This window comes from Vombatus ursinus, unplaced genomic scaffold (genome assembly GCF_900497805.2).
Source record: "Vombatus ursinus unplaced genomic scaffold, bare-nosed wombat genome assembly UNPS02003292.1, whole genome shotgun sequence".
NCBI classification, from domain to species: Eukaryota; Metazoa; Chordata; class Mammalia; order Diprotodontia; family Vombatidae; genus Vombatus; species Vombatus ursinus.
Genome location: NW_020943070.1, coordinates 5,020 through 71,720, shown reverse-complemented (window position 1 = coordinate 71,720; position 66,701 = coordinate 5,020). Strand labels below are relative to the sequence as shown.

At 56.6% G+C, this 66,701-nt stretch overlaps 6 protein-coding genes across 12 annotated transcripts in view; 4 read left to right on the top strand and 2 right to left on the bottom strand.

Annotated features, from left to right (window-relative positions):
- SEPT3 (septin 3) overlaps positions 1-6,363 on the top strand; it is a 19,465-nt gene extending 13,102 nt beyond the window's left edge. For 3 of the 5 annotated variants that reach the window (XM_027874082.1, XM_027874071.1, XM_027874097.1), the window contains exons 9-11: positions 3,117-3,168; positions 4,300-4,393; positions 6,210-6,363. In XM_027874082.1, the coding sequence (XP_027729883.1) occupies positions 3,117-3,168; positions 4,300-4,393; positions 6,210-6,269 (206 nt within the window). In that variant the 3' untranslated portion in view covers positions 6,270-6,363. Of the gene's footprint in view, positions 1-919; positions 1,396-3,116; positions 3,169-4,299; positions 4,394-5,825; positions 5,899-6,209 lie in introns of those variants that run through there. The other 2 variants (XM_027874092.1, XM_027874104.1) reach the window with 2 other exon arrangements.
- A 3,946-nt stretch (positions 6,364-10,309) lies between these two features.
- Positions 10,310-22,715, top strand: WBP2NL (WBP2 N-terminal like). The gene is given in 7 exon segments (XM_027871013.1): positions 10,310-10,438; positions 19,630-19,738; positions 20,188-20,329; positions 20,577-20,669; positions 20,793-20,945; positions 22,317-22,477; positions 22,479-22,715. Coding segments are annotated over 7 exon segments (885 nt in total). The 5' UTR covers positions 10,310-10,373; the 3' UTR covers positions 22,641-22,715.
- A 9,690-nt stretch (positions 22,716-32,405) lies between these two features.
- On the bottom strand, positions 32,406-36,973 carry NAGA (alpha-N-acetylgalactosaminidase). The gene is made up of 9 exons (XM_027874374.1): positions 36,867-36,973; positions 35,165-35,322; positions 34,647-34,821; positions 34,356-34,533; positions 33,878-33,972; positions 33,412-33,573; positions 33,115-33,312; positions 32,741-32,884; positions 32,406-32,561 (listed from the first exon to the last, which is right to left on the bottom strand). Exons 2-9 carry the CDS (start codon positions 35,311-35,313, stop codon positions 32,406-32,408), a joined length of 1,257 nt encoding a protein of 418 aa, XP_027730175.1. The 5' UTR covers positions 35,314-35,322; positions 36,867-36,973.
- A 1,425-nt stretch (positions 36,974-38,398) lies between these two features.
- Positions 38,399-44,864, top strand: PHETA2 (PH domain containing endocytic trafficking adaptor 2). Of its 3 annotated transcripts, XM_027874388.1 has the most exons (3): positions 38,399-38,519; positions 40,562-40,665; positions 41,546-44,864. In XM_027874388.1, exon 3 carries the CDS (start codon positions 41,565-41,567, stop codon positions 42,324-42,326), a length of 762 nt encoding a protein of 253 aa, XP_027730189.1. In that variant the 5' UTR covers positions 38,399-38,519; positions 40,562-40,665; positions 41,546-41,564; the 3' UTR covers positions 42,327-44,864. The 3 variants fall into 3 exon arrangements, with proteins under 3 accessions (XP_027730189.1, XP_027730193.1, XP_027730183.1); XM_027874392.1 differs by lacking the exon at positions 40,562-40,665; XM_027874382.1 differs by lacking the exons at positions 38,399-38,519; positions 40,562-40,665 and having other exon boundaries at positions 40,905-44,864.
- A 38-nt stretch (positions 44,865-44,902) lies between these two features.
- On the top strand, positions 44,903-48,194 carry SMDT1 (single-pass membrane protein with aspartate rich tail 1). Its single transcript, XM_027871165.1, has 3 exons — positions 44,903-45,229; positions 45,970-46,110; positions 47,921-48,194. Exons 1-2 carry the CDS (start codon positions 44,903-44,905, stop codon positions 46,105-46,107), a joined length of 465 nt encoding a protein of 154 aa, XP_027726966.1. The 3' UTR covers positions 46,108-46,110; positions 47,921-48,194.
- Positions 48,195-49,585: 1,391 nt separating this feature from the next.
- On the bottom strand, positions 49,586-52,244 carry NDUFA6 (NADH:ubiquinone oxidoreductase subunit A6). The gene is made up of 3 exons (XM_027873467.1): positions 52,081-52,244; positions 51,048-51,163; positions 49,586-49,782 (listed from the first exon to the last, which is right to left on the bottom strand). The coding sequence occupies exons 1-3, from the start codon at positions 52,229-52,231 to the stop codon at positions 49,651-49,653; spliced, it is 399 nt and encodes a 132-aa protein (XP_027729268.1). The 5' UTR covers positions 52,232-52,244; the 3' UTR covers positions 49,586-49,650.
- Between the last annotated feature and the right edge of the window lie 14,457 nt (positions 52,245-66,701).

Here is a 66,701-nt window from a genome sequence, read left to right as displayed (position 1 = left end):
CTTATGGTCCACTGGGGCCCACAAGTCTTTTTCAACCAAACTGTTCTCTAGCCACATTTCCCCCTATCCTGTATCTGCACAGCTGGTTTTTAGCCAAACAGCCAGAGGAGATCTGGAACCTTAAGAGGCAGGGAGGGTGCCCGATGGTCTGGTTGCAAAGTAGGTCAGGGGACATGAGTTCCAATCTTGACTTTGTTATTGGCTGATGGAGTCATAAATAGTGGTTAAATCATTTAGCTTTTTGGTGTCCAGGTTCCTACATCTCTAAAAGGGGATCGTCCCCAGCATCCCCGCTTGTCAGGGAGGGTATGTGTCAAGTGCTTAGAGATCCCAAGAAAAGAGCCCAAGGGTTTTTTTGGGGGGTTTTCTTTACCCAAATGATCCTTGTGGGAGAGTGTAGAGTTTAAATTGTCCAACCTACAATAAAAGAAACTGAGGCAGAGCACTGAGCCAATGGCACTATATTAAAGGACCCATGGTCCTCTCTAATGAAATGGCCCCCAGATCTTCCTCATGATCTGAGTTGGCCCTGGTCCCCAGGACCTTGTTTCTGTAGGGTTTGCGACCCAAATATGCAAAAGAGGCATGGTAAGATCCAGAATCTCATTGGTTGATAGACCTTGCTCTTCAGGGCCTAAAATGAAGGTGGGCAAGGCACGTGTCATCTCCAGTGACCACGTGGTCATAAGGTGGTTGGACAAGAGAGGGTCATCCGGAGGGCCAGCAATAAGTTGGGGGACGTTTCAAAGCATCAGAGCATCCCGCCCACGCTGGGTTTGGGCGTGGAATTTGAGTAAAATGGGAGAGAGATATCTTTATCAGCTTTCTTGGGTTGTGTAAGTGGGCTTCACAGCTGGCAAACAGGGAGTGAACATGGCATTAACGTTTGAGGCCTGCTATAAACACCTATCCTGTCTAGTGATTCCTATGTGATTTATGTGAAAATACCAAGCGATTAATACTGTTGGAATAGAAGAGGGATCCAAATGAAGCACTTGCAAGAATTCTGCAGACGCCTGCTACTTTGAAAGCGATTTTGGATACGCAGGGTAACGGCCTGCTCGTGTTTCTTCACTCGGCCATTCACTCTGACGGGTCCCGAGAACGTCCTCGGGGGGAGGAGATGCCTCCTGCCATTGGCTGTGACAAGCCGGGCCGCTGCTTGTGTGGTAGGATACAGAAGAAGCAGGGGTTTTCCCAACCTGTGTTCTTCGATAGAAGCGACCGCTGTACATGGAAGTTTCAGAGAGGAAAACTGAATCCTTTCTCTCTGAAGGGAGAAAGGGATGAAGGGACGAAGGATGGTGCTGGTCCATGGGCTGGAATCTTAATTTGCCGTCGTTAGATGGCACCTCGAGCAATGAGGTCACTGTGGTACCTGGCCTTTGTAAAGCACGGGCCTATAATAGATGCTTGCTGATTGATCAAAATCAAAGTAGTTGGTTTTCTTTCTTCTTCTTTTTTTTTTTTTTTTTTTTTTTGGTGAGGCAATCAGGGTTAAGTGACTTGCCCAGGGTCACACAGCTAGTAACTGGCATGTGTCTGAGACTGGATTTGAACTCACGTTCTCCTGACCCCAAAGCCAGAGCTCTATCCATTGAGCCACCTAGCTGCCCCTAAAGATCAAAGTAGTTGGCAAAGAACTTTCCCATCCATTAACTCATCCAATCTTCCCAATAGCCTTGTGAGGTAGGAAGTGCAAATATGATTACCCCCATGTTGCAGATGAGGAAACTGAGGCTCAAAAGGGAAAGTAACTTTCTCAAGATCATATAGCTCCTATCCAAGAAATAACCCATGTGTCAGTTGGGTCCTAGGCCTCGCCATAATAGACCTGGGTCTAATTTTGGAGGGTCTCTCTCAAGAGCTCTCAGGCTAATTGCCATCAGCATTAGCTAATTGGAATGTTAGTATCTGGCTCGTGTTAATATCTGTCTCTGGTTCAAACTTCCACTCAAAGAAACATCAGTATCTGACTCATTTCGTTTCCCCTCCAAAGATTTCCCTACAAGCACTCAGGCTAATGAGACATAAGCTACAGGACAGATTATATTTAACCTGACAAAAATGCAGATACACAATGGACCCCCTGCATCGTCAGGAAAAGTTTGTTTTTCATGAAACAGCGCCGCCCTTGGGTGAGTGTCGCCTTTCTCTGCAGTCTGTGTGACTCATGGCATCAGTGAAGGGAGTCAGTGATGCTTCCCAGTGGGAAGGATACGAGTGAAAGGGGCTGGGACCTCTGGGTGAACAGCACTAACCACTTTGGTCGGGTTAGTGTAAAATGTATTTGGCTGAAATCGTCGGTTCCACAACCCGTGTGACAGCAGGTGTCATGGAAGGAGGGCTTAGCTGAGTTCTGCTTGGCCCCAGAAGGCAGAGCAGGAAGCAGTGGGTGGTGGATGTGGGGAGCAGATGTGATTTCCACGCCTCCCAGTTAAAGCTAACCCAGGGTGGAACGTGCTGCCGTGGGAGGTAGTGAGTACCCCATTCGTGGGAGTCTTCAAGCTGGATGACCACTCACTTGTCAGGAATTTCATATAAAAGAGGGTTCTGTTCCAGGCACTGAGTTGTTTGCATGTTATCTCCCCATTCCTCTGAGTGTAAGGATTGTTGTTGGCCTTTCTTTGTATCCCCAGGGCTTAGCACAGGGCCTGCCGACTGACCAGATGATCTCAGAGTCTCCTCTTGCTCAGAGATTCTAGGATACTCACAAGTTCTCATCAGCCTCGTGAAGCCTTCCTTGCCCATTCCCTCCCTTCTGGGGACTAGAGCTCACCAGGGCTTTGGATATCTACTTCCTGGGACATCTCCTCTCCTAAGGGAGGAGGGTGGGGACTATATCCTCATTCATATGCTCAGCTCCCTGAGGGCAGGATCTATAACTTAAAGTCTGCTTCTTTCTTTTCCATCTCCATTGTCAGCTTAGCAAACACTGGGCTGATGAATGAATGAGTGAATTAATGAATGACTAAATTTGTGTTCTGTAGGCCTTTGATTGCCATCTAGCTCATGAGTGGGTGGTTGTACAGTAATGTGCTTTTAAAGAGTCCCTAGAGCCACCCTATGACTGCTCAGTACTAGCATACAGTAACATCTCTTTTTTGGATTTTCAGTGGAAAACCTCACCCACTGTGAGTTTGCCTTGCTCAGAGACTTTGTTATCAGGTAAGGCCCTCCCTGTAGTATGGACCCAGTGTAGTCAGGAGGGGCCCTTGAACCCCACCTCCAGGCCTCCCTGGCCTTAGCCCCCTCCTCTCCCAAGTCCTCTGGGAGGAAGGCGTCCCAGAGAGCAGGCCCTCTCCATCCATGGAGAGCCTTCTGTTGAACGGCCGAGACTCGCCTGGTGGCGGAGGGTGCCCAGAGAGGTCGGTAAGAGCCCGGCTAACACCGGCTGCCCGCCTCCCTGAGGCCGAGTGCGTCCCCCTGCCCGTGACAGCAGTGACCCTGACCGGATGCTCACAAGGGGATTGGGAACAAGCATTTACTAGGTGCCTGGGAGGCACCGGGCACTGTGCTGTGTCATCTGGGAGGTGGACACAGTTATCCTCCCCGTTTTACAGTCGAGGAAACGCGGGCAGGCAGCAGTGAAGTGACTTGTCCAGGGTCCCACAGCTTCTTAGTGTCCGTGGATGGATTTGTGTTTCTCTTCCACCTGGGCCCTCAATGCCAGCAGGATGCTGCCTGCCTGCCCTTGGGGAAGCCTCCCTCCTCCTCCTCCCCTTCACCCATGGTGCAGCAGAAACATCCTGGATTCCAAATCACAGTGGGGCAGCTGGGTGGCCCAGTGGACAGAGCGCCAGCCCCGCAGGCAGGACCGCCTGAGATCAAGTCCAGCCTCAGACGCTTCCTGGCTGGGTGACCCTGGGCAAGTCATTTCACCACTGCCTCTCCTACTTCGCAGGGCTCTGGGAGACCAGATGCCATCATGTTTGTAAAGCGCTTAGCACAGTGCCTGGCCTACATTAGGTTCCTTTCCCTGCCAGGACCCTGGATCGAGGGCTGGAAGGGACCCCAGAGGCCTTCTGGTCTGACTCCCCCTTATTTTACAGAAGAGGAAACTGAGGCCCAGAGAAGTCAGGGTTGGGGTGGAGGTGGAGTTGGGGTCCTCAGGGGTCTGCCGGTTGTCCACTTGTTAGATGGCACCGGGCGAGCCCTCTCTGCCTTGGGCCCTGCTCCCAGCCCTGGGCCACAGCGGGGCAAATCTTCGGCCGGCCTTCGGGGTCATGAGTGAGTCCCCTTTGGCCGGCCCACTGCTGGAAGCCGATGGCTTTGCTTCTCCCTCTCTGGCTTGTTCAGGACCCACCTCCAGGACCTTAAGGAAGTCACCCACAACATCCACTACGAGACCTACCGGGCCCGGCGGCTCAATGACAACGGCGGCCTGCCTCCGGTGAGCGCGGCCATGGCGGCCACGCGGGACGGTGACCTGTGACCCGCCCTCCCCCTCCTCCCCCATCGTCCGCCAGCCCCCCAGCGCCTTTGTCGGCCCCTCGGGCCCACAGGCCTGGGCCCGGTGTTTGTGGAGCATCATGTATCTCATTATGTGTGGGGGTGGGGTGTTTTCTGCCCTCCTTCCCTAGAACGTCCTTCTTCATTCCGGCCTTCCCTGGCCCGCTCTCGGTCCTAAGCCACAGGCCTCCCCCGCTGAGTCTGGCGAGGCCCCCTTTAACCCAACCAAGCCGCTCAGCCACGTGTGCTGGGGTCAAGGAACGACCTCCAAGGACAGGCCCCAGCGCCAGGCCGTGGGGGGAGGTCGGGGATGTGGGCAGGGGCCAGGCGGAGGCCGCAGCCCGCAGCAGGGAGAGCTTCCGGCCTGTGGGGCCCCGGGCAAGAAGTCGGCATCTAGGGAGGGCGGGAAGAGAACGCCAGGGAGCCTGTGTCCTGTCCACCGTCCATCAGCCGCCATCTGTCACAAAGCTGCCTGCTGCTTCCCCCGCCGGCCAGCGCCTGCTCACCTCCTCCTCTGGCCTCTTGTCCCCTCCTGCTTCTCTCCCTCTCTCTCTCTCCCTCCCTCTGTCTCTGTCTCTCCCTCCGTCCTTGTTTTCTCTTCTGTTTCTCTATTTCTCTCTGCTTCCCTCCTCTCTCTCCCTCTCCCTCCTTCTTTCTCCTCTCCTCTCTCCTCTCTCCCTCTCCCTTTCTCTCTCTCTTCCCCTCCCTCTCCTCTCTCTCTTCCATTCTCTTTCCCTCTCTCTTTCTCTCCTCTCTCCCTCTTCTTCTCTCCCTCCCTCTCTCTCTCCTCTTTCTCCTCTCCCTTTCTCCTTCTCTCCCTCCTTCTTCCTCTTCCTCCCCTCCATCCTTCTTGCCATCCCGTCACCCTTTCATCTCTTCACCAGTACTGCCTTCTCCTCCACACTGCCTGCATGGTAGGGAGCCAGCCACATATAACACAGAGCATTCTGGACTTAGAAGTCAGGAGACCAAGGTGAAGTCCAGGTTCTGACAGCTGGGTGACCCTCTCTGTGCCTCAGGCTCCTGCTCTGGACAGTGGGTACAGTCCCCTCCTCCGGGCCTCCCTGCCAGGGCTGGGGCAAGGAAAGTGCTTCCTGAACCCCAGCCCAGGCCGGAGGGCAGACTGAGGGCTCCCTTGTCTCTCTCCTCTCTCGTTCTGTCTCTTCCACACCCCTCCTGCCTGCCTGGTCCTTCTGGGCCCTGGCCCAGGCTTCTGCCTGTCCCTGTCCCTTGGGCTGCCCAGGGAGGTCCCCCTTCTGCCCTTGCGCCCCTGAGGTTCCTGGGACTGGGAGGGGGGCAGCGAAACCATGAAGGAGCCACAGGAGAGGAGGCCAGCGGTATTTGTGACCTCTTTCTCCTGGTCCATTCCATAGGCACCTCCTCCATCAAATCTCACCTCCTTCAAGGGCTTGGAAAAATAAAGCCCGGAGACGCTAGATTGAGCAGGTCAGTGGGAAGTGGGCCAGAGCAGTGGGACCCAGAGCTTAGGGTGTCTGGCCCTGCTGCCCATTCGCCCTCTCCCCTCGGGTCTCTGGCCAGAGGCCCCCCTTGCAGGTAAGCTCCTGCCAAGAGAAAGTAGCAGCTGGGCCTCAGCCTGGACAGGGCTGCATCCCCGGTGCTGATAGTGACCAGACCTCAGGCCTCAGGCCCTGGCTCTAGAGTGAAGGAGAGCTGGGGCCGGGTGAGGGGGGCAGCAGCGACGGGGGAAGGGAGGCGGGCGCTCCGCAAGCCCTCACCCGCTCTCCTCCCCCCTGCAGGGAGAAGGTGTCCTTCCACCAGCGCCAGCATCCCCCTGCCCCGCCACCATCGCCGAGTGAAGGTCATTTCCAGGCTGCTCCTCCTCCCCCTACTGTCCCCCCACCCCAGCCACTCACCCTTCAGGGACAAGGTCTCTGTAGCGCTCTGCTCATCCAGCCAGCTGTCCGTCTGCCATACTCTGCCCACAGCGAGAGGGAGAGGGGGTGAGCGCCATCCTGCCTCCCCGCGAAGGTCCCTCTGGTGGCCTAGCTCTTGGCCCATCCACCCGTCACCTGCTCCCGCTCCAGCTTCTGCAAACCCATAGCCAAGCACTCATCACCTTCTCCAGGGGAAATGGCGCCAAAGCCCCCTCCTCCACCAGGCGTCACAGGCCGCTCTCCTGGACCTCGGGAGCCGGGAGAGCCCCACTTCTGGCTCGTCACATCCAGGTGTGAGCCCCAGCATGGGGGTGGGGGGAAACAACGGAGACCTCACCCGCCTTGGTCATCACAGGACTGGAAGGCATGTCAGGCTTGGCTGGCCCAGAGCATGTCAACATCCTCCCCCTCCCCACCCCACTGATGAGAAGTCCAGGAGGAGACGAGTGACCCGAAAGGGCATTTCTGAAGTTGATTTTTCTCTTTATCCTTAACTCAAAAAAAAAAAAAAAAAAAAGAAAGAAAAGAAAAGAAAAAAAAAGTTTAGGAAGCCCGTGAGATGTGAAGTCTAAGATAAAGCTCTCCCCAGCCCCATCTCTGTCCCTTAGCAATAAGAGGAGATGTCGTCCGTCCCTTTTTGCCGCACCCTGAGCCCCTGTTAATGTGAGTAATGAATCTGCTTGGCCGCAGATAGGCTGCAGGCTTGTAGCAGTCTGAGGTCCGATGCATGAATGTTGTGTGTGAATGTCGGCTGACGCTGCCGTCCATACTGGGTCTGCAGCTGGGCACGGCCGGGACTGCTGAGCACCGGGGGGCCCACACAGAGGCCTGAGCCCAGGCCCCCTTCCGGCTGCCCCGTCCTGGCTGCCTGGCGCTGATGGGAGAGAAGAATCTCCTTCCACAGGCACAGCCCTGACCCAAGACAAGCCACCAGACACACACCGGGTGTAGACTTTAACTTTCTATGTATTGTTTAATTCAACAAGACTTTGCTGTTTGAACAAGAGGCCTGGCTTGTTATTTTCATCGCCTCTGCCCGTTGCCCCGGCCTCCACGCTCCCCTCACCTCTGTTGGAATTGCCAGAGGTCCAGGGCTTCTTCATGGTGTATCCCTCCCAGAGCCCATCTACACCTGGCATCAGATTTGACCCAGAATCCCCCTTCTCTGGGTGTTTTCTGAGCCTTGCCCCAACAGTCCCCAGACCTGGGGCAAGATGCCTCAGCAAGAGGTACATTACTAATGTTTGACCTGCCCTTGTTTTTTGCAAAGAAATCCGTGAAAGGGCCATTTAAATCCACTGCAAGTAAACCCATTTCCACAGACACTGATTCAAGGCCTTCCCAGCAGACTCCAGACTCCTGAGGGCAAAATTGCTCTTCATGTCCCCCCAATTCAATAAGCATTCATTAAGCACCTCTCCTGTGTTAGGCCCGACGGTGGGTCTGGTAAGATCTGTGACCTTGGCTTTTCCCAGATAGTTCGATAATGATTTCAGTATCATTGGTTTTCTTTGTCATTCTCTGATTCCACAAAGGCTCCATAGGCTTCACCAGACTGCCAGAGGGGTCCAGGAGCCCTGTACCGGCCCAGAGAAGTGAGCACAAAGTACTAGGGGAGGGCTAGCAGTGACAGGCAAAGGGGCCAGGTCAGCTGAACCCTGAAGGAAGGCCAGGCACCCTGTGAGTCAAAAGTGTGGAGGACGGCCTTTGCAACTGTCTTTGTACGAGATTGTAAGGTCCTTGAAAATGGGCCTATGTTGGCATCCCCAGAGCCCGGTCCGTAAGAGGGGTCCTTGGCCCTGGTTGATGAAGGGGTGAGCAGCTTTGAGATGTGGTTCTTGGACCAGGACTGGCCAGTGGCAGAAGGGCAGATGATGGCCCTGTCCTTGGTGCTAGACAGACAGGAAATGCCTGCGTCGACCTTGGGTGGAGCAGGGCAGGGTCCCATAGGTCCAGGCTGTGTTGGAGTGAGGGAAAGGCCTCGAGCACTAGCTCTGCCTTTGCCTTGAGTCTGGGCCTTCCTGGTAAGATGGTGGCTCCTGCAGTCTGGTGCGGTGACCAGAAAGCCTTGAACCTGGAGTCTGAGACTGTCAGACGCTGCCATTGACCACCTGCACACCTTGGGCAAGTCACTTCCCAGGAGAGAACTGGAGAGCTGGAGGGGACTTAGGGACTGCCTCCTCTGACCCCTCCCCCTACAGATCTTGCCGGGAGACCCCGAAGGAGGGGTCCACCACCTCGAAGGACACCGTTCCACACCGGGACAGCTCAAAGCCCTAACATGAAGGAAGCCTAAATCTGCTTCTTTTCAGCTTGTTCTGCTTCTGCTCTCAGGGCCAAGGCAGGGATTGTCACGTGCCTCCCACACTTCTCTCGTCCACAGTAAGCATCGCCAGCTTCTCTGGCCAATTCCCAAATGGCGCCAACCGACGCCAGGTCTCGAGCCAGCTTGGTCATTCCCCTCTGGACACTCTCGGTGTTCTTAAGGTCCTTCCCCAACCCCATGCCCAGAATCCTGTGCAGCATTCACAGTGAGGTCCCCTGAGGGCAGAGGACAGGGACGCTCTCACCTCCTTCTTCCTCCAGCTTGACCCCTCATCATGCAGCCCCCCATCAGCTCTTCTGGCTGCCAAATCACAACTGCTGCTGACCCCAAAGGCACCTGGGGTCCACTGGAACTCCCAGATCGTTTTCAGAACCACCACCTCTAATCAAGGCCTCCCCCATCTTGCACTAGTGAATTTTCATTTCTATTCCCAAAGGCAAGTCTTTATGCGCTTCCTGTTGAAAAGGAAATATTAATACCATACGCCACATTCTAGGCACAAATCTCACAATTTAATTTTATGTTAATCTACTGTCCAAGCTGTTTCTGGATGAGAGAGGAGGGAATGACCCAACACAAACATGGAAAATTATGCAAATTGAGCCAAGCATTTTACATATTTAATAATAGCTAATCTGGATAGAGATGTTTTAATAGTAACAAGCATTTATGTGACACCTACTGCGTACCAGGTGCTTTACCAATACGATCTCATCTGATCCTCGCCACACCCCTGGGAAGAAGACGCTAGGATCCCTGCTTTACAGCTGTTGAATCAGTCGGGCAGGGGTGCAGTGACTTGCCAGGATCCACTCAGCTGGAGAGTGAGTGGATTTCGTTCTAATTACCATAGGTTCTTTATCCTATCACAAAGCCACAGATCTGCAGCTGGAAGAGACCTGAGGCCATCGAATTCAAGCCCCTCATTTTACAGAGGAGGAAACTGAGGCAATGAGTGAAAGGACTTTAAGGGATTACTGAGCTACAAAGTATCTGAGCTGGGATTTGAACCCAGAGCTTTTTGAATCCAAGGCCACCTTACCCCAACCCTCTGGAAAGGAAGGGGGGGGCTGAGAAGGGAATAAGCATTCATTATGGGCCTACTGTGTGCCAGGCATTGTGGTAGTCCCTGCCCTCAAGGGGCTCACAGTCTAATGGGGGAGACAACCAGTGTGTACCTTTGTACAGGATAAACAGTCTCGGAGAGAAGGCCCTATCATTGAGGGGGATTAGGAAGGGTATTATTAGTCCCATTTTACAGATAAGGGCTCTGGAGTCCAGAGAGGCTGCCAGGTTTTTCCGAGGTCACACAGCCAGAGATGAATTCGAACCCACAACTCGACAGTCAGCCGGCCCTGAGGTTAAACCTTCATCTCGCACAAACAGCGAGGGGCGGGGCCCAGGAAAGGTCGCATTCGCTCTCCCTCCCTCCCCATCATTTGCATTGTCTCTCTCGGCCAGTCCCTTTCCCCACCCAGGGGGCGTGTCCGGATCAGACTCCGCCTAGAAGACCCACGTGACGGAGCAGCCTCGCCCTATCGCTTTCTCGCTCTCTCCCCGCGCCTGCGCCATAATCTCTGCGGCCCCGCGAACCCTGCCCCTCGCGGAGCAGACTCCGCCCCCTTCCCCCCTCCCCTTCCCCCCTTCCCTCCTCTCTCCCCGGTCCCTGGCCAGGGTCGGCCCGCCCCGGAAGGGCAAAGATGGCGGTGAACCAGCACCACATAGAAGAACTACGCGGCTGCGCCATCATCCCGCCAGGCGAGAGGTGCGGGGCGGGAGCGAGCGAACGAGAGTGAGGGAACGGGGGGGGGGGGGGAGGCAGGGCCTGTAGGGAGGGAAGAACAGCTTCTGAGCCCGCCCCTCACAGGCGCGTCAACGCGGCAGGCCACACCTCTTCCGCCCATGGAGAGGAGCACGGACCGCGCGCCCCCTCTGGTGGGGACGGGAAGGGGAAGCATTCTGGAGAGGCGGGGGAGAACGCGAGCGCCCCCTCTGGTGGGGAGGGGAAGAGCTGAGTCAGTTGTCACTCAGCAAGCCTTTATTAAGCCCTCACTGTGCACCAGGCTCCGTGCTAATCACGTGCTGGGCATGCTCCAAAAGAGAGGAGTTGGAGACTAAATCAAGGGTTATGGGAAGGGGGGGGTGGCAGTTGTTACTGATCCAAGACATCAAGGAGAGCTTCCTGGAGGAGGCATCATTTGAGGAGGGCTTTTTTGAAGGATGCGAAAGGATACAAGAAGGAGGGGTGTGCTGGAGGGTGCACTTGGGACACTTGGGGAACAGCTGTAAGCCCCAATAATAATAATAGTAATGATAATAATAATAGCAACGACAACAGTGATAACATTTCTGTAGTGCTTTAACGTTTGCAAAGCACTTAGGGACCATCTCATTTTGTCCCCACAAAGCCCTGGGCTACATACAAAGGGGGTCCTGCAAAGCAGGGTAACTCCAGATTGTGGAGGTCAGCAGGGGATGGCTGGGTATGAAGAGTGAGTGAGGAGAGGGGATCCAAGAGAAGCTCAGGGTTACAGTCCTAGGAATGATGGAGGGAGAAGCACTGAGATCAGGGTGAGGGGAGAGATGAGCCGGAACCAGTGTCCCCTTGGCATCCGGAGCTCAAGAGGTCAGAGCTGGAATGTCTGTCTTTGCCTCTCTCAGTTTCCCTGGCTTTCCCCATCCCACCAGCCCCTGGGGCCTTTCTTTCTCAGAGTGCCTTTCCATATACGGACCTAGGGATTAATATGGCTCCTCATTAGACTGTGAGCTCCTTGAGGGCAGGAGACCCCGTTTTGGCTTTTCCTTACATCCCCAGAACTTAGCACAGCGAGTTCCTGGTACACAAAGTGCTTGCTGGCTGGTTGTTGAATGAGATCACCAAGAGACAGAAGACAAGAAGGGCTCAGGACAGAACAAGGGGAGGGGGAGAACCAGGACACTGTGACTTCTGTCGGGAGCAGAGAGGGGTTAAGAGTCTTAGAAGCTTTGTGTAGACCCAGGAGAATCAGGAAGGAAGAAGACCAGACACAAAAATGGAAAGCCTGCCTTTGCCTTTCACCATAGGCTGAGGACACTGACACACTGCCAGCCCTGTGTGTCACTTGTACATGTGTTGGCTAAGGTGAATGAAAAATCAACAAGGTGTTTTAGAAATTCACTGGGGGATTTGCAGCTACAGTCATATATGCCACCTGAGTGGCATCTGGAAGGACCAGCCATCTCCAAACTGGCTCGAATCATGGCCCTCCCATTGTCCCCTTTTTATTATTATTTTGGCTCATCTACCTCCTGGGGATTTGGTTACTTAAAGGTGAACATTTATTGAATGTTCCATCATAAAGGACATTCGTTATATTCATCACACTAAAAAAACTAAAACTTAGCTTAGTCAAACCTCAACCTTAGTCACCTACTAGCTGTGTGACCCTGAACAAGTCACTTAACCTCTGGGGAGGTCTAACTAGATTTGGGAGTATCTCCGCAAAAATAATGCCCTGTCTCCAACATCCTTCACCTGAAGACCTCTGTGGAGGGTTTGGAATCATTAGGCAGAGTTCCCAGACTGACCACAAGCAATGGCCCTTAGCTCCTGGTTCTGCCCTCTGTCCTCAGCTGGCCTCTTCGGCTTGTGAGCCTCTCACACACTTGGCGAGACTCCCCCACCCCATCCTCCTCTTCCCACAGCTCCCATGACACCAGCTCCGCTTGGCTTTTGTCTTCTCCTCAGCTACCCCTTCTCTTCATTAACTTGGGCTTCCCCAGATGGGGCCCGGGTGCCTTTGGTGACTCAGTTATGTGCCTACCTTGAGCTGCAAGCAGGGTGGAGATAGCGCCAGCAGCTAGATGGAGGGGCAGGGACTCCGGCTTGGTCAGGAAGACCCCAGCTCAGATCCTGCCTCAGGCACGTCCCAGCTCTGCCTGCCACTTAACCACACTCAGCCTGCATCTCCACATCTATACCCTGGGGATGATAACAGCACCTGGAAGGAGGATACCTGAGCCGACCTCCCTCAGTAAATGATTCCTAAGAACAGTTCAGGATGACATCATAATGTCCTAAGAGTGGTGGCCACACTCCTTCTGATCTCCGCACTTCTGGTACAGCCTTTGTGGCTTGGGTCTGCCACATTTGTTTGGAGAAAGAACAGCTGAGCGCTTTGGAAGGCAGTGCTGAGGCCTGAGCCTCCCAAGACCCTACCTGGCAGGGCAGCCTCCCAAAGGGACCCGAGACTAGCCACCCCTCTTGTGTACAGGCAAGGCCTTGGTGCCTGAGGGGGCCACCATCAATGGGTGCTGCTTTGCTGGGTTTTTTCTTTATTCTTGGGCGATTCAGATTTACGAGTGGACTGCAGAAACTTCTTTCCCACTGACACAGACTGTGAGGTCATTTAGCCAGACTAGGCGTGAGGTGCTTTGCTCTAGTCATTTGCTATAATACTTAATTAAATCCAAAAGGCATTTATTAAATGCCTGCTGTGTGCATCCATCAGTCGGAACCATCCCAGAGTGGAATGGGAGGAGGTCTTTAAGTCCCCTTGTCAGGCTGGCGGAGAGGGGATTCCTGGGCGGGTTGGGCTGTCCTGCATGGCCTCGGAGATCCCTGCCTGCTGTAAGATTCTGGGGTACCGTGAACAGTGCAAGGCACCCGCACTGGAGGAGGTGCAATCCTTGCCCCAAGGACTCGAGTAAAAATATTGATAACTGTTAGTTATTATTAGTTATTGTTAGTTATCATTCACTCCTTCATGCAGTGAGGCCATCAGACCTCAGTGCTATTTGTACTTTGAGCATCCCGTCCATACCCAAGCCACTCGGACAGAATTTCCCAGATAGCTCCAGTAGGACGTTGTCAGGTGATGAAGCCTGGCCATTTTCACTTGTGATGCTCTGTTTGGGGTCGTATTTGGGCACCGGTTTTGTCTCCCACCCTCTGCCCTCTCTGTCCTGCTGTGAAATCCTTTCCAAGATGGTGCCTGGTGTCTGCTCCCCAGAGCAGGGCTCTACCAAGCCAAGTTGGTTTTTTTTGTTCTAGTCATATGGAAGAGGGATTAGCCTTATTAGCAGGAGAGGAGTTGACCTCAAGAGGACACAGGGCCAGGTCTCTTCTTGGTATTGCTCAAGGCCCTTGGCCACAGAGATAAGCCTCCAGTTAATAAAAATCTGTGACTCACTGAAGACTGACCTTGTCAGTCTTGGTCTCCTCCTTACCCTCAGCTATAAAACAGCAAAAGAAAAAAGAAAAATCCAAGCTGACAAACCCGTGCTGTAGTGATAAGGCTGAGGCCCCTTGGAAATGTGGCGCCCCAGAGGCACAAGGTGGAGAAGATGACCCTCTAATTGGGGCTAAGGAGAGATGGAAAGAGAGAATTCCTGTGGGGAAAGTGGGAGGGGAGCTGAATTTAGCCATTGTGAAGGAAGGTGCTTCAACAGCTGCCAAAGGGGGTGGATTCTTCTCCCTCTTTTCCAGCTTAGCCTGGTGCCTGGCCCAGACCCTTGATGGAGTGGTTGTCTCCTCCAGTTAGAACCGGGAGCTTAGGGACCGCCATCTTTTCCTGGTTGCATCCCCAGCTCTTGGCTTGGGGCCATGCTTGGCCCAGGGTAACTGTTCATCTTTTCATTCACTCATTCACGCCTTCATTCATTTGTGCAGCGAGGCCTCAGACCCCAGTGCTATCTGTGCTTTGGCCATCACATCCATACCCAAGTCACTTTGACTGAATTTCCCAGAAAGATGATGACCCATCCACGTGACATTTTCACTTGCGATGCTCTGTTTCGGGTCATATTTGGGCACTGGTTTAATCTCTCATGTCTCCCCACCTTGGGCACCCCCCTGCCCTGTTGGGCTGCCCTCTGTCCTGCTGGAAATCCTTCCCAAGATGGTGCCTTGGTGCCCACTCACCAGGGCAGGGCCCTGCTGGCCTGGGTTTATTTTGTTTCATTTTAAAGTCATCCATCATGTGGAAGAGGGATTAGCTTTGATCTGCCTGGGCCTGGGGAGGAGAACTGGGCAGATTTAAAAAGGAAAAGACTCTAGCTCCACATTAAGACCTTCTTAACAATGGAGCTGTCTCGGGGGAAAAAATGGCTCTAAGACTCCAGCTTTGAAAGTTCATCCCCCTTTAGCCTTGTGACATCAGCTTCCAGATTTAGCTCCCATGGAGGTGAAGGCTCACATGGATTTGGGGCTGCGTGGGTTACTTCTGAGTGTTTCCCTCCCAGCAAGTCTGTGAAATAAGTACCACAATGCCTATTTTACAGATGAGGACACCGAGGCTAAAGAGGGAAATGACTTGCCCACAGTCTTGTGGCCATTGAAACAAGGTGCTGTGACGCAAACCAAGCTCTCGAGACCCCAGATTCAGTGTTCTTTCCCCCGCACGTGACCTCAGGGTGGAATGTTCCTGCTCTTGGCGGCGAGAGGGAGGGAATTACTCCCTTTGGATGGGCGCTGCCTGTTTTAGGCCCCCTCTGGGACCATTTGCTAGTGGCCTCAAAGAGGTTCTAAAAGGACACGCTCAGGTGGAGCCAGGCCCAGTGTGGATGGAGTGCCCGCCAGCCTGACCTGGAAGGGGCCGTGATGAGGTGGCTGTTGTCATCCCACCTCTGGGGGAGGGACACACCACTCGCTGGTCTGGGCAGGTCCCTGGCCTCGCCTTCCTGTGTCCTCTTCCTGTCTTAGGCAAATGCCGGGGAGAAGCCCTGTGACTCACTGTCAGTCTTGGTCTCCTCCTTACCCTCAGCTATAAAACAGCAAAAGAAAAAAGAAAAATCCAAGCTGACAAACCCGTGCTGTAGTGATAAGGCTGAGGCCCCTTGGAAATGTGGCGCCCCAGAGGCGCCTGGTTGCCCCGACTCCCTCTTTCTCCTCTTCTGGAGGCCGGTTTCCAACCTCATCACTCAACTGAAACTTCTCTGTCCAAAGTGACCAGCAGTCCCCTAACTGCGGCCTCATCAGCCGTCTTCTCTCGGCCTCGGCCTTCTTGACCTCTCTGCCCCTGCTTGGGGCGTTCCCTAAGGCGTTGTCCTAGACACCCTTCTCTTTTCTCTGTTTATCTCACTCATGAGCTTAATGATTACCTCCCTGCAGGTGGCTCAGCCCTGGTCTCTCCCCCTAGCTCCTGTTAAGCATCTCCAACTGCCCAGTGGGTGCTTAAAACTGACTGTCCCTTAGTCGGTCAGTAAGCACTTGTTAAGCACGTGCTATGTACCAAGGACTGTCTAGGACACTAAGCTCCAGGGACACAAACAGTCCTGCTTGTAAGAAGCTCACACATCCTCTGGAGGAGTTAGTCGCAGACATCTCTGTATGAACAAGGGAGATCATCCCAGAGGGATTGTGGATGACCAGGAAGGAGGTTTCTAAGCCTGGGCCCTACCAGGAAGCTCCCTCTCCTATTCTGGCCGCCCAGTGGGTGCTCCCCTCTTCCCGACTGAGTTCTAAGCTCAGTTTGCAGCCTGGAAGTTCTGGGTTCAGATCCCACCTCTGACCCATCCTGGCTGTGTGATCCTGAGTGAGGGCCTCCCCCCTCGTGCTCTGGGCAACCCTCTGAGACACCAGCCCCTGGTAGCTGGCCTCCCTCCCACGGGCGTGCCCCCCTTCCATCCGTTCTCCCTGCGTTCCGACCACCCAGGCGCTAGCTTGGGCAGGTCCCGCCATAGCAGCGCACTCGTTGTTCCTTATTCTCTCTTGTATGTACCTGGTCATGTTGTCGTGCTCCTTTCCCTACTAGAGTGTAAGCTCCTTGAGGGCAAGAACGACTTCACGTCAGTTTATTTTGGAGTCTGTAGGGACTGGCACACAGTAGGTGCACACAGAAGGTGGTGACTCTCCTTAGCATCCAGCTTTGACCACATCCCGCTGCTGCCTGCAGGGTAAAGTCTAAACCCCTTAGCTGGGAAGGGGGACTGGCCCTTTCCAAGTGAGGAAACTCTCCCAGCGCGGGTCAGCCCCTCTTCTGCACCCCGGAGAACCGAGAGGCTAAGGACTTACCCAGGGTCATGCAGCCAGGATGGGCCAGTTCTAACCCTTGCTGGAGTGGAGAGAGCTCTGGACCGAGAGTCAGAAGACCTGGGTTCGAATCCCAGCTCTGCTTCTGACTAGCTGTGTGACCTTCCCCTCCTTGAGCCGCCTCAGTTTCCTCCCTTCCCACTCCTGATCTAGGGCCCCCTCTTTCAGCATTCCCTTACCCACATCTCACAAAGCCTTACAAAGGTCGAGCCGGAGGCTGGCTCCACCCCACCTGCCCGGGACGCCTTCTCACCTCCATCTCGGCCCAGCCAAAGCCTCCCTGGTCCTGCTGACCCTCTGCACCGTGTCTGACACGCGGGACACGTGGTCATCGCACTGTGCTTGGAGCCCGCCGGGGATGGGCCCTGTGCCACCGCCCATTTGGGGTGTGTTTGATCACCGGCAGGGTTCTCCAGACTCCGGAGCCGCCATCCCTGCCCCTCTTTGTGGCTAACAGTCTGGGCCCCTCCCTCTTCCCCACAGCACTCCCTCAGGCCCTCAGTGACAGCTCGCACATCTTCCGACAGGATTCTCGGCCTTTACTGCCTCTCCTCCGGTCTCTCCCTGGCTGGTCGGCGCCTTCCCAGCCCCCAGAACTGAGCATGGAGCCCCGGCATGGGCAGTGACACGGTCCCCTTTCTCGTTCTGGATCCACTGGTGTGGTCCTGAGCACAGCCCAAGGGGACTGTCAGATAAGGAACATCCCCCAGGCCAGGAACTCTTCTGTATCATCTGTTCTCAGAAGGGCGCCGGGGGCCCTAAGAGGGGCTTGAAGCCTGGTCCTGCGGAATCCAGGGCCCGCTCTTAATCTGCTTTGCCACACTGCCCCTGAGCCTAAGGTGGCATGAGATTTGGGCGCTCTGTGGCTGTTCATATCTTACTATCTTGCAGTCCACTGAGACTCCGAGATCTTTTTCACAGGACCTATAGTCTACCCAGGCTTCTCTTTTCTCTGCTTGGTGGAGGACTGTTTTTCAAAGCCCCAGTGTGGGATTTTACATTTATCCTTATTAACTTTCATATTATTAGAGTCATCCCACCTATTGAGTGCCTTTTGGCTGCTAATTCTGTCTTCAAATTGCTCAGTCAGGCAGCGAGCATTTTTATTAAGCACCGACTGTGTGCCAGGTGCTATGTGATCTGCTGTGTTAGTTATCTCTTCCAGGTGTGCGTGACCTGAAAATCTGGTTTTTAAAACAGGTCATTTATGCTTTTAGCTTACTCACCAATAATAACTGTGTTGAACAGCTCAGGGCCAGGGGCAGATCCTTGGGGCCCTCCAACAGAGACCTCTGTCATTAATCACCCCTCTTTGGACCTACCGGTCCCCCTTATGCTGGAATGACCCAATTATACTCCCATCTCTCCTGTATTCAGAAGGATCACGAGAGAAACTTTGCCCAATATTGGCTTAGAAATCAGGCATAGACGGAGATGACCACATTCGGCGATAACCCAGCCCCGTGGCCCGATTACAGAAGGAAACGGGATTATCTGAACACCCCCAACTCACGCAGGCTCCCCCTTCCAGGTCGGCTCCTTTTCTCGCGGCTCACAGACGCTCTTTTTAATAGCAACGTCTAGAATTGTGCCCAGAACCCAAGCGAAGCTCGCCGTTTCTAGTCTCGAGAGTCAGCTGCCCTGTTTGCTTTCCAGAAGATCGGGCCATCGGACCATAGCCAAGCCTGGGAAATGGACATACGTGGTCTTCCCTGGTCTCCGCGTGAAGAAATACCCCCTTCAGTGCTTTCTGCTCTTCTCGTTCAGTCGTTCCAGTCGTGCCCGAGTCTCCGAGACCTCATCTGGGGTTTTCTCGGCAGAGATACTGGAGGGGTTGGCCGTTTCCTTCTCCGGCTCATTTTACAGATGAGGAAACTGAGGCAAACAGGGTGAAGTGACTTGCCCAAGGTCACACAGCTAGGAAGTGTCTGAGGCAGGATTTGAACTCGGGTCTTCCTGACTTCAGGCACTGGGCTCTCTCCACTGCACCACCCAGCCAGAAAATCACAGAAGAAACCCTGACCCAGCATTTCTTGTCTCCTGACACCTCTGCATCTTCGGCCCTGTGGATTCCCCACGCGCAGTTTCTTTGGCTTCCTCCTCCCTCTCTGGTCGTGGGCCCCTCCCGTTGTTCTCCCACGTCCTGTCCCACACACAGGTGCCAGGGCGTTCACTGGGCGGTCTGGCCACCGGGCGTTCTTCATTCCTTTGCCAGATTGTCGGACTGCTCTGTTTTGAGTAATCGTGGTTCTCTGTTATGTCTGACGGTGTGATGTCCTTAACTCAGGCATCTTCTGGCGGCAGGAGCACTGGGAGGGGGCTTCAGCGTGTTCTGGGGGAAAGGCGCTGGATTGGGAGTCAGGGACCTGGCTGGAATTACACCCATTAGACTGTCAGCCGCCCGGGGGCAGGGGTGGTCTTTTGCCTTTCTTTGTGTCTTGGTGCCTGGAGCATAGTAGGTGCTTAATAAATGCGTGTTGACTGTCTCATCTGGCCTCCTTGGCAACTTTCCGTCACTCTGGTGACTGGTCTGCAGTAGAGGGTTGTTTGCAGAAGCGTGCCTGGTCCTTTCTCAAATTCTCCTCACGGCCGTCGTTGGGGTAGCAGTGTGTAGGGTGGGCACAAGGTGCCAGCGAGGGATGGAGAAGCGTTCGGGCTGCATGTGATTGGTCCCGTAGTGGGGGTGGGTGATAACAGCCAGGCAGCCCCAGTGCCTGTGGGCGCCGCTGGGTCCGTGGGGGGCAGCTTCTGCAGTGGGAGATCACAGACACAGGCAAGGATGGGTCGCTATCTGCCACAGGGCAATGAGCATTTGTTGATGAAGCCTTGGGGGGCTAGAAACAATAGGGTGTGCGGTTAAACTGACAAGAGAAAGAGGGCGGTGAGCCCACAGGGAGGGCAGCACAGATGACCTTGCGCCCTCTGACTTCCTCCTCTCCCTGCAGTCTTCTGATGCGCTGTGAAAATGTGGAACTCTCCTTCTCCAACATGTCTCAGCCGTCCCCCCTCTTCAAGAACCCCAAGAAGGGGAAGCTGTACCTCACTCCGTACCGGGTAATGGAGCCCTCAGCTCGGGGCCTTGTCCTTGGGCATCTCTGAGCCTCCCGTGGGGCTGCCCGCCGTGGTAGGTAGGAGGGCTGTCACCGGGGTCCATCCAGTGTCCCCTTCCTTGGGACCGGCTCCTGAGGCCGACGGATTGGATTCCCGTTTTCCAGATGGGGCTTCGGATGCCGAGAGCCAGGGGCTTGTGGGTTCGAGTCTCACCTCTGACCCTGAGCCCTCCTGGCTCCTGGCAAGGTGTGGGGCCCTTGGAGGGGGGAGCCACCTGCCTACGTAAGTGTCCACGTGGGGCGGCGGTAGAGACACGTCTGCTGCTAGCTCCCAGCTTGGCTGCTGGCAGAAGCAGCTTTGTCCTCTCCTCCTCAGTCTCATGGTCCCAGGCACTGTTTCTTACCCAACCTTCCCTCTCCTTCCTTCCTGCCCGCCTCGCACCCGCCTCCTAGGTGATCTTTGTGGCCTCTTACCCTACCAAGGACTCCGTCGTGTCCTTCATGGTTCCCTTCAATCTCATGAGGGACTGCTCAGTCGAGCAGCCCACCTTTGGCGCTAACTACTTGAAAGGAATCATCTCCGCTGCACCGGATGGTGGGTACCACCCTTGGCACGTGAGCCCAGGTGGGGTGCAGCCTCGGGTCCCAGTGGGCATCCCTGAGCCCAAGCCATGTGCCACCCGGGGTCCCAGGGCAGCCTGGCCCCCTCCCCATGCGCCACCCTGTGCCCCTGTGTCCTTCCCCCTCCCCACATGCTGTCCAAGGTCCTGGGTCAGCCCCTTGCCCTCCCCTGCATGTCCATGATGCCAAGCCCATCAGGTCTGTGCTCTTTCACCCACCAGGGGGCTGGGAAGGAGAGGCCACCTTCAGACTGACCTTCCGGAGCGGAGGCGCCATTGAGTTTGGCCGGCTGATGATGTTATGCGCCTCCAATGGTGAGTGGCACCATCCGAGGCGTTCGGAGGCATCCAAAGGCCTGATAAATCCTTGACGGTGGGATAATGGGGGCCGTGGCCCCGCCGTGAGCTTCCCTTGGACCCCCTCCCCTTTCTTTTCAGCTGCTGAAGGGCTCCCACCACCAGTGACGTTTTTTGGCTTCAGCCCCGAGGCCAGCATTTTCTTTGCCGCGAACCTACCAAGGGTCCCGTTGGGCGCCACCCAGCTCATCTATGTGATGCCCAACAACTCCCCCTACATGCCAACCCCCCCAGGTGAGGTGCAGCCTGGGCCAGGGCAGGTGGTGGGGAGGCTGCGGTTTCTCCAGGGAAGGAGCCCAGCCATTAGGCGAGGGGGTCCCCTCATCCATTCCATCTCTGCTGTGCATCCCCCTCGACCCTCCAGGACAAGCGTCTCTCCATGGTCATGCCACTCCATGGTCCGTGTTCCTGTGCCAGTATGGGCTGGCCGCTCCGGAAGGGGCTGGGGTTTGCAGACAGAGATGCAGGCTCCTCCTTTCTGTCATGCATCCCAGTGATGAGCTCACTTGGGCCTCATCTCTGAGGGCCCCTCAGCCCACCAGCATCTCAGATGCCACATGTCAAAAGCTGAGCTCCTTCCCTGCCCTCCCCCCAACCTGCCCTTCCTTCTGGCCTCCCTGCTGTGCACGGGCCCTCCCCTGTGAACCTGGGACCTGTCTGTTCCACACCATCCTCGGAAGCCTGTGGTCCTCTAGGACACCCCCCAAATAACTCTCATCCCAATAGCGGACATGACAGGTCCATAGGCGGGGTACAGGCTGAGCCATTTGGGAAATTCAGGGGCTGAGGGTGGGGGGAACGGGGCAGGAGGAGGAATGGGGAGCGTGGGTTTGGGTTCATATCCTGGCTTTCCCTCTTGCTACCTGTGTGCCCAGTGGCAGGCCCCCCTCCCCAGCCCCAGCCCCTGTAGCAGGAGGAGGCTGGACGAGGGCCCTGGTGTTCTCTGATCCTGGACCCCTCGGGGTCAGTCCCTCGAATACGGCCGTGCCACACCTCGCATCCCTCCCCACCCGTGTCCACAGCTTCTTTACCTCCTGCCTGGGTGATATTTATCGTGGAAGAGTCCCTCCCCACTGCCGCTCCGTCCCTCCAAGCCCCCCGCCTCTCGCTTCTGCAGAGATCTGGCCACCCTCAGAGCCCTTGTCTGCTCCAAAGCCTGCAGTGAAGCCCCACTACCTGCTGAGTAAAGGGCCATGTTCTGGGCCCCTTTTCCAGATATGTCTGCTCTGTCCCCCTCCCCCCAGGCTGGGCCCAGCCAGCCTGCTGCTGCCTTAGCCCTTAGTACCCTCCCTGTTTTCCCACCTCCTCGCCTTTTCCTACTCCGTTGCGTGTGCCTGAAACCCCATCTCTCTTCTGTCCCCAGCTTCAGCCGGCCTCCCTGCCACCTTTTAGCACGCATCCTCTGTGACGCATCCCCTGATTCTGCTGAGTCAGTAGGCTTGCCCCCCTCTTGGGTACTTAGCACCTGTGTCCCTTTGGATACTGGTGTTTGGGCGATGAGGTTGGCAGGTCCCAGAGGGCTGGGTGGGGGTCTCCCCCAAGCCAGCACGGTGCTGGGCGCCATGTGAGTCGCACGTAACGCGTTGTTTCTCCTCTGTTGTCTAGGGTATCAGATGGCCACTACCTCAGCCGCTGGGGTTGGGATTCCTCTCCCTGGATTTGGACCCCCTCCCCCTGGGTACGGACCACCTCCCCATGGCCTTATCCCCCCTCCTCCTGGATATGTCCCTGGATACGTGCACCTTCCCGCTGGATATGGAGCCCCTCCTCCTGAATACAGAGCCCCGGCACTTTCCAGTGCAGGGCAGCCTCCCGCCCAGGTCACAAACACTGACCCTTCCGGCCCCCAAGCCCCTACCAGCAAATCAGAACCCAGAAACTCAGGTAAGAGAAAGGCATTTAGACAGATGGGCCCAAAGGCTTGTCTAGCCGAAGCGGGGTTGTGCGTGGGAAAGGAGAGCCTGACCACGGGGAAGGGGGCCTTGTAAGCCTGGGACTAGGCTTCACCAGGAAACTGCCTCTGACCAGCTGCAAGTGACTTTGGGGCTTGGCTTTGAAGGCCGACGTTTGGGTGGGCGAGGAGGGGCTGCCCTTCTGGGCTTCATCCGGCTCCTTGCTCTGGCCACAAGGAGGCTGAAGCCGGGCCTTGAGGGGCTGGACCCGGGGCGCTGGAGGCCCCTCCCCTCCACCCTGACTGTCTGTGCCCCGAGGGCAGTCACAGGTCAGTCAGATACTCCAGTTGCTTCTTCACAGACCAGGACAGGTCCGAAAAGGAAGGCTGTCCTCAAGGAGCTTGTCGGAGAGCTAGCAGACCCGAGGCCAGAGGGTGACCCCATGGGGGACTGCCAGGGACCTGCCTGGGCGCCAGCTTAGAGCCCCTGACCCTGGGGCGAGATCAGCCATTGGAGAGAAAAGGCAGGCATGGTGTGGGATGGGGGGAGCACCCACCCTTCACAGGAGTTCAGCTTTATCCTAGAGGACCCAGGATTCCCCGGAGACACGAGGTCCCACGCGTTGATTAGGAAGCCCCCGGGGCAGGCAGACACGCCCCAAGGCAAAGATGACAGGCTGAGCATCCCAAGGGGGCTTTTCTCATGAGGAGCCACCATGGGGAGGCCAAGCAGAAAGCTGCCGGGACCCTTCCCTTAAATCCAAAGGGGCTCAGCTGATGGGAGAGGCGAGGGGGGAAGGGAAATGGTAGAGCTGCCCTCTTCACAAGGAGAGACCTTCCCTTCCCTTTCCCCCGTGCAAACGTGTCAGGAACAGGTAGGGCAGGAACCCGGAACAAGAGATTGGATCACCCACCCAAAGGGAGGCCCAGGTCGTCAAAGGGGAATCCAAGCATCAAATCTTGTACTTGGGTACAAAAGATCAGCTTCGCAAGTGTAAGATGGGGGTGGTCTGGATAGACAGCAGATGTTCTGAGAAAGATCTTAGTGGAACACAAACTCAATACAGGTCTGCAGTTGTGATGCAGCAGCCAAAACAGGTAATGAGACCTTGGGATCCAGTTTCCAGGTGTAGGGAGGGGAGAGTTACCCTCCTACTCTCCTCTGCCTTCTTCTGAAGTGACGTTGTGTTCAGTTCTGGGCACCAAGGTTTAAGATGGACGTTGATAAGTTAGAGAATGTCCAGAGGAGGACAACCAGGGTGGTGAAAGGCCTGGAATGCCATGACAGTTGTGTGTGTGTGTGTGTGTGTTGGATTTTGTAAGAATCATCTGGCCCTGCCACCTCATTTTATAGAGGGAGAAACTGGGGCTCAGGGGAGTGAATGACTTGCCCAGGGTCACACAGGTAGTAAAGATCAGAGGCTGAATTTGAATCTGCTTGCTGTGGCTCTAGGGTTCTTCCCATTGCCCCACATTGCTTCCTGTAGGAGGCTGAGGTAAAGGAACAGGACCTGTTTATCCTGACTCAGAGAGGACATGAGAGCTGCTTCTGAGCATGTGTGGGCAGTTGTGTGGGAGCAGTGAGCGAAGGTTTGGCTGGGCCTACCTTGGGGCTGGGAGCACGTGCCAAGGGCTGGCCTCTGAGCTCCCCTCCCACTCTCAGTTTTGGGGGCTGTGGGCAGGGGGACAAGTCTCTCAGACAGTCCTGGACGCCGCGAGGACAGTCTGCTCAGTCTCTTCATCAGAGGCTGATAATTTGTGACCTGATGACAGATGGGGCCCTGTGTCTGTCACAGAGCATCGTGGAGGCAAAGGCCCAGGTGCCAGCCTCACCTCTGACCAGCTGTGGGGGTGCTGAGCCCCGTTTGCGCCTCCGTAAAGTGAGGCCAGACCAGTCACGTTTGTGTCACCTGCCTCGCAGTTTTGTGAGTCAGAGGCTGTGCTGGGTAAGCCTGGGGCCCTAGAGTAGCAGGAGAGCCTCCTCAGCCCAAAGGACATGGTCTGGCTCCCGCTTCCCCAGGAATTCTGGGAACTGAGGATTGAGGACAGCGGACCTCAGTTTCTTCCTCGTAAATGAGGCGGTTGTGCAATACCCCGCCTCCCCAGGACTGAGCACTAGGCTGTCTGAGACAGGGAGAGATTGCCTCATTTTTTCTATTGATGCCCTTTATCGTATCCTATTCATTTCTGACTATATCCCTCCTCAGCTCCTCCCCAGAGAATCAATGCTTAAAAAAAAAAGATTTAAAAAGAGAAAAATAATTCAGCAAAACCAGTTAATGTGTCTGCCTGGCAGTGTATACAACATTCTGTACCCATAGCCCCCCACCCCCCACCCTAACCCCAGGCAAGGAGGGAGGAGCCTTTTCTCCTCTTTGGGGGTCAAGCTTGGTGGTCATGCATTAGATTTCTGTGGCGATCAGTGCTGACTGTTTTGTTCCTCTGGGACTTGGAGTAAATAGTTTACCTGGTGCCACATGCTTCCTCTCTGTCTTCCCACAAGTACCTGTCTTTTCTTACAGAGCAATAGCCTATCACATCCACTTATCCTGATAGTGGGCAATGACTTTCTCCCCAGTTCTTTGCCCCGACAAAAAGGGCTGTTGTGGATACTTCAACGGGTGTGTGGGCTTTCTTTTTGGTCTCCTTGGGATGTTTGCCCAGCAGCAGAATCTGGGAGTCAAAGGGTATGGACATTTTAGTCACTTTTCCCAGAGGTTAAGTGACTTGCCCAAGGTCACCCAGCTAGTAAGTGTCTGAGGCCAGATTTGAACTCAGGTCTTCGTGACTCCAGGTCTGTCGCTCTACACTGGGCCACCGTAGCTGCCTCCTTGCAAACCTTAAGATGTGTAAAAGTCCTAGGTATTACGATTCATCATTTAACATCTTTCCTATGGCTGTTAATAGTTTGCAATTCTTCTTTTGAGAACTGTTCATATCTTTTGACCTTTTGTCTACTGGGAATGACTCTTGGTTTTGTATATCTGATGAAAAATTATGTGATGCAAAGATTTTTCCTCCAATTTTGACCCCTAGTTTTAACGAAAAGAAGGTTTCCCCAAAGTAGGTGATAGGATTTCTACTCTGACCATCAGTCAGGAGGTGGGGGAGGATGGGGACGGGGAAGTTTTCTAAATTACCTGGAACCGCGATAGGAAAGGGGAGCTGGTTGGTGTTGAGGTAGTATTCTAACGAGTAGAAATTATCCTGGAGTGTCTGCGACACCCCCGTGTGCCACTGCTGAAGCTGTGGTCTGATCCAGCCATTCTGGAAAGTGGTTTGGAATGACTCAGAGATCCCGTTGCTAGGCTGATGCCCCAAGGCTCCTATGCCCCACCACTGATAGCAGCACGGTTTTGTAGCAGCAAAGAGCTGGCGATAGAGTAGATGCCCATCACTCGGGCTTCATGAGCATGGTGGGCTGTCAGCGTGTGTAAGAAATGCTGAACAGAGAAGCCCTGGAAGACGTCTGTGAGCTGATGCAGAGGGAGAAAGCAGGCCCAGGGAAACAGCGCCAGGATTACATGCAAAGGTCAACAGCAACTTAACGCCAGGAGAGTGAATATTGTGCAGTTATGATGATGGGGCGGGCCCCAAAGGAAGGATGAGAAAATGCCCCTCCCTCCTCCCCTGCAGAGGTGGTGGGCTATGGATGTGGAACGCTGCATGCATCGTCGCAGCAGCCGAGGATAGGTTGATTTGTTTTGCTGGACAGCTTTTTTTTCTTCCTTTTTTGTTCTTACAATATTATGTTCTGATAATGATAAGAGATAACTCTCTGGACAAGGGAGGGGGGAACATATATTTGGAAATGAGGGTGATGTAAAAATAAAAGAGCAATAAAACTCGTCTTTAAAAAAAATAAACTAACCTGCCTTAATTATTGTTGCCGCTGTCCTTCCTGATAGAATGATGACGACATTCAGGCTGGCGTGAAGACTCCTCAAGCGGTCCACCACTCTGGTCCTTTGTGTGGCGGCAGGAGCCTCGCTGGGGTGAGGGGACAGCCCCCCCAGTGTAGCTGGCATGATGCTGTCTCGTCCTCTGCGGCTCTGGCCCACGCGTCCAGCTGACGACCCAGCCTTGCAAAATGTCTGGACTCAGATGAGCGGGAGCTGGGACCACAGGAGGTGGGGTGTGGGGGGTGTGGGGGGCCTCTGGGAGGGAAGAAGGACAAAGAGCAAGCCCTCTGTCTGTCTCTGATGGCTGTGACGGCTGTGTGTATGTATGTGTGTGTATGTGCATTGTGTATGTGTGTTATGTGTGTGCATATGTGTGATGTGTATGTATGTATGTGAGTGTATGTATATGTTTGTTGTGTGTATTGTATGGTGTGTGCGCGCGCGTGTGTATGTGTGTAGGTGCATGCACATGTGTGTGCATGTGCGCACATGGTGTGTATGTGTGTATGTTTGTTGTGTGCACATGTGTGGTGTGTATATATGTATGTGCATATGTGTGTGTATGTTTAGTATGTGTGTGTATAGGGCATGCTCTGGATTGGGGGGCACTCTCCTCACCCTTATTTCACAGACCATCAGCCGTTCCTTGCAGACAACACGCAGCCGAGGCAGTGTCAGAGCCCGAGGCTGTGCCAGCCCGGCCCCTCCCAGACCATCCCAGGAGAGGGCCATGGCGGGCGCAGCGTGCCTTCTTGGTTTGTCTGAAAGGGCCCTCGGAAGGCTGGAAGAGGTTCTGCCGGAGGTGGGCATCTGCCGCCGACGTGGCTCACAGCTCACCTGAGGCATTGTTTCTAGGAACTTGTCTCTGTGTTTTCCAGAACTTTGACATAATTAGTACTTTACACATGCTAAATAACAAGATTGGGGATAGGTTGGTAATAGAATTAGCAAGTAGATAGCTGTGAATATTTGGCATAACTAAGGAGACAGCGTGTGGCAGAGAGGGAGGGCTGGGTTTTGTACATGCACACGCATGTGTGTGCATGCCCACACACACACACACACACACACAGCTCAGTCAACGTTATCATAGGATAGAGTCATAGATTGTAAGCATGGCTTTCCAAAGGAGTCACAATGGTGAGGAGCATGATGGCTAGCTACTGCGCTAAGCACTTTACAACAGCCCTGGGAGGGCTGAAGCAACCAGAGGTGAAGTGACTTGCCCAGAGTCACACAGCTAATAAGCATCTGAGGAGATCCCCAATTCAGCAGTTTGAGAGTCATTTTATTTTATTTTATTTTTTTTGGTGAAGCAGTTGGGGTTAAGTGACTTGCCTAGGGTCGCACAGCTAGTAACTGTTGTGTCTGAGGTCGGATTTGAACTCAGGTCCTCCTGACTCCAGGACCGTTGCTCTATCCACTGTTTTACCTAGCTGCCCTTGAGAGTCATTTTTGAGAAAGGTCAAGGAAGCAGAGAAACACACTCCAAACAGACACAGAATGAGAGGGCGGTCACTGGAGAGAGGAAGCAGCTTGGAGGAGTGAGACCTCTGGCAGCAGAGAAAAGAGCCATCTATGAACCTGAGAGAGAGCCAGCTCTGGCAGTGAAGAAGGGAGCTTTCTGAGACTCCATTAGGAAAGAAAGGACTTTGAGGGGCAGCATTCTGGAGCTGGGAGCTGCGATGGCCATACATGTTCCCTACACATGAGCTGTCATTGTAGCCTGTTTTCTCTCTTCCCATGTGCTCGCTGTGTGTCAATGGGGAGCGTGGAGGGTGGGCTATATCCCTGACTAGTGAGAAGTGTCGAGGGAGGATGGAGTAGAGAAAAGCATGGCCGGGACCTCCCCTAGGTAGGTCAGTGGAGGGACCCCCCACTGGGCCCCGTTCTGCAGCTGAGAGGGTGAAGCCCTCAGGGCAGGGTCTCTGACTCCGGCAGGGAGGTAGCTGGTCATACAGCAAGCCACTTTCAGCTGAGCTCTCTCTGGCTAAATGAAATGGGCTTTAAAAAAAAGCGGCTAGAATTGTGCTGTGTCGGCAGCTACTTGGAGATGCTCTGGCAGGAAGTGCTATATAAGGGCATCTGTAAAAACATCAAATTGTTAAGCTAAAACTCACTTCCAGACCATCCCCTCTGGCCCTCCCTTCCCCAAGCCTTCCGGTCTAACAAAGAAGAGTTAAACTAGACGGGTCTTGGGGTGTGGCCACATCTCACCCCTGTGGAGGCCCTTCACCGCCCCCCCCCGCCCCCCTGAGGTCGCAGTTGGCCGTGGCATTGCACCCGTTGTCTACGACGTTTTTCTTGGTTCTGCTCGCTCCCCTCTGCATCGGTCCACATGAGACTTCTTTGTGGCCCCCTGACCCAGGCAGCCCCAGCACGGCTGGGAGGCGTGCCTCTGGGACAGGACAGAAGCCACGGGGGCTTTGGGACAAGGGAAGCATCTTCCCAGAGTAGTCAGAGCCCGGCCCTTGGACAGGACTGCCCTGATGATTTCTGTCCTGGCCCAGAGGCTCGCCTTCCAGCCGTGCTGGGGCTCCCTGGGCCAGGTAGCAACAGCTGAGTCAGTCCCACGTCATTTTCTTAGAGCACAGTACTGTTCCATTTCTTTGAAAAGCCACAGTTTGTCTGGCCAGCCTTCAGTTGGCAGGCACCCATTTTATTCCCAGTTAAAGTGCTGCCATCCTTCTGATGCCCCTCCCCATCTCTGCCCTCCTTGGTGCCCGTGCCTAGACACGGCATCTGAGTCAGAGGCCACTGGCCGTTGCGTCACTGGATCCAAATTGCTTCCAGAATGGCAGGTCTGACCTCCCAGCGCCCAGTGAACGTCACTGTTCCATAGTCGGTGAAATACGGGGGGCTGAGAGAAGGCTCCCCTGGGGAAGAGAAGAAGCTGCTGACCAACGTTCCCCCTTCTATCTACCCCACAGACACCGCAAGCATCAGGGCCCTTTTCTGGGTGACTGCCTCCTCTTTTGCCACTGGGCACTTAGCCACATTCTCTGGGTCCTCACTGGATCAGGAGTGAGCAAAGGGGAAATAGGACTCTCCCGGCACTGGGTCAGACCGAGCAGGGCCGGTGGAGAAAGAGGGCGGGCCTGCCCTTCCTGAGGTCCGTGGGCACAGCTCTGGGAGCAGCAGGAAGGAGTCAGCTTCACTGGAGCCAGGCAGGTTGAACGGCCAGTCCTCAGGACCTGCCCCTGTGGGGAGGCACTGGGCCGGTGGCCATGGTGGCCAAGGGGAAAGGGAGGGGAGGGGCTGGAGAGCATGAGGAGGTTCCAGGTCCTGGGTCCCTGATTGGAGGGACCCCCCTTCCCCAGGGTCCCTGGTCAGGCCCGACCCTGGCCGTGGGCTCCCTGCTGTGTTCTCTCCAAAGGGCAGCCCACCTTTCTCACCACTTCCTGAGGAGATGGAGAAGGGGTATTAGACAACTTTCCTGGTTTCGCACAGACCCAGTGGCCTGCCCTCCCGTCCTCTCCTCTCCCAGGCATCATAGGAGCGTGGAACAAAGCTGCTGAAGGCCACCAGGTCCCGTCACACTTCAGGAGAGGCCTGGGCCCTCGGTGGGGCTAATAAAGTGAAGTGAGAGGCGCTAGGCTGGCCAGCCCTTTCCTTGCCTGCGTTCTGCAAACACATGACACCTCTGGGAGGCCTCTAGGTGACACCATGGACAGAGTGCTGGGCCTGGAGTCAGGAAGACCTGAGTTCAAATCCAGCCTCAGACGTTTACTAGCTGTGTGACCGTTGGAAAGTCACTTAACCTCTCTGCCTCAGTTTCTCTAACTGGTAATGTGAGAATTATATAATAGCATCTCCTTCCCAGGGTTGTTGTGAAGAACTGCTTAGCCCATCACTCGGGCTTCATGAGCATGGTGGGCTGTCAGCGTGTGTAAGAAGTGCCAGGCACACAGTACGCAATTTATAGATGTTATCTATTATTATCCTCTCTGAATAACACCAGGGCCAGACCAGCAGCTGGAAGTCCTGCGTGGAGTAAGGGCTGCCTTCCACGCCATTGGCCTTTGGGGCACTTGAGTCGGGGTGGGAGCCCTCCTCAGTGAACTAGGCAGCAGTGAAGGAATTGACAGGCAGGGAGGAGCCCTGGGAGCCCTACTGGCTGTGGGGTCACAGACCTGGGTCCAAGCCAGAGCCTCCTACAGATTTGACCTTGGCATAGTCATTGCCCATCTCTAGGCGCAGCTTTCCTCCTCCAAATTAGGGTGTTCCCCGGCCTGTAGGGCCAGAAGGAGGCAGACAGGACCAGTGTGTGGCCTGGTTTGGTACAAGAGATGGAGAATTGAGATGGCCCGTGCTCAGAGGGCAGCTTCTGTGCAGATAGGTTACACGAGATGGCTGGCAGCCCCCCATGAACTGAAATGAGGAAGCCTCCACTGCAGACACCAAGGTCACAGACCTTGGGCCGCCTGGCTCCCCCAGTCCATTTTGTAGATGAGGAAGCCGAGGTCCCCCAGAGGGCAGTGCCCTGCCCAAGCAGCCGAGGCAGGACCAGAAGCCACGTCCTCTGCCCACACCCCGTCCCCTACCATAGCCTGATCTCACTTGGGCGCTTTCTGTTTCCAAACTGGGGAAGTGGAGATCCACTAGGAGGGGCCCGGGCACAGGTTTTTCCAGGAAGACCTGCAGAAGCCAGCACACATTTCATTTCCTGTGTGGTCAGTGCTTGGGAAGGTGTGATGTGCGAGTGGGGGAATGTCCCTGGGCCAGCTTGGCCATCCTGGGGCCACATTCCCAAGCCAAGGGGTGCCCAGAGTTGGGCACTGAGGGCAGGCTTCATTCTGGGGCAGGCTCAAAAAAAAAAAAAAAGAGAAAGAAAAGGGGGAGCTCGGTGGTGCAGTGGATAAAGCTCTGGCCTTGAAGTCAGGAGGACCTGAGTTCAAATCCAGCCTGACACTTGACACTTACTAGCTGGGTGACCTTGGGTAAGTCACTTATCCCTGATTGCCTCACTGAAAAAAAAAACAAACATTCTGGGGCAGCCTTCCCTGGGTCTTAGCCAGAAAGGGAGATGATTTTCTAGGAGTGAAGGAAGCTGGCTCACCCTGGATAAGTCAATGCTCCCTCTGGATCTACAGTCCTTCTCCTGCCTCTGTCCCAGAGGGTTGTTGGGACCCCTTAAAGGGCTCTAGGTGCGTTCTGCCTACAGCTCGTTAGAGTCAGGCCATGACCGCCCTGCCTAGAGGGGCACCGAGGCCTGCAACAGGAAGGCAGCTGTGCCCTCTGGACCCCCCAGCCCATCCCTTTGCTCTGGTCTTCCAGCTAACAGGCCCAGGCTGTGGGGCCTATGGGCACAGGAGGGGAAGAGGGCAGACCCTGACAGCAGGCCCAGCAGCACCCCCCACTCCAGTCTAGCCGCTGCACCCAGAGGTGGCCCCTGCCACAAATCAGCGGTCTGGGGTGGAGCCCAGTGACCAATGATGCTGTTAAAGAGTAGCTTTATTAGGGTCTAGGGGGCGGCCAGGAGAAGGCCGGGGGGGCACAGCTGGGAGAACTTTCTGTCCATCCCCCTTGCTTCCCTCCACTCTTCCCCCTCTGCCTAGAAGGGAGGCAGATAATCTTCAGAATCACCAGAGCTCCTGCTGAGAGCACAATGACCAGCTTTCAGACCCAAAGATCGCCCAGCCCAGCTTGGCAGGAAAGGTGGGGCCCTTGGGGTTGCCCCAAGTCCAGGGAGTCGTTGGGGCCTGGAGCAGAGGAGGGAGGGCCAGTGCGGACACTCCTGGGCACGCCACGAGTCCTGAGGCATTCTGGCTCCAGCTGGTAGGAGATGGGCCAAGCCCTGACGATGCCCGGTGGAGGCAAGCTGAAAGGACAGCTCCCACCCCCACTGTCCCCTTCCTGAGTCCTGTCAGTTGAGGCTGAAAGCTGGAATCCAATGAGGTTTCACAACCGGAGGAACGTCTTACTGGCCAGGGGGTTCTCCAAGCCCGAGATGGGGTACAGGTACCACATGACAACGCCTGATGGGTTGATAACCACGGTGAAGTTGGTGTCTGCCGTGAGGCCGCTGATGATGTTTTCTGTGTAGACGTCCTGGGCCTGGAAGAGGAGACAAGGCGAGCGTCAGGACCCAGTGGAGGGTCAGCGGGACCCACCCTAGGGGCCAGAACTGGCAAGGCTGGGGGAGATCAACTCCCACCTTCCCCCTCGTCCTCTAAGACGCTGCGACCCAGAGAGGGCGGGCGCTTTCCCAGGCAGCATCTCTGGCCGTGACTCACCTCGTACAACAGTGAGTCTGTGAAGCTGAGGGACCTGAGCGTGGTGTGATAGCGGTAGGGCATGTCCGTCCTGCGGCTGAAGAAGACGATGGCGCTGGCTTTCCTGGACAGCGGGCGCACATACACCTCGATGGCGTCCTGGGTCTGAGGCAGAGAAACGGGGAGCAGCTCAGTCCCCAGCTGCCGCCCCGGGGCTCCCCTCAGCCCGGCTCACCCAGGCCTGCGGGCGTTGCCTCAGGGCTGGGAGGGGCTGTGCCCAAGAAGAGGCCTCTAAAAGCTGTCCTTTCTGTAGGTCTGTTCTTGTTTTGCCCTCCTGGGCCAAGCTGAACGAGGCTAAGCCCCGAGTGTGCGTGTGTGGTGGTCCCGCCTCATACCTTGAGGATTCTGCGTCCCTGGACACCCAAGGGATCCTGGTTAATCTCAATCATGAGTTTGTTCTGCAGAATGTCCATGTTCTGGGCCGACATGGTGCGAAGGTCCGTGGACATGAAGAGAGGGGCTGCGAAGATGGTCCAGAGAGCCATCTGTGACTTGGCCTGCTCGAAGCTCAGCCCATAGTTCCCGATGAGCAGCTGGAGGGAACGGAAAGGACAGAGCCGAGTCAGACCTGCTCTTCCTGGAGTGTGAATGCCGCCATCCCCTCCCCCACCCCGGGCCACCTAGCCCAGTACCATGTCTGGGTCGTTCCAGTGGCCGGGGCCCGCCATGGGCTGCAGCACTTCCTGGTGCTTTGTGAACCAGTCCACGATGGTGAGGACGCTTTGCCACGAGTCCTGGATGTCGTCATAATTGCGCCAGAGGTTGCAGATGTCCATCAGGAGGGTGTAGTTCACCTAGAAACCAGCAGCCAGGTGAGTCAGGGCATCCGTCCCACCCCCAGGAATGGACCCACCAGACCCCCTGCCCTTGGGGGGGCCTCAGGCCGGCCTTGCCCTGCCCACACATGGATCGGGAGAACCCATTCTGGTCCTGGTGCAGTGGCCTCACTTGGTGACGGGCCTCAGTCTCCTCCTCTGTAGAATGGTCAGGTTGGACTAGACCAGGTGTGGCCCTGAGTTTGCTTTAAATCCTCCAAGGCCCTTTCAGCCCTAAGATTCCAAGTGCCTGCTCTTGGCCTCTGCCCCGCTGAGGGCTCACCTCAGGAGGGAGACCCCCGTCGTAGGCTGGCCAGCTGCAGGAGTAGGCGATGGGGCGGCCTGTGGCATTCAGGGCTTTCGACATGCTCGGGTACCCTAAAAAGGGACAAACACCCACCCGTCAAGGAAGGTCCAAGAATGGGGACAGGGGAAATCCAGTGTGATCAGTAATGACCATCATGGCTGGAAGAGCCTTCCACCTTGGGATCTCATTCTCTGATTCCCAAAGGGAGGGAAACTGAGGCCTGCTCCAGCCATCCGTCAGCCCTGCCCCTCTCTTGTTCACTCAGACCCTCCAGCCTCCCCTGGCTCAGGCCCAGGGTCGTCATCTTCACCAGCCTGGGCACCGCCTGTCTACCACCCCAGTGGCCCAGTGCTGGGCCTGGATGCCTCCCAGAAGCTTTCCCTCAGGCCCTGGGCAGACGGCACAGGCACGCCTAGGAACGTCCGGCGGTCCACGGACGGTCAGACTCACGCACCCTGAGCGCGGTCCTCGGGGCTCGAGTAACACCCGTCCAGCTTCAGCATGTCCACCTCCCAGCTGGCAAAGGTCTGGGCGTCCAGAACCACCTTGTCCAGCGTGCTGCCAGGGTAACCCATGCAGGTCTTGTTACCCAGGTCTTCATAGATGCCCAGCTTCAGGCCCCGGGAGTGAACCTGCCAGTGAGGGAGAGGGGAGGTGCTCAGGACCGAAGGGAGCGCGAAGGCCCGTCCCCTGGCAGGAGGCAGGGCTTCCCTCGGTCCTCGGGAGGCCCTGCCCCGCGGCTCACATAGTCTGCCAGGTACTTGATGCCATGGGGGAATCTCTCGGGGTCAGCCACCAGGATCCCGTCCTCATCCCGTTCCGGCATCATCCAGCAGTCATCAATGTTGATGTAGGTGTAGCCCAGGTCCCTCCAGCCGTCCTCCACCAGCCGGTCAGCCATGTTCATGAACAGTTGCTCGCTGCCACGTGGGAACGGGAGAAGGGGCACACGCTCAGACCCTGGGGCAGGTGGGCCCGAGCCATGCGCTGGCCTGGGTAGGCTGCAGTGCCTTCTCCCCTGCCCGGAATCCCAGCCCAGCCTGCATCCCTGCCAGTGGGCCCAGGCCGGCTCCTCAAGCTACACAGATGTGACCCCACGGCCTTTAAGCCAGCGCCAGATCCCGGGCCCCAGGGTCCTGTTTTCAGCTCAAATGTTGACTTGTCCAAGCTGCCTCCAGGCAGGAGTCCCCACCACCCCGGCCCCAGCTCTGTCCAGAGGGCCCCGCCCCTCGGCCCCAGGGTCCTCTGTAGGCCCACACCCACCTGATGCAATTGTCAGGGTCCTCCTTACAGTTGATGTTACAGCGGTACCGTTCCCAGGCCAGCCAGCCCATGGGCGGCGTCCGCATCAGCCCATTTTCCAGAGAGAACACTTGGAGCACCAGGGCCAGCAAGGTCACCGTCAGCTTCATGACTGCGACCTGGGGGAGGGGAGGGGGCTGGAGCAGGAGCCCCGGGGCTGGCAGCTTCTCCCCTGCCGGGCTCCCACGGGAAGAGCAGCCATCCCCCAACTTCAGAGGGAAGAACGAGCTCCCTGACCGGGTACCAATTTGAAAGCAAACAGACTCTCTGAGTACCTACAACTCCCAGGGCCCTGGATCTGGAAGGAAATGGGTACCGCCTGCCTGCCAGGAGTCTGCTGTCTGCAGGGGACGGACACACACCGAGAGTGGGGGATGGTGGTGAATCCCAGGGGTCGCTCAGCCCAGAACACCCCCTTCCCTTAGGCCTGCCCTCGGGGGGATAAGCCCTGCAGCATTTAAGGAGGGTGGCAGGATGGGCAGTGCCAGCTCCTGGGAAGATCACTGCCCAGCCTGGAACTCCAGGCCACACAGGGAGGGCTGAAGCTGCTGAGAGAGCAGTTGTACCAAGGTCTGGGCCAAATTCAGAGCCAGTGCCTCTTCTGTGGTGCCCACCCTGGCTTTGTGCCGCCCCCTATGCCCCGTAACCCCTTTCTGGGGCTTCAGTTCCCCAACTTCTGAGCTCAGACCATGGCCCTTTGGAGTGGGAGACCTCCTCCTCCAGGATGTCTTCCAGACAACTCCCCCCACCCCCACCTTAGGGGCTGTCCTCCTGGGGACCTGCAAGGCAACTCAGCTGAATGGAGGTGGGGCTCTGTCCAGGGAGCCAGCTGGCCACTCTCTTTAATAATAATAGTAGTAGTAGAACCTACTTTATATCACTTGTTCCCTATTAACCTGAACCTCCACCTCCCCTCCCCTCCACTCCAGAAGCAAAGCCAAACCAGAGCTCCCCTCTAGAAAGTTCTAAGGCTCCCAAAGTCTTTTCTAGGTCATCATGCCCATTTCACAGAGGAGAAAACTGAGGCTCAGAGTCTGTAAGGCTTTCCCAGACCCACACAGCCAGAAAAGGAGAGAGGACAGACTTTCCTGGGGCTTTCCCCGGAGGGCTGACAGGTGGGGAAGGTGGGCTTGGAGGTTCTCTCGTCCAGCCCCCTCTTTTTACAGGAGGAGAAACTGAGCCCCAGCGAGGCGTGCTTTCGTCCAGCCGCGGGACCTGGCCACCCCATGAGCCCCAGGCGCTCCCCGCCTCTGCCCTCCAACTCTGCGCGATCCCCTCGGTCACTCGAGATTACTCTGCCTTAAACTAGGCTTGAACTCATGGTGCAAGTGTAGACCGACCAGCATCCCTGGAAGGGGGACTCAGAGCCGGTCGGTCCCCAAGACCTCCTCGAGTCCTGCCTCCTCGTCCTCCAGATGGGGAAACTGAGGCACTCTTCCCAAGAAGGAATAACGTGAGTAATAGGAGCTCCGGGGATTACAGCGGGGGAAGGGAGGACGGTTTGAGAGGTCAGCGAGTGCAATCCCCTCATTTTACTGGAAGGGAAACGGAGGCCCAGGTTCCACCCAATAAGAGAGGTCCAGGCAGAGCCGAGGGCTCCGTGCCCAGCGTCCCGCACCAGCCCCTCCGCCCGGGTGCCCCCGGCCCTGCGCGGTTCACTTACCCCAACAGGTTCGGCCAAGCCCACCTCGCTCTGCACCTCCAAGGCCGGTGCCAGAGGCTGGGGAACTCCACTATTTGTCCGGCACCCACGTGACCCGCCGCCACCACCCACCAATCACGGGAGGCGAGCCGAGGGGCGGGGTCGAGTGGCGTCACCTAGACAGCCCTGCCCTACGGGAGCCCCCCCCTTCCAACCTACAATACGCGAACGTCCTCCAAGCTCCGCCCCTCTCCTGACCGAGCCAGGAGGTCCGGCCTCCTGAGCCTAAGCCGTGCTTGCAGATAGTTGCAGTACGAGCTACTCTGTGGGGCAGGGAGGGATGGGCGCCTGGAGCGGGAAACCCGCCCTCTCCACCTGGATTTCAGACCAGAAGATGAAGCTGACCCACCTCCGACAGTCTAACCAAGGGGTTCTGAAGCCGGGGTCCACAAACTTGTTTTTGGACAAGTGTGTTTCAATATAATCGGTTTCCACTGCAGTGCTATGTATTTGGTTTTATGCATTTGATAACATTCTGGAAAGGGGTCGGGGGCTTCTTTGCCAGAATGTCCAAGCGCCCTAGGGCAATGAAGATAAACCCTGAACTAGTCCACATCGACCTCCGGAGGCAAACTCTGCTTTTGTAACTCTAGGCTTTTAGACCTGACTAGGCAGGACGCCTCTCTGTTCAGACATTCCGTTTTCTGAGCCCCTAAGTCCCCACACTCCCTGTTCCAAGCTCCCTAGAGCCTCTGACATTCCTTGTTCTAAGGTCTCGAATCAGTCAACAAACATCAAGTACCTACTCCAGGCACTGGGGCTACAGGCAAGGCACCAGCCAGTCCCTGCCCTCAAGGTGCTCACAGTTTGGGGCACTATGTACAAACAAGGTAGAGACATAATGGCAGAAAGAAGGCGCTGGCCTGAAGAAGGGCCAAGCAAGGCATCTTGCACCAGGTAGGTGGGAGCTGAGTATGAAGGGAAACCAGCAGGTGGGTCCTAGGAGGGAGCTCAGTCTAGGCACAAGGGGCAGCCAGGGACAATGCAGAGCAGGAGGAGCCAGAGCATTCTTTGTGCCAGGGACCAAAAGATGGCCAGGGGAGGTGGCTTACGGAGCAGGGAGAGGGGTTTCAGGTGGAAGAAGGCTGGGAAGGTTGTAAAGGGCTTGGATGCTCAATAGAGAATTTTATATTTGAGCTCGGAGGTAATAGGGAGCAAACAGGGTGTTGGGGAGAGTGGGGCAAAAACTTGACTTTTAGAGCTCCCAGCTCTACCTTTCTGTGTTCTTGGTTCTCAGGTCCCCCCAGATCTGACATCCTGTGTTCTAAGCTCCCTCCCGGCCCTGACATCCTCTGTTCTAACCAGTCCTGCCATTCTCTCCATCCCATCTTCTCTGCAGCTGTGGCTTTCCAGGGTCCCTTCCCCTTCCCCATTCAGGGCCTCTCCATTTCGTGGGAGGGCCCTCCTTTCGGCTCAGCCTGCCTCCCTCCCTTCCTCCCCCTCGATCCAGCTGCAGAGAAAACCCCGGGCATTTTGGCTCTGCCCAAATCAGGCAGGGCTGCCTTAGCCCTTCCCCTCCGCTGCTGCCTTCTTTCCTGCCCTTTTTCCTGGCCGCCTACTGTACCGTCTGGGGATGGGGGGCTGGAGGAGTCAGATCTAAGATCCAAAGTCAAGGTAATGCCCCATGCCCCCCTCTGCAGCTCCTCGGGAGCCAAGTTTAAGTTAGGAGATCCCAGTTACTAAGCAGTCCTGGATAGTAGGGAGTGTGTCTTTGGGGCGGAGGTGCGCTGCCACGTGGCTCCCCGGGAGGGTCCCCTTCCCCTTCCCCCATCTGCCCATTTTGTTCCTAGGGTGGATGGGGGGGAGGAGCTTGCTGGGCCCCATTCCCCAGAAGGCAGTCCCAGATCCCTGGGGTGGGGGTGGGGGACCAGAGGGGAGGGAGGGAGGGGCAGGGAAGGAGTGGCATGTGCCTTGAGGATACAAGGACCTGGGGACAATGAGGACAGTGAGGAAGAATCACTCCCAGGAATCCTGGAGTTAGGGGGGACCTTGGGCTCCAGCTGGGTTCTGCCACTCACTTACCTACTCCCCTTTTCTGTGCATGCATCCTCCCCTGTAAAACAACGAGTGGTGGGCTAGGTGTCTCTGGAGCTGCCTCAAATTCTAAAGCGGCCAACCTATAATCCAGTCCATCCCGACCTTTGTGTGGTGGAGAGAGTGCAGAAGAGCCAGATTCAAATCCCCCCTCAGTCAGACACCGACACTTAACAGCTGTGTGACCCCGGGCAGTGAGTCACTGTGCCTGTCTGTGGGCCTCGGTTTCCTTGTGTGTAAAATGAGGGGCTTGGACCTGCTTCCAATGTCACTGAACATTCACAAGCGTGGATGTGGGACCAGTTATGTGGAGCAGCAGATTTGGTGCCCTGCCCCCTTCCCGGGCTGCTGCCAGCCCCTGTCTGGTTCAGGGTGAGGCTGGCTGAACCCCCCTGCCCTCCCTTGTCCCCACCAGCCTGGAAGGAAAGGAAGGAGGCCCCAGCAGTTAGACCAGGGTGTGACTCAGCTCCAGGTCACGGGAACATTCTGGGGAAAGAGATAGAAAATGTGAGTGGTTACCAAACCCCAGGACCTGACAGGCCCCTGCCTGCTTGTCTCCCTGTTAGACTGGAAGCTTCTTGAGGGCAGGGACTGGGTTTGCCTTTCTTGGCATCCCCAGCCTTTAGCATGGAGCTTGGCTTCAGGGAGACCCTGAAACACCTGGGCACCTCCTGGTGGACGGCCCCAGCCTCTGTCCAGGCCAGCCCCAGGGCCATGGAAGATGGCCAGGGAGATAAAGGGATGTTCAGCCCCATCTCCAGAATGCCTAGACTGTGCCTGAGATAAGAATGTCCTAAGTGGAATGTCCTTGCAAGGGAGGAATTACCTTGACATCTCCTTCAGCCCCAGGAGTTGATGGACTCAGGTTTTATGGGCTCAGCCCAGTTCCCTAAAGGGCAGAGCTGGAGGGATCCTGAGCAATCCCATTTTACAGACAGGGAAGTCAGGGCTGCCAGGCCTCCTGCTCCCAGGAGAGGGAAGGAGGGCCCAGAGGTGAGCCCAGAGGATCCTGGACTGAGAGCTTTGAGGGGCCAGGGAAGGCATCAAGTCTACTGCCCTCACTTATGAGTGAAGATCTGGCCCATGGCCAGAGAGCAGCCAGAACTGGAACCCAGCTCCCATGACTCCTACCTTTGTAGAGGTAGAGTCATTAGGATTGTTTGTGAGGGAAAGGGAGAGTCCAAGGTCACAGGACCCTGGAAGTCCTGTCCAACCCTCTCATTTGACAGACAAGGAAACCGAGGCCCAGAGAGGTCTGACCTAAGGCCACATAGGGAGTAATTGGCAGAGCCAGGATCTGAACCCAAGTCACCTGACTCCAAATCCAGCGTTCTTTCCAGTGTCCTGCACTGCCTCATTTGGGACAAGAGCTTTGCGTTCAAATGACGCTCACCTTGGGGGGTGGGGGGAAGAGACAAACTTGAGGAGCTGAGTACATCCAGGATCAGGGAGGGACGTTGGTAAAGCAGAGGAAGCTGCCCACGAGAGGGGTTTGGGGGCCCCCGAGGCAGGTGTCCAAGGATGGAAGGAGCCGAGCTGGGGGAGGTGGGATGTTCTGGGCCCTCTGGAGCTCGGGCTGCTTGGGAGGGGCCCCAGGGCTTGAATGCTCCTTCATTTGACAGAAGAGGAAGAGGCCCGGGCCGCCCCGGGGGTAGACCAGGAGTGGACCGGACAGCTGGGGAGACAGTAGTGGCCAACAAGTCCAAACCAGTCCTGACCTAAGCAGGTATGCCCTAGGGTAAGCCAAGATAAGAGCCAATCGGTCCTGAATACTCTGAATATGGGCCATTGCTACCCCACCGCCCTCTCTCCCTCTGCCCTCAACTCCATAGAGTTCTCTCCTTCCCTCCCAGGAACACTCACTTTCTAGTACTGACTAATACTTCCCTGCTCAGACGCCAGTTTCTCCATCTGTGAAATAAGAAGCTTGGCCTTGATTTTTTAAAATAAGATTTTATTGACACCTTTCGTTTTTACATGCCCCAAATTTCTCCCATATCCCTTCCCCTGGCCCCTCCAAGAGAGCTATCCCTGATAACAAAGAGTGTTTAGGCTTTAATAGAACACCACCAGCTCGGACAATTGCTGTATCCAAGCACAGCCTTTAGTTTCAATGGCACAGGTTTCATCCCCCGGGTGACAGGCAGTGGGGGGTGCGGGGAGGGGCAGGGTAAATCCGACATTTACACAAAAGCGCTCTAGGAGAGTTTAAGGGGGGGAGGGGGCTCCACGGAGACCTCACAACCACCGGATTGGGGGACGGAATGTTTGCTTGAATGAACCTAAGACATCACCAGAAGTGTGACATTCACGGGATCCCCACTGGAAGGGGCTTCGGGGGTATCCAGGCCTCCTGGCACTGAGTGATTGGCCAGGACTGGAGCCCGGGCCCTGAGGCCCCAGAACACCCCACCTCCCCCGGCCTGGCTCCTTCCTCCCTTGGACCCCCGCCTCAGGTGCCTTCGAGCCAGGGCCTGTGGCCAGGGCTGGTCAGCAGGGCTTCCCGCAGGTCAGGGGATGGTCCCCGGTTCTCCCCTCCTTCCCGCTGTTCGGACGAGGCCGTGGGGTGCCCTCTGTTCAGCTCCCGGCTTCCCCTCCGTCCGCAGGGTCCGGGCAGTCGGCGCCATGAAGCTGAACGAACACAGCATGGCCCACTACGCCGTGAGTGGCTCTCCCGTTGACCACGAGGGCTTCCTGCGCCGCTGCAGCAGCCAGGGTGCCCGCCAGCCAGCGGCCGGGGCCGGGGGCTCCTGCCCGCGCTACTGGTTCGTCCTCAAGGGGAATCTGCTCTTCTACTTCGAGGGGCGGGAGGGCCGGCCCCCCCTGGGCCTCATCGTGCTGGAAGGCTGCACCGTGGAGCTGTGCGAGGCCCCCCAGGAGTTCGCCTTCGCCATCCGCTTCGACGCCCCCGGGCTGCGGCCCTACGTGCTGGCGGCCGAGGGGCCCGAGGCCCAGGAGGCCTGGGTGAAGGTGCTCTCCAGGGCCAGCTTCGGCTACATGCGGCTGCTGGTGCAGGAACTGGAGAGGCAGCTCTGCGACACGCAGCTGAGCCTCGCCTCCCGCCCCGGCCCCCGCCACTGGCCCCACAGGGCCGGGCCCCCTCCGGACCGGCCACCCCCGCAGCCCGAGGCCGAGCTCAGGGAGGGCAGCGCCTCGGCAGGTACAGAAGGGGAGCAGGGGGCCACAAGGCTCCCCGCTCCCGCTGGCCGACGGCGCCTGGCCGAGAACTGTCCCCGGGGCCCGGCCGGCATGCCCCTGAATGGGGGGGACAGCCCGGTGTCCCCAGAGACCTCCTGCTTCCCCAAGCTGCATGACTGGTACGGCCAGGAGATCATGGATCTCCGGAGGGAGTGGTTGCAAGCCAGGGGCCTGGGTGGCGGGCTGTGAGGGGAGGGCAGGGGGGCATGGGGCTCCTGACCCCCTCCCCCCCCGGGCAGTCTGGCTTGTCACCCTCCACGCTGCCCGTGGGGCCCCGGATCAGCTCCGGGGGAGAAGCTGCCTGGTCACTCTCCTCGCCCGGCCCCAGCCCCCTCCTCCTTTCCTATCTTTGTTACACCCCCGGGTTCCCACCGCGGCCATCGTCCAAAGGGAGGTATTACACCCCTCTTCTTTCCTTTCCCCAATTTGCTCAGGACACGGGGCTGAGTCCTCAGAAGAAAGTCAGAAGGGAAAGATGGCTACCGAATGACTGGGTGACCTGAGGAGAATCAGTGAGCAGCTCTGAGCCTCAGTTTCTCCATTTGTAAGAATAACCAGGAAGGGGATCTCTAACAGCCCTGAATCCTATGATACCAAAACATGACATAGCAAGAAAAAGGGTAATAATGAGACAGTGTAGCCTCAAGGGCAGGCATTGTGACCCCCATTTTACAGATGAGGAAACTGAGGCCCAAGGAGGGGAGGTCCCTTGGCCACATCTCACAGAGAAGGGCTGAGCCTGGGCCATCTGCCTCCGGCCAGGGCCCTTTCCCTGTTTTGCTCTTACACCACCTGACCTTCAAACAGAGGTCAGGGGACCAACCCTTGGGGTGTCATGGAGGGATTCCTTTTGTGGTTGGATTCGTTGGTTTCTGGTCGCAGATTCCAGGAGTCTGTTAATTCCCAGAGAAAGAAAATAGCCTTGTGGCGAACAGGCCCACGGGCAGTTCCTAGTCCTTCATCCCCTTCATCCCCGAGGGAGAGCAGGAAGGAGATAAGGACTCAGAGGCTACTAGAAGCCTCTAACTGCCTCCAAGCATGGCTCTGGAGGTCAGCAGACTGGTCACAGGGTCCTGGACTGAAAGCTGGAAGGGCCTGCAGGTGTCATCTGGTCCACCCCTTATCCTTTTACAGATGAGGAAACTGAGGCCCAGAGGGGCTAGGAAGTGCGTGAGGCAGGACACAGAGCTGCCTAAGCCCCTGGTTCCTGAGGGAGGGCTGAGAAGATGGGGCGGGGAGGGTTCGTTCCTCCCTCCTAGCTCTGGAGTGAATTATCAGGACGGAGAGTCAGAAGGACGCCTAGAGTCCACTGGTCTCCCTTCTACATGTCAGAGGGGTTGTGCTGCCCGCCAGAGCTGACGAGAACCTGGGACCTCTGGCTAGCTGGCTGCCATCCCACGGGGGCAGGCGCCCGCGCTTTGACCCCTGCCTCTCTGGGCCCTGTACAGGAATGCGCACAAAGGACCACGGGACCCTCAAAACAGCCTCTGTTGTTCCCATCGGGTCCAGGGCAAAGCCCCCCACCCATTCAGCATCGCCTCAGGAAGCAGGACGAGGAAGCCCCTAACATCACAGGCTGGGCCAGCCCCTGGCAGAGGGGGCAGCCAAGCTTGCCCTGGTGGCATGTCTCCCCCCACTCAAGCTCTCTGGAGGCAGCTGGTGACTCAGTACACAGAGGGCTGAGTCTGAGTTCAAATCCAGACACTGTATGATGCTGGGCAGGTCACATCCCCTCTGCCTGCCTCAGTTTCCCCAGCTGTAAAATGTGTTCCTAGTACCTCCCTCCCCACGGTTGTTGTGACCATCAGATGAGATCTGTAAAGCACTTAGCATGGTGCCTGGTACACAGTAGGTGCTATATAAATGCTTCTTCCCTTCTCTGTGTCTCTGGATTGACTCCAGCCTGGGTCAGAAGGGGCTTCGTCGTTACTGCGGTGGCTGTGTTGACTCCAGGGCTTCTTAGCCGAAGTTCACGGACCCCCCTGGTCTTGAGGGGGGCCATGAACTTGGATGGGGAAAAGTGAGGTCCTTCTCTCTAACCTCCCGTAGTGAGCATTTCCTTCCATCATGAATAGGAGCATTTTAGGCATGGAAGGGGCCTTCTCGATGGGCAGGGAGGGGAGAATTTGGAACTCTGGCCCAGCAGCAAACACTGGGCACTCAATAGTTGTTACTGTGGGCAGAGCAACTGGTTTTCTGCTCCCCAGGGTCCTCATCCACCAGAGCACGGGGCTCCCGTGGGGTGGGGGTGCTGTGCCCACGTGGTCGATGGGTTTGGGGATCTTGAAGGTGGGCCGGAGAGATGGGGTAGGGGGCAGCCTCGTGCCTGTGGCAATAGGGAGCCATAGCAATCCATCCTGGGGCCGAGAGAGGAGGGCCACAAGAAGCGGGGTGGGGGCAGAGTCCCCATTTTTGGGGTGAGGCTCACAACGGCCTCAGTGAGAAGTTGGTGCCACTTTTATCACCCCCGTTTTACGGATGAGGAAACTGTGGCACGGAGAGGTGAACCGACCCTGGCTCCTTCTGCAAAATAAGGGGGGGCCCCTTCCAGCGCTAAGTGCAGAGCCGCCCTACACCTGCCGTGCCTCGGTTTCCTCATCTGTCAAACGAGGCCCCCAGGATCCCTCCCGCCTCTGGCATCCTGCTGCGCCAAGTCACTAGGCCTCTCGGAGCCTCGGTCTACTCCCTTGTAAAATGGGGGCAGTGGTCGTGGCCCAGCTCCCCTCCCCGGGCCAGCCCTGGGGCGGGGCACGGCACGGCGCTCGATGACGTCACCACGCCGCCCGGCGCACGTCGCCCCCGCCCTCCCCCTCTACTGGGAGCGCGGCTCCTCGGTCGCGCGCGGGGGCAAGTTCCGGGAATCTCGCTCGGAGCTATCGCGAGAGCGGAGGGCGGGCGTCTCCCTCCCGGCACCAGACGTCACCGGTCAGTCTGTCCGCGAGGTCAGAGACAAGATGTCGCCGGGAGCGGCTCGCTGGCTGGCGGCGGCGGCGGCCGCGCGGAAGGCTGGAAGCGGCCTGGGGCAGGGCCCGGTCCCCTCGCGATCGCTCATCGCTACCCGCAGCGGAGCCATCTTGCCCAAGCCGGCTAAAGTAAGTCGGGGGGGGGAGCTGAGGCGAGGCGGGGCTCCGGCCAATCAGCGCTCGGAGCCGCCGTGGGCGGGCCAATCCTCGCGGCCGGCTGCGCTGACGAGCGGGCGGGTGGACCTATGGCGGAGGCTCCGGGGGCCGGCCCGGAAGCGGCTGAAGGCGTGGCCGCCCTGGGCTCCGCCCCTGCTTGGGGGCTGCAACCTTTCCCCTTCCGACCCAGAGTCGGGAGCGGGCAGCGAGGGTGGGGGTGGGGCGCCCTTGGATATTAGAGGAGACCACGGAGGGGCGGCGGGGATCCCGGAATGGTGGCGCTGGGAGGAACCGCCGGGGGTTTCCTGGAGATGCCCCCTCCCCCCGGAAGAAGCCAGTGAAGGCCCACTGCCCACTTTGCGGGCGCTTTTACTTGGAGCCAGCGGCTTTTCGCTGACACGGGGCAGCGCGTGGGCTGCGGACTCCGACACTGGCAGCAGTCCCTCCACGTCATCTGTGAGATCCCCGGGGGCAGGTGGCCAGGACTGTCACTGGGTTCCGTAGTAGGTGCGGTGGCAGCGTTGGCTGTCAGGAGGGTCGGAAGGGGTGACGGGAGGGGGTGGGGGGGAGCTGCCCCACCCCCGGCCTTCTGCCGGGGCACTGGGCGGGTTGGGGGGGGGGGCCAGCCCTGGGGGTCCCAGGACCAGGAGGACCCTTACACACCTATCGCTAGGCCGTGGTTTCCCTCGGTGCCTGTCTCTAATATCCTGCAGATGTCCTTCGGCCTTCTCCGGGTCTTCTCCATCGTGATTCCCTTCTTGTACGTTGGAACGCTCATCAGCAAGAATTTTGCTGCCCTCTTGGAAGAACATGACATCTTTGTCCCCGAGGATGATGACGATGACGATTAGCCGGTAAGACTCGATTTCTCCCTGCCTGTATTCCCGAAGGACAGGACAGCTCAGGAGAGGCTTAGCCAGCACGGTCCTGGCCTGGCAGTCAGGGGTCTGGGTTCAAATCCTGTCTGCAGACCCTGGCAGATGGCTTCACTTTGGTCACCTCCGCAGTTTCCTTATGCACCTCCCTTTCAGAGTGGTCGTGAGGCACAAACAAGGGATTCTGTGTAGAGTGCTTTGCAGACCGTCAGAGTGCCACGGAAAGGGGAGCAGCGTTGTCCCAGATTGTCTGGAGACACACAGCTCGGGGGCCCAGGCGAAGCCTGGAGAGCGCCGGAGCTCCTCGAGGCCAGGGCCTGCCACATAGTAGGCACTTGTTCGGTGTTGGTGTATGATGAACCAAGCTAGCCGCAGGTGGGCCTCATTTTCTTACCTCACCAACTTCCCTGGGCATTTCATGCCCTCTCGCTACAAAGCAGCCTCATTTCAGCATAAAAACCTCCTCCCTGGGTGTTGTTGCAAAGGGGAACCTGTCCCCAGTGGCTGCAGGCCGGGCACCTTCTGGAAAAGGAAGAAGCGCTGGCTTCCAGCCTTGTTCGGACGAGATATTCAGTGGCACAGTCCTCCGTCTCGGGGCGTCCTTTTCCTTGTTGCCTCCCATCAAAGGTTAACCTGGTAGCAATACGTGGAAGTTAGAGGGCAGATTTCAGCTCCCAGCTACCAGAGGCTTGCCAAGGTGTCCCTGGTCCTGGGGGGGTGCCTAAGTGGAGGCTGATGTAGACGGAAGGGGTTCCTTTTCAGGGACGCATCAGCCTGGGTGCAGGCCCCAGGGATTTTGCCTTTGTATCCATTTACTTTCTGTGATCTGCGCAGGGCAAAGGCCTAACTCCCGTCACAGATACAAAGAATGGGAGAAGGATGAGTTGGAGGTTGTTGGCCTGTGGCCTTCAGAGGGGCTGAGACGATCCAGCCCATCGAGGCCAGAACTAGAGCGGTGGACCTGCCTCTAGGCCTGCCCTTGCCTCTGAGGGCCACCTTCTCTAAAATAAAGACCATGGGGCGTCCCACAGCAGAGGGGCCTTTGAGAAGCGAATCCTAATGCCCATTTCGTTAGTGCCTGAAGGTTTACACGACACTGTTTTCAGAACCCCAGGAAGTAGAGGTCAAGTATACTTGTCCACATTTTACATGAGTTACAATGACCTGCCAGAATCACAGGATCACAGAGTGAAGTATCAAACTCCAGTCTTTCCCAATTCCAAACCCGGAGCTTTTCCTGTTCTGCCCCACCATCTCCTAGCCATCTAGTCCAGCCTTCTTCCAAAGATAGCAGTGGGAGCTGATGACGTATTATTGGAGGTTATGGAGTGTCTCCTTCACCCCAACCTTCTGAGGTACCTGGTACAAGTGGTCTCTGACCCATTTTATAGATGAGTAAACTAAGGCTCAGGGAAATTAAAGAGCTTCCTCACTGTCACATGGCTAATAGCTGGAAGCCAGGATTCCAGTCCTGATGATTCCCCAATTTAATGGTTTTTAAATTATTCCAAAATAAACAAATGAAATTCTCCCCCAGAAGGAGACAGGCCGGAGATGACTGAGGTCATCCAGCAGGCCTCTTTGATCCCAGGCTGGACCCTGGGGAGGAGAGCAAGGCTGGGAAGGGATACTGAGGTGTCTCCTGAGCACAGACACCTCTTTGGCCTGTGCTGTCCCCCTCCCCTCCTCCAGGGGCCCCAGAGCCCTTGATGGAGGCCACCAGGTGGGAGGAAGGCAAAGCACTGGCCTGAAGCTGCTCCTTTGACCGCAGCTCCGCTTTCTACTGCAGGGTGCCCTGATCACCCAGAGGGGACGGCCGGCCCTCTCCTGACACTGAAGCCTCTATAGCAATCACGTTCTTTCTCCAGTAGCCGTGGGGCAAAGGACAGACCCTCGGCCCTCCATCTCCACGACCAGCATTCCCCGAGTGGTGCAGTGGGTGTGATGTGTATAACATAGCCTTGTTAGCCCGAGCTCCCTTGCCCTCTGTGAAGGCCAGGCTATAGCCCCAGATAACTTGAACTACGAATAAAAAGCACTTTGCGACTGAGGCCGGGACAGGACTGCCCGTGTCTGTGTGTGTGGTGTCCTGGGTGATGCATGGGAGAGGCAGCTGCTGGCTGCTGACATGAGGCCTAGGCAGGCCCCAGGCCTGGCATATGATCCTGACACACCGGAGCATGGAGATGAGGGTGATGCAGCCGCCTGCCTGGAAGGAAGTACAGGTGGGAGCCAGTCCTGGCCTGGCATTCCCCTCCCTGGTTTCACTGTCCTGATCTACAGAATGAGGAGGTTGGCCCTGTCTGCCCCAGGCCACGATCCTGGGTGGTTGTTTTCAGTACGGCTGCAGCCAGGCGGAGGGGAGGAAGGCACCCATGGCGGGGCACAGGCCCCAGTCCCTACCAGGAGGAAAGCTGTCTTGGTTCTCCTTTTTCCCTCCTGCCCTGGGGATCGAGGCCACGTGAGGAGGAGGGGCTGCCTTCTTTCTTCGGGGGCTCTTTTGGGGCTCATTGGGTTTCTTTTTCTGGGGCTGCTTTGTCTCCATTTCTTGTTCTGTTAATTTGTATAGTTTCTATTTTTGTAAGCGTCCATCCATCTCACCGATGACCTCTGTTGGCCCAGAATCAGACCAGACGGTTTCTGACAATTTCCTCTATTCCTACTTCTTCATCTCTGGTCCCGTCTCTTTCATTTCTGAGGGACATCTGAAAACCACAACTCTGAGCGGGCACTTAAAGGCCAAACGTTTCCTGGGCTCTTAGGGATCGATAAGGAGGCTGGTTTCCTCCAGCACCCTGCTGGCTTATGGAGCACTCGATCTCCTGGAAGGGCCGCCTTGGTCACTGGGAAGGGCTCGTTAGCAAGGGGTTAGACATTCAGGGACTTGTTGTTTTTGGCCACAGCAGCTTGGGAAAACTGTCCACGTCAGAAGGGAGCCTGTGCCTCAGTGAATCCTGCACTGAAGTGGGTCAAGTTTCATAAGAAAGCTCAAAGCCCATGATGACCAGAACACAGTAGGGACCTCTGCAACCTTGCTCAGGGCACAGAAAAGCCTCGAGGGTCTTAACACCCTCCTGGGGGAAGGCGGAGAGGACGCTGTTTTTCAAAAGAGGCCTCAGGTTTTTACAGCTCGTGTTTGATGTCAGAAGCGGCAGGTGGACGTTGCAGAGACGGGGCAGGGAAGGGACTTTGGTCAGAGGCAGGCTGCCCACTGGGGGGGTTGCTGACAAGGTGGGCCTCCTGAGGTCTGGGCTGGATCAGGGCACTCTGAGCTTCCTTCCCACTCTGATTTGAGGCCCCTCAGAACCACTCCGGGGTCTGGTGGGAGAAGCTGGCTAGTCTTAATTTCCAGTGACTGACTGAGCACTCCAGCCAGCTAACCCAGTGCCCAGCACTAATCTGTGCTGCAGGGAGAGGGGACAGAGCCCATCCAGGGAATGCCAGCACACAAAGGTTCCACCATAGAGTTTATTTGCAGTATTAGAATTAAATACCAACGCGCCCCTTTCCAGAGTCGCATCATGGGTCATGGCCAGCATAGAATTTGGAGAGGAAATCTCTGGGTCGCGGGGCTTCTGTTTCATGAAAGAACCGCATGACATGGGTCCGCTGCTTCCAGACTTTCATTGTCTCCTCCAATTCCATCTTCCCCTGCACAGGGAGGAAAGGTGCTCAGTCACCTGGCCGTCCCAGGGGCCAGGGCCCCCAGCGGCCCCTAGAGGGCGATGAGCTGTGCTGGGGGAATGCTTTCCCAACACGTGGCCCAGACGAGTCTGCCTCCCCCGGCTCAGTCTGTGGACCAAGGCTCACCCCTGAGGTGCTGCTTCAAAGCCCTTCGGGACAAGGAGGAGGGATGCTGGGCCCCAGAGGGTGGTCCCAAAGGGAACAAGAATCAGCCTCACAGAGGCAGCAGCTGGGAAGGCAGGGTTCTCCTAGCCCCCGCTATGGCCCCCCATCATGAAGACCTCCCTTTCCTCTTGAATGCCCATCACATGATCTCAGACCGTCCTGGAGACGCCTCCAACTCAACATGTATCTGCTACATCTATCCATCCGCTATCTCTCCCTGCAGACTCCCTTCCCCCTTTCCCACTGAGGAAAGCTTTAATGTACATGACTGCAGTGACTTCATCAGGGGCTCTGGCCTGCCCTCCCCACAGCTGCCAAAGTGCGTCTCCCTAACAGGGAGGGGACCAAGGCCCTCTTTCCTGCCCCAGGTGCCCCCCCCCTCCCCCGCCAGCTTCCTCTAGGGCTCGGATCAAACTGAGAGGCGTCCTCTGCTGGAGATGACAGTCGGACCAGCTACACGGGCCTTCTTTGGGACTAGCACGAGACCCTCCCCCTGCCTCCATGAGTTTGTAGTGGCTGTCTTCCCTGTGCCGGGGATGCAGCTGTCCTGGACAGCTCTACCTGCCCCGATAGCACCCTCCCCTCAAACAGCCTTGTTTCAAACTAGTTTGTATTACTCTTGATTTTTTTTTCTGTATACTCTGTTACATGTCTGGGCACCAGTCCTAGAGTCAGTAAGACTTGAGTTCAGATGTGACCATCAGACCTTTGCTAGCTGTGTGACCCTAGGCAAGTCACACGACTGCTATCTGCCTCAGTTTCCTCATCTGTGAAATGGGAACAATAACAACACTTATCTCCCAGGGTTGTGGTGAGGATACGACATAATATTTATAAAGTGCCTGGCATATGTGGTGATTAATAGATGCTTGCCGATTGACTGATAACCTGAAAAATGCCTTCATGTTCTGAGCACGCTGCCGAGTGCTGGCGATCCGGCCAGACAAACCCGCCTGCCTGGGCTCTGTCCTACCGGCTGTCTGTCCACCCTCTGCCGCACACAAGGTCATCCCAACAGCCTCCCAGGGGCCAGCATGGGACGAGGGGACCCAGGCGGGCCCAGTTACCTTAATGACCAAGAGATCCACCACCCGAGGATCCGTGACGTGCGCGTTCTTCATGAACATTTCTCGGACTTTGTCCCGGCCCTGCTTCACGGAGATGTCCAGCTGAAAAAGGTGCACTGGGGAGAAAGGAGGTCAGCGGTCAGGGCGGCCATGCCAGTCCACAAAAGGCCTCACGCCTCTGCTGAGTGTTCCAGAGCACGAGCCCGATGGGCTGGACGGGGGTGTCTGAGGAGGGGCCCCCTCACATGGGGGGTGCTGACCACAGCGGCTGGGGGTGCCTGCACGCACAAGCACGTAGTCATGCTCACCCGTGATAGCAAGGCCCCACTGGACACTGGGAGAGGCCGGCAGGGACCCAGCGGGCACCTCCGTGTCCAGCCTCCCTTCCCCCTGCCCTGGGCACAGGCTGGGACCCCGGGAGGCCCCGAGATGCTGCGTGGAGCAGCTGCTGACCCTCGGTTTGGGGGACCCGGGCTGACCTGCATCAATTAGACGCCACTGGAGCTGGGGGAATGGGACCCGCGGCCCCCTAGACCCCCGCCCAGCGCCCCTCATCCCACCCGGACCCTCCACGTCCCCTGTACGGCAGCCCACCTCCAGCACACGCTGAAAGGAGTCCCGGGCACCTGGGACCTGCCTCGTCCCTTCCCTGTGACTCAGTTTGCTACTCTGCAAAACAGCGCCCGCATGACACCCTCATGACTGCAAATCTGTGACCTCGTTAGTGGGGGGGCAGAGGCCTTGAACGCCAGGCTCAAGGGTGTGGTGGAAGCAGCTGGGGGCCCTGGGTTCGAATTTCACGCGTGCTCCAACTGCCTGCGTAACCTCGGACCAGTGCTTCCCTTCCCAGTGACTCGCTGGGCACTGTCTCCGGCGAAGTCGCGCCTCAGTTTCCCCTCCATGAAAGGGGCGTCCCCGCCGGCCCACTCGAGACACACTCACGGGCCTGTCCCTTTAAGAGCGGCGGCGATCGCGACCTTGACCGTGAGCGCCCGCCCCGCCCCGCTCCGCCCCCCGCCCGCCGGCCCCTCACCGGTGGTGGGCACCTCGCGGTACCAGGCCCGGTACAGCTCCCGCACCCGCCTCTTGGCCTCGTTCAGGTCCCGGCTGAAGACGGGCTTCACCGCCGTGCCCACGACCCCCGACGCCATTGAGGCCGCCCGGCCCACACCGCTCGCCGCCATCTTGGCGCAGCTTCCGCCGGTCCCGCCCCTGAAGGCGGGGAAACGTTCGTTCCGGCTCGGCCATTGGTCGCCGCGGGCGCGAGGGCGGAAGGAAGGACGGAAAGAAAGGGGCCTCCGGGCTCTCTGATTGGCGATTGGCCGGGGGCGGGGACGCTCCCTCGGCCGCGGGGGGGGGGGGGGGGGTGGAGCGATGAAAGGCAGGATGGCCCTCGGAGTTCTCCGATTGGTTCACGGACCTGGGCGGGGGAAAGGGAACTGGTGAGACGGAGCGCGCATGCGCTTGGGCGTGACGCCAGGAAAGGGCGTTGGGGCGTGATTGCGTGCTCAGGGCGCCCGGTGGGAGGCGCTGCTCTTGTCCGGGCTCTGGCCTCTGGGTGGGGGTGGGGCGCCTCGCGTGGGAGCGCAGGGTGCTCATACAGAAGGGGAAACTGAGGTTCAGGGAGGGGCAGGAATAGTTCAGAGAACGTGGTCTAGCCTCCCCCTTTTTACACATTTTTTGCGTGTACATCTACAACAAGTTCGTATGTGTGTCACCACGTTAAATTTCCGTTAAGCGTGTATTGAGAGGCAGTGGACAGAGAGCCAGCTTCAATGTCACAAAGACCTGGGTTCAAGTCTTTTTTTTTTTTTTTTTTTTGGCAGTTGGGGTCAAGTGACTTGCCTAGGGTCACACAGTAAGCGTCAAGTGTTTGGTCTGAGGCCGAATTTAGCCCCCTCCTTTTACAAATGGAGAAACTGAGTCAGAGATAGATCAGAGGTCCTAGGGCCTGGCCACTTAAGAGATGGGGACACTGAGGCCCAGGGTTAGGCAGAACTGGAACTGAGCCTCACAACCCCAGACACCATTACTTTGTTGTTGTTGTTGTTGTGGCTAGGCATTGGGGTTAAGTGACTTGCCCAGGGTCACACAGCTAGTGAGTGTTTTGTGTCTGAGGCAGGATTTGAACTCCTGACTCCAGTGCCAGTGTGCTATCACTGTGCCACCTAGCTGCCCCTAAGACTCTATCACTTTGCTGAGCCTTCCGCTGCCCCCAGTCAAGGTTCCCCCAGTGGAGGAGTCCCCCCTTTACAGAGCTAGCTGTGCCCACTGCCCATCTCAGGCATTTATTACAAAGCAAAGCCAGCCCTGCCCTCAAGGAGCTTCCATTCTAATGGAGGCCGATAACATTGGGGTGAACTGGAAACAGCTCATTCCCCGGCCGTTCATCTAGCTCTCCGGTCCACCTCCTCATGCACCGCTCTCACCTACCCAGGTCTCCCCCATTGGCCGGCCTGTCCCCCCTTTCACTGCCAGGCTCCCAAAGAGTCCCCTGCTCACTTTACCAACTCATTTCTACGTGGAAAGACCCCTAGGTCTGGAGTCAGAGGACCCTTGTCAGTCCTGGGGGCTCACACTTCCTGCACGTGTGCCTCGACAAGTCCTTCGGCCCCCACCCCGCCCATCGCTCCCATGATAAAGGCCAAACTCCCTGGCATTGGAGCTCCTCGAGAGTCCTACCCCAACCCCAACCTGTCGCCACGTGTCGGCCACAGTCCCCACGATGAGATCACATCTGGAGTGTTGTATTCAGTTTCACGGGCACCGTGTTTCAGGAAGGACATCCAAAGCAGAGGGAGGGGGTGCAGGAACGGGGGCACGTAGCTTTGAAAAGAGAAGATGGGAAGCCCAGGGGGGGCTGTCCTCTGCTCTTCTCCTGACTGCCGCGGCCCAGGCTGGGACCTCCCTGGACTGCTTGACCTCCTCGCTAATAGACACCCCCAACCCCCTTACCTGTCTATTTCCAAGGCTGCCCTTTTATTTCCCCTAGTCTATTAAAAGGTAACTTTCCTGATAAGGGACCATCTTGTTTGCTCATTTTTGTATTGCCGGACCTCGTCATAGCATCTGGCACATAGCAAGTGCTTCATAAATATTGTAGGTAAGTATATATGTTATCTACCTATCATCTATTGTCTGTGTCTGTCTATCAGTCATTTATCTATCTTATCTATTTATCGTCTATCAGTCTATCTACCTATCTACCTGTCATCTATAGTCTATCAGTCTATCTACCTATCTCTCCATCTGCCTACCCAGCTATCTTCTTATCTATTTATATTCTGGAGTGTTCAGGGAGGACCAGCACCTCTGGTGGGAGGGCTTCTCGGGGCTGCTCGTCCTCCTTGGGGTCCACCTGTCCCGACTCTCTCCTGTGACCTAAGAAGCTGTAGCGTGGGCAGTGGCCACGCGCTGGTCAAGCTGTCTTGGCAGATGGTGAACCAGGTTGAGGGTAACCGAGGGCTCTCAGACCTGTCAGTGAGTTGGGGGGGTCTCTACCCCAAGCACGCAAAGACTTCCCCTGATGGAATGGGCAGACGAGAACAACTTGTTCTCAGCTGTTCCGTCGGCCGCGAAGGGGGCTGAAGCAGGCGCCGTGGAGCGGTCGGTCAAACATTAAAGATACCGAGGTCATCCGCCGTCAGCACCAGTCGTCTTGACTTCTGTCCCGCCATTGCACTTTGATGACTGTGGAAGAGTGAGGCTGACAACTTTGTGCAGGTCACTGAAATCTGACTCATGTCCGTCCTCTGAAAAACGAAGGGTGAACAACATCTACTTATCTGTCTAACTGTCCATTTAACAATCTGCCTGTCTGTCCTCCTGTGTCTCTTCCTTGTCTCTGTCTCTCCTTTTTCCTCTCTCTGTCTCTCTCTGTCTCTCTCTCTCTCTCTCTCTCTCTCCCCCCTCTCTCCCTCTCTCTCTCTCTCTTTCCCCTCTCTCTCCCCCCTCTCTCCCCTTCTCTCTCTCTCTCTTTCCCCTCTCTCTCTCTCCCCCCTTCTCTCCCCTTCTCTCTCTCTCTCTCTCTCCCCTCTCTCTCCTCCCCCTCCCCTTCTTTCTCTCTTTCTCTTCCATCCCTCCCTCTCTTTCCCCCTTACACACACACACACACACACACACACACTCACCAGGAGCTGGCATGGGGTTTTCCTCAGCCCTTTCCAGCAGCAGCCATGTCTCTTCCTCCCACTTTCCCACCCCTGCCGCCCTCCGCCCCCATCAGAAGGCTTTGGGGTTCAGGTCAGATCTCGCCTCCTTCCCCGACCACCCCAGGCCGCGGTGATCGTGCTCTTCTGTCCCCCTCGTTCGTCTCTCCTTTGGTGCCCATCATTTACTAGTGGCGGTGAGCTCTCATGGCTCTCTTGCCGTGAATGTGTACTGCGCCCTTGTCTCCCCACTAGGCCACCAGCTCCATCTCTATGCAGACGACTCCCCGAGCTGTGTATCCAGTTTTGATTCTCTCTCCTGAGCTCCAGGCCCCCCCTCCGACAGCCTGCTGGACTGCTTCTCCTGGATGGCCCATAGGTGCCGGAAATTCAACGTGCCCCAGAAGAGACTCTCTCATGATCTCCCCCCTCCCCCATGGCCCTAACCCCTCCTTCCTAGAGAAACTTCCCAGTTCCTTTGAGTTTAAATTTCTTTTTAAATTTTTCTCCCCCTCCTTCCCCAAGATGGCTAGCGATCTGATATAGGCTCTACATATACATTCCTATTAAACACATTTTCACATTAGTCATGTTGTAAGTGAGAATTAGAACCAATAGAAGGAACCACAAGGAAGAGGAAACAAAACAGAAGAAAAAAAAGTAGCAAAAAGTCTGTTTCCATCTGCATTCAGACTCCATGGTTCTTTCTCTGGATGTGGATGGCGTTTTCCATCACGAGGCCTTTGGAGATGTCCTAGATCCTTGCACGGCTGAGAAGGGCTAAGTCTATCAAAGTCAGTCATCACACAGCATGGCTGTTACTGTGTACAATGTTCTCCTGGTTCTGCTCACTTCACTCAGCATCAGTCCATACAAATCTTACCAGGTTTTTCTGAAGTCTGCCTGTTCATCATTTCTTATCGCACAATAGTATTCCATCACATTCATAGACCACAACTTGCTCAGCCATTCCCCAACTGATGGGCATCCCCTCCATTTCCAATTCTTTGCCACCACAGAAAGAGCTGCTATAAGTATTTTTGTACATGTGGGTCCTTTTCCCATTTGTATGATCTCTTTGGGATACAGCCCTAGAGAAACTTCCCAGTGTCTCTAGAGGACCCCGTTGTCCTCCAGTCCCCCAGGATTACACTCCCTTCTGTCCCTGGACCTCCCATTCGTGTGTACCAAAGGGCCAGCTCTCACCATTTCTGCCTGGTCAGTAACCCTGGCATCCACCCCCTTCCTTCCTCCCCCATGGCCCACCTGGTGCAGAGCATGCTCCCGCGTCCATCCCTTCCCTACGTCTGTCCTTCAGGGCTCTCCTCTCCCTCTCGTAGCTTGAGCCGTCATACCCTTGGGCCAGTCAAGTCTTGGGGACAACTTCCTTCCCAGAGCAAAGCAAACCTCCGAGGGGAGGGGAGGGAGGGGGCAGGGCAGGCCCCTGGTAGGCATTGGTCCTATCTCAGGTGCTGTAGAACCCAAGTTTGAACCTTACTTAGCATTGGCTCTTTCTGACTGTATGACCTTGGCCAAGTCACTTAATTGAGTGCCCTGGGCTGCCTTTCTTTATCCAAGAAATAAGACATTTGAATGACCTAACCTCTGGTGCCCAGCTGCCAAGCTTTAGATGTGGGGTGTCATAGCATCGCTTTCCAGACAGACATGTGCCTGGTGACTCTGCTCCGAGGTCATCTCCCAGACAGGGGTCAGTGACTGAGCCAGACCCTTCGTGTGGTGCCTTCTGAGACCCCCGCTGACCTCCGGGCTCACCGTCTCCACTGCAGCCCCAAATGGGTGTCTCCGTCTACACAGGGGGGCACAAGGGGAGGATGAAGCATGAAGCGTGGAGGGGGGGCTTCTCTTTTAAAATCAGCCTGTGATCAGTTCACCCGGTAACGTTCAACGCTGCCCTGCCTTGCCTGGCGATCGTGTCTTAGCCCCTGGCTTTCCGCCTCCTGTCTCGGTCCCTTGAGTTTGTCAGACCCAGCCTTAGCCTCTGGCCTGGAGAACTTGAGGACTCCTTTGGAGAACATGGACTTGAAGCCTTGGGACCAGGGCTCAAATCTTGACCCTGCTGCTTATCGACCAGTTAAGGACACCGCTTGGCACAGTGCAAAGAACCCTGGCTCAGGAGCTGCATGACCTTGAACAAGTCATTTCTCTATGCCTCAGTTTCCTCATCGGAAAAATGAAAGGGTTGGAACCTTGGCCTCTAAAGTTCCTCCCAGCTCTGTGCAGGCTCCTTGCCCTTCTCATCTAGAAGAGGAGGGAGCGTCCAGCTCTTAATCCAGTTCTGTGCTGATTATCATGTGCGTGACTGAAGCCGTGGGCATTGTGACCAGGGATGTGGCCTGGGCTCCTTGCCCCTCCTGGCCTCCCTGGCTTCTCTCAAGGCCCAGCTGAGGCCTCCCCCATTCCCCAATCGCCCTCTGCCGACAGGCCCGATCTGTCCTGTCTGTGGCGCGTTTGTCCGCAGGGGGGAGTGTGTTGTTTCTCGTTAGATTGTCCGCTCCTTGAGGGCAGGGATGTGACTTTCTGTCCCCCAACACAGAGCCTGGCCCACAAGTGGCTCTTCATTGATAAATGCCGTGGACCTCCTGGGCTAAGCAGGGCCTGTCCAGCCACGGTGGCAGCGTCCCTAGCCTGAGCCCAGCGCCCTGATCCCTTCCCGCTGGGCTCTAATGCTTGGCTGCATCGGGGCCTGCCCCTGCCTGAGGCTGCTGATGGTCGTGCCCTGTCACAAAGCCCCCCTCGATGTGATGTCACACTCAGGCCCAAGGCTCCTTCCTGGGCAAGGCCGCATCATTAGAGCAGACTCCAAGGGCTAGGCCAGTGGAGGGCTGGCCACGAGTGGAGGGCCTCTCATCTGGGGGGCTTGCGTTTGGATTATGGTCCTGCCCCATGCGGGTGGGCGGGCCACCTGAGAGCCTGACTAGAGCCTGAGAGGAGGGGAGGGGCGAAGGGGGCGGTCAGTGCGGCAGCTGATATGATCGAGGGATAGACTCCAGTCTCTCAGATCCCGGCTCAGGGTAAGAAGCCCTGGAACACCACCCAGTCCAGCCTGGCCCGCTCTCCCCCTCTGGGGGGACGTCTTACTCCGGCATGGCACACCCTAACCAGCTCTGCAGAAAGCTCCTCATTCGCCCTCCAGGGAAAATCACCGCTAATATAATAATGTGCTTATTCCCTGGGGGATCAGGAGGAAAGAAGGGATTTCTGTTTTAGCAGGGTGCCCAGCTTTGTCATTAGCTAAAAGGATGAAGCTCTCATGGAGAAATTCCAGGCATTGGCCAGCCTCGGTGGGAGTCAGAGATAACCTTGAGGATAGTGGCAGGGCGCTCGGCTTGAAACAGAGACCGTGCGGCCAGTGGAGCCCGGAGTCCCAGCCCTGGGGTTCCAGCTGGACAAGGGCCCTTCCCCTCTGGGCCTGTTTTCCCATCTGAACAGTGAGGGCGGTTGGACAAGTGAGCGCTAAGGTCCCTCCCAGCTCTAAGTCTATGACCCTGTGAAAGCATTCCCCAGGAAGGGCAGTTTCGGTCCAGACTTGTTTAGAGGCCCACGAGGGATGCAGAGGAAGGAGTCCTTTGGGCCTGGAGTCCCAGGTTCTGACATTAGCTCCCATGGATAAAGTAACTTCCCCCGGCCTTAGTTTACTCATCCGTAAAATGGGGGGAATAATTTTAAAGTAATTTGCAAACCGTAAGGTGTTATATGTGTGTTTTATTATTATTATTGTTATTATTTCTGTGGCCCTTTGAGACCCTCCTTAACCCCCAGGCCACAAAATCTTCTCATCCCTAAGACTGGTGCGGCCCCCAGCTAATGCCCCTGCATACCCTTCCATCTGGCTAGAGCAGAAACGTTCGCCATGTGCAGTCTCCCCATGTGACAGCAGGGTCTGTCTTGTTTCTGTGTTTCCATCCCTAGTGTTTTGCATTGAGTTCTGAATAAATGCTTATTCATGCATTCATTCATGCATGCATTCATTCATTCATTCATTCATTCATTCATGCATTTCTGCATGCCACCTCTTCCCTTCTTGGTCCTTCCCGACAGGGCAGCACCCTGACCGTGATCCCAATCTTGACAGAAACCTGGCCTCAGTCCTCTTCAAGTCATGGGCACTTAGAGTCACAATGGCACACATGGTTAAGAGTCCTGGGTTCAAATCCCATCTCTGCTACTTGCCTGTGTGAATTTGGGGGAGAGAGCTGCCTTGGAGCATTTGAAAGGCTCTTCTGTGGAAGACGGTGCCTTTGAAGTCCCTTCTGACTGTCATTCTATTTTATCCTTATCTGTAAGATGAGGTGGGGGCTAGGCCAGAGCTCGGGCCGGGGTCAGGAAGACCTGTGTTCACATCCTGACTCAGCCTCTATCTGCCTCAGTTTCCTAAAATGGGCATAATAATAGCCCCTCCCCCCCCCAGTTTGTGGTAGGGGCCCGCGCTTTGCCTAGAAACGCTATCATTTAGTATTAGCTTTTATAAAACCAGAGCAGCGGTTCCCAGTGTGGCCTGGGGACTCCTGGGGGTTCCCAAGACCATAGCAGGAGGTCTGTGAGGTCAAAACTATTTTAGAATTTCTAACATGGTACATATCTGTAGAAGTCACCCAAGTTTACTGGCTCTTGGGCAACTGTCCTCAATTTTTTGGGGGGGGGAAGCAATTGGGGTGAAGTGACTTACCCAGGGTCACACAGCTAGTAAGGGTATGAGGCCAGTTTCGAACTCAGGCCCTCCTGAGTCCAGGGCCAGCGCTCTGTGCACTGCACCACCCGGCTGCCCCAGTCCTCACTCATTTTTAAGCATTAAGGGACCCTGGTACCCAGAAGGCTGAGAATCACTGAACTGGAGTAGGTCCTCTCCATCTTATGGTCCCAGGACCAGAACCCAGATCTGGTGCTCACGTCCGCTCCTTTCCTTCCCAGGCTGAAGATGGCGCTGATTTTGTGTTGCACTCGAGAAAGGTACAGTTATGTGGTAGACCCAGGTTCCACCTTCCAGACAGCGATGGGAGGTTGCCCAGTGTACCACCCAGTGGAAGATGAGACAGCGGGGCACAGTGGGCCTGGAGGCAGGAAGACCCGGGCTTGAATCCTGCCTAAAACGCTAAGGAGCTGTGTGACCCTGGGCCAGTCACCTGAGTCTCAGTTTCCTCATCTGTAAAATGGGAATACCTCTCGGGGATTGTTATGAGGAGCCAATGAGGTGATCTCGATGTCAGATACCGTGCCGGCTTAAAGCGCTTCGGAAATGTGGCTTGGGATGAGGGTTCCTGCCCTCTCGCTGCCCCGGGCCCCTCCAGCCTGGTGCTGCTGAGAGCAGGGAGGCACATGGAAAAGGCTTTGAAGTCAGAGGACTCTGCCCCTTGCTGGGAAACCCGGAGAAAACCACTTTCTCTGTCTCAGCCTCAGTTTCCTCAACTGTAAGATAAGGGGATTGGATTCGATGGCTGCTCCAAATCTTTGAGTCTAAGGCCATGTGAAGAGGCGGCCCAGGCCAAGACGTGTGGCCTGAGCCGAGTGGGGAGAGGGTCAGGGCCCAGCGAGAGTCCTGCTCAGTGCTAGTGTGGGGCTGGGGCTCGGTGGGGGAAGGGACCCCACGCCTCTAACCCTTATCCCACGTGAAGCCATGAGCAAGGCCCTACCTTTTCTGAGCCTCAGTGTGTCCGTCTACACAACTCCCTACCTGCCTTTACAAAGTGCTTTGTAAACCTTAAAATGCTCCTACAAAGGAGACACGGACGTTCTGATGGAGCCTCCCTCTGCCCTCCCCAGTGCCCCCTAAGCCGAGGCAGGCCGAAGGACAGGATAGTGGTAGGAGGCGACACACCCTGGCACAAAGGGTTTGCCGGAGGAGAGGTGCCATTATTAGCCACTTAGTGTATGCCTCGCCCTGCCACCAGAGATGCCCTAGTCCAAACCCACCATTTTTACAGAGGAGGCAGCTTGAGGCCCAGAGTGGGGAACAAGGGGCATGGCCCCAGTCACCGAGTCGGGGCTCTGACCCTGACTCTCAGCTGGGCTGCCTTTCACACCGTCCCACCGCAGGAGCGGGAGACGGAGACGTGGTCCTCCCTCCCGGTGCCCTTGAGTTTCCAAACAAAAGTGTTGAGGGTTCCCTCGTGAGTCGAAGAGTCAGCGAAGCTTCTACCAGAGGCAGCATCTGTGCCGATCCCAAACTGGACCCTGGAGCCTTAAAGAGCCCGGTGCAGTCAAGCTGGGGCCAGCTGCATGGCCCACAAGGTCCCTGGGCAGAGCGGGTTAGGGCTTGACAGGCTTTCCAGGGATAGGAGATAGGAGGCCGCTCCTAATGCCTGAGCTCCTTCCCAGGCTGCTCCAGGGGGTCTCCAGAGCTCCAGCCTCTCCTCCCACCCCCTCTACCAGCCCAGTACCTGGCACTGGAGGGGGGGGTCACCTGCATCCCTCCCCAGGGTGATGGAACTATCCAGAGTGGAAAGGCATTTGGGGTACCCAGCCAAAAAGAGGAGACAATTTGTGGTCCGAGGACCAGCCTCCACTTGGCCCCCTCGTCACCGTCTGTGTCACTCCTCTGGGCTCCTCACTGGAGAACGAGATTCTGGTTCGAGGGTGGTGGACGGGATGCTTTTTCACCCAGGCTTCCGGACTGGGGGGGAGGGGAGGGAGGCTCAGCCTCTTGGCCCCAGCTGTTCCTTGACCTTTTTCTCTTTTCCAGAGTTTCCAAGTCCCTGTATGTGATGCAGCTTTTCATTCTAGCAGGTGAGGACGTCTCACAGCCCCTGCCCCTAGGTGCCCGGGCCAGGGCCTCTCACTGTGGCTCGGGCAGCCCCATAGAGGGTGGGGGTGATGGGGCGGGGAGAAGGTCTGGGACCCGCCCTAATCAGCTGCCTGAAGAATGAGGGCTCAGGTCAAACGACCTGGTTTCACAGAGAAGGAATCTGAGGCCAGAGAGACTTGTCCAAGGTCATGAGGGTAGTAAATATGAGCAGAGCCGGAGTCCTGGAACAAATCAGAGCTGTGAGTTGAGGAATAAAGTCTTTAATTGGGATCACAGGAGAGCAGATCTGCCAGTGTGGGGGATGGCCGGTGGATTTCCCAACCAAAGAGACCCAGGAAAAAGTGTTTATAGTTTCAGGAGGTGGGGGGTGGGGGGGGTACGGCAGTGCGAGGTAACAAGGCCGGGTCACGAGAGCCCAGCGGCCCTGGGCAATCTGGGCAAGGAAAGCCACTTCATTCTGGCTGGTTTGCCCATCGCGAATCCCAATGGAAGGGGGCAAGGACCGGAGAAGCTGAGAGCCAGCTGGGCTCCCCCACGAGGCAAGATCTCAGGATGGGGGATGGGGGTGTGGTTCAGCTCCACCTAATCTCATTATCTGAGGGGTGAGAGCGTGAGGAGAGTACCGGAATTCTGACATTACAAGGACCATTTAAGGGGCTGACAGTCCACACTACATCTGGAATCAATTTCTGTCGTTATATGAACAGGCACTGGGGCCAGATTTTCATCCAGACATTGAGACGTCAGCTGCGGCTGGGCAGAACAGTGTCGGGGGGCTAGGACCTGGGTGGCTGGCAGGCAGGGGAGGAGGAGTGGGGGAGAGCTCCCACCTGCCTTCCTTGACAGTTACCAGCCTGAGCTATTCATATCAAGGAAGGGTCCGCAGAAAATGCCCTTAATTTGAGCTTGGGCTAGGGGCAGGGCCCAGGGCCAATCTATCTTTTCCCAGGAAACAGATTCAGGACTTCCAGATGTAGTCAAAGAGCCAAGAACTGTTGTCGTCTTTGTGAATTCCCATGGGGTAGCCATTCACACAGCTCTTGACAAGCACTTCACAGTTTCTTTAGCTTCGGTGGGACCCCAGAGATCTGGAGCCCAGGCTTCCTGATAATGAAAGTTGTATGTAACCTTGTAACAAATAACTGCTGAAAATGGAAGCTTCTGGAGGGCAAGAACTCTGACTTTTGTCCTTGTCTCTCCTGGCTTAGCACAGTGCCTGGGTCACAGTGGGCACTGATTGGGCTGATTGGCTCTCCCTGGAGCTGGGCAGCCTGTGGGGACCTTCACAGTTTCCTGGGCATGAATGGAAGCCTTTAGCAAAGGGTTTCCCCTTCTTTGTGACCACAGGCAGGCAGGCTTATCCCTTTCCCAGAACTCTGCCTTCCTTAGCGACTCTCTCTGGGTCTGACGCCTGGCCCAGGCTGGGCTTTTGGGCAATCCCTGGTTGGTGAGCCCTCCAGCATCCCCCGGGGGGATGCCCAGGCAATGCCCGGCTTCTCTCTCTGCCCTGGCTGCAGGCATGGCCTATTACTTCCTCCATGGAAGACCTGTAAGATCCTCTGAGGATGACGTTGGCATTCTGGAGGTCCCAAAGGTAGGGGCGTCGCTCTGCTCGGGCAGGTGGGCAAGGCTAGCGCCAGTTTGAAGGGAGGGTCTCACTGCAGTATTACTATCCCTGCACTCTGAAGGGTGCGGAGCACTCCCTCCAAAGAACCAGCCCTGCCTGAATTATTACCCCATTATGCAGAAGAGAAGACAGAGGCAATGGTTGTAAGGTCTCCTGTGTTTCTGAGGCTCTTTTTTACGGGTCAGCGGCCCGAGGCCTCCACGGGGCCAAGCCAGTCAGGGGGAGGTGGAGCTGGCCTCCCCCGTCACTGTCCCACCTACCTGGAGCTGTCCTTCCCTTCCTCCTCAGTGCACAGGGGAGACCTTACGGCCTGTGTGGGGGCCGGCAGATAAATGCTATCCAGTGACCCAGGTAAGAGGCCAAGGTGGGATACCTTGCCCCGCCCAGACCCGCCCCAGACCCTGGGAGCCTCGGCTGCCCTGCCCTGAGCCTTGGGGAGGGGAGAGGCGAGGGATCAGGGGACCAGGTAGGGTGTTCCCCAGTGAGCGTCAAGGTCACCCTGACACACCATCCCAGGTGCCAAGGGCTTTAATCGTGAGGGTGGCAGAGGGAGTGGGCAGGGGGCTGCCTGACTGCTGCCCTGGGAACTTCTGCCCCTCCTCTCTTCTCTCCTCTTCTCGCTGCTTGCACAGAACCGCGGAACAGAGAACCGGAAATGGCAAGCAAGGCTGGTGAGCTGGGTGTGGGGCCTGCTGCTGGTAGGGGCCAGAGGCTGTTTGGTTGGACCCCCCCCCCAATTTTACAGATGGGGAAACTGAGGCTCGGAGAGACGTTAAGTGACTGCCCAAGGTCACACAGATTAGTAAATCGCAGACCTGAGTCTTCCAGGCTCCAAATCTAGCTTTAATCCCAACCAATAACATGTATTAAACACCTGCTGTATTCAGGGTTCCTTCCCCTCTACCAGAGTTACTGAGATATGAAACAGACACAGTCCCTGGGGCCCTCCATGTTTATCATTAGCCTGTGGTTGGGGAGACCTTGGAGCAGTCTTCAGTCCTTGGAAGGGCTGTCCAGGGAAAGAGGGGTTAGCTTCCTTCTGCTTGGCCCAGGGGCATAGAACAAAGGGCAGTGCGGGGCTAAGGGGAGGGGGAGGGAGTCCCAGAAAGGAGGAGGAGGAAGGCTGGGCACGGCCTGGCTGCTCCGGGGTGGAGGTAGTTGTCTGAGGAGTGAGGAGTAGCACTCCCTATCAAGGGAGCAACAAGCATTTATTAAGCACCTACTGTTTACCAGGCATCATACCATCACCTGCTCAGTGATAAGACAAGTGGTCACACGTACCCACTCACACCCACATCATACACACTGATACACAGACACATCCACTCACATATACACACACCCTCACATACTCAGACACACACACACACACACACACACACACTCATGCTCACACACAAACTGATTCACTCACAGGGACACACATACCCTCGTGCACTCACTCACAAGCTTATTTGTTGACACACTCTCATGCACTCACACTCACACAGACACACACATTCATACTCACACCCACACAGACACGCTCACACTCACTCACACTCACATATCCAGATACACACACCCATGCACTCACAGTCACACACTCTCATGCACTCATACACTCACACACACACACTCTCACTCACACACACCTACACACATTCACCCACACCCACACAGACACACTCAGACTCACACACACACTCATACTCACACACTCAGATACACACATGCACTCACTCTCACACAGACACACACACGTCCACACTCACACACTCTCACCCCCCCACATTCACCCACACCCATGCAGACACGCTCACTCACTCACACTCACACACTCACACACACTCACACACTTTCATGCACTCACACACTCACACACATTCACCTGCACCCACGCAGACGCTCTCACACTCACTCACACTCATGCACTCATACACACCCAGATACTCACACACATGCACTCACACTCACACACTCACTCCCACACACATTCACCCACACAGACACACTCACACCCACTCACACTCACACACACTCTCACACTCTCACACACACTCACTCACACAGTAGAAGCGGAAGCAGGAGAGATGCGTGGTGACAAGACGCAGCCTGGCTGTCCTCTGCTGCCCCTCCTACAAGTGAGAGGCTGTCCCCACGGACCAGGAGGCCTAGCAAGCCTTCAGCCCCTCGGAGACTCGGTGGCTCCCTTCCCACAATGCCAGGCTGCCCACTGGAGCTAGAGAGAGATCAGAGACAGACGCGCAGAGACAGAGACCGGGAGACCAAGAGATGCCCAGAGACCAACGGACAGGCAGGCAGGCAGACGGACAGACAAACTCTGTGGTGTGGGGATCAAAGCAATGACTGTAGAATCAGGGGCCCCAAGTTCAAATCTTGGCTTTCCTCCTCACCGGCTGTGTGACCTTGGCCTCAGTTTCCTCCTCTGTAAAACGAGGGAGTTGCATCAACGGCCTCTGAGGCCGCTCACACACACTCCACCTACACATATTCACCCACACCCACGCAGACACACTTTATGAGCCTCTGACGGTAACGGCTGGTCCTCCCCCTGGACCACCGTGCCTGAAGAGGGAGCCTGCTGTAGCCCCCCAAAAGGGAGAGGGGGCACCCAGCCTCTGCTGACAGACCTCTGGAGACGAGAGACTCACTACCTCCTGGGGCTGGCTGTTCCATTTGGGGACAGTTCTGATCCGTGGGCCTTTAATCCTGACTCTGGGGGGCGCGGCTCAGCTTGGGAGGAGGGGGAGAGAGGACTGAGCCCAAGAGACTGAGGAGGGTTAGTCCTCCTCCCCCTCCCTCCTCCCCTCCCCGCCTCCCCACCTTGGACCCTGGCCTGACCTTCAAGGCCCTTCTCACCCTTTCCCCGCAGCCTTCTCAGAGGACCGCCAAGGTCCCGAGCCCGCTGGTTGCTGCTCCGGAGGCCCCTGAGGGCCCAGTGGACTTCGTGGGCAGAGGGGAGCCGGGCCCACCCTCCAAGGTGAGGAAGGCTCCTCGTGGTCGGACCCCGGCCCTGCCGCACACCGGCTGCTGTTGCCAACAGCGGCTGAAGGGTTTCAAAGGGCAGCTGGGACCCGGGTCGTCTTGGTCACGTCTGACTCCCCATGACCCATCCG

What these genes read in the sequence shown, in the direction of transcription:
- SMDT1 (XM_027871165.1), top strand. Translation starts at nt 44,903, where the DNA reads ATGACGTCACCACGCCGCCCGGCGCACGTCGCCCCCGCCCTCCCCCTC. An exon ending in TCTTGCCCAAGCCGGCTAAA is followed by an intron (nt 45,230 to 45,969) that starts GTAAGTCGGGGG and finishes AATATCCTGCAG; the next exon opens with ATGTCCTTCGGCCTTCTCCG.
- PHETA2 (XM_027874382.1), top strand. Translation starts at nt 41,457, where the DNA reads ATGGTCCCCGGTTCTCCCCTCCTTCCCGCTGTTCGGACGAGGCCGTGG.
- NAGA (XM_027874374.1), bottom strand. Translation starts at nt 35,313, where the DNA reads ATGAAGCTGACGGTGACCTTGCTGGCCCTGGTGCTCCAAGTGTTCTCT. An exon ending in GACCCTGACAATTGCATCAG is followed by an intron (nt 34,822 to 35,164) that starts GTGGGTGTGGGC and finishes CCCACGTGGCAG; the next exon opens with CGAGCAACTGTTCATGAACA. An exon ending in CCCCGAGGACCGCGCTCAGG is followed by an intron (nt 33,973 to 34,355) that starts GTGCGTGAGTCT and finishes GTCCCTTTTTAG; the next exon opens with GGTACCCGAGCATGTCGAAA.
- NDUFA6 (XM_027873467.1), bottom strand. Translation starts at nt 52,231, where the DNA reads ATGGCGGCGAGCGGTGTGGGCCGGGCGGCCTCAATGGCGTCGGGGGTC. An exon ending in CCGCGAGGTGCCCACCACCG is followed by an intron (nt 51,164 to 52,080) that starts GTGAGGGGCCGG and finishes CTTTCTCCCCAG; the next exon opens with TGCACCTTTTTCAGCTGGAC. An exon ending in TGGATCTCTTGGTCATTAAG is followed by an intron (nt 49,783 to 51,047) that starts GTAACTGGGCCC and finishes CTCCCTGTGCAG; the next exon opens with GGGAAGATGGAATTGGAGGA.